General features: G+C 36.1%; 1 pseudogene; it reads right to left on the bottom strand.

Moving 5' to 3' along the window:
• Nucleotides 1-26,890: 26,890 nt before the first annotated feature.
• LOC126719780 (GDSL esterase/lipase At3g26430-like) lies at nucleotides 26,891-35,781 on the bottom strand (annotated as a pseudogene).
• Nucleotides 35,782-72,089: the final 36,308 nt, after the last annotated feature.

Here is a 72,089-nt window from a genome sequence, read left to right as displayed (position 1 = left end):
AGATAATGACATTGGAGTGTACAATTCTATCATGTCTTCATTCCAAAGGATGAGCTAGGCATGCGATAACAGCCGAACACATGTAAAGTTTTCATCTTATTAAGCGTAACTAATTGCAATCATCTATATATATATATATATATATATATATACATATATCTCTAAAAGTTGAAACATAACATTTATTGTTACTATGTTCTAGTTGAGCCACATCAGCGTCTACATCATTATCATTTTTCTTTCCAATCTTCCTATAATGTTTTTTAACATTTACTCTTTTTTTTTTTTTTTTAATATTTACACTTTCTATAACCTTTCTCTATCCCTTACCTTTTCATCTCCCCACTACCCTCTACCTTAATATCACTCTTCATCTTTCCCATCATCTTCCTTTTTTTTGTCCTTTCTTATTCACACACTCTTACTATAAATTTGTCATTCTCTCTTCCATTCTTTTCATACTTTTCCCTCACAAAAAAAATTCTCTCTCTCTCACAATTTTTTGGTGAATTTTTTTTTTTTTTTTTTCTTACATCTCTGCTTTAGGTTGGTAATTATTGTGTTCTTTAGAACTTTATATTGAGCTGATGCAATTTAGTTTTGTGATTTAAGTTTTTTTTTTTCTCTCTTTAATTTTTAATTTTATTACATGTTTTTTTCTTTAAATTCTTAGTTTGGGTTGCTTTGAATTCACCTATTTAGTTGTTCTATATATGTTATTTTTGTACAACATGACATTTGTTCTATGAAATTCCTTTAGACTTGATACGTTATCTTTTCATTTGATTTTTTCTCTCTCTCCTCATGTGCAGTGATTGACTTCTAACAAAAACTATTCTATTTATATATTTAGAAATCTATTTCTTCTAAATTCCAGCCGTTTAAATTTTGTATGGCCATGGATTCTATTGAGCAATTAATATGAAAAACAAAATAAAAGTAAAATAAATTCTACAATAATTTTCTTTATAGGGTTCGACTCCTCTAAGTTATACATTGTTCCTTAAAAGTAGTGCGAGAGAAACGAATGTTTGGTCTGTCTATGTAACTAATGTTTCTAATCTTTTGAAAATTTGTGGAGCATATACCCTACTAATTAGGCCATCTAAATCATTTGAATTAAAAATAAACTGTAACATAAGGAACAAAGGGGTCATAATGCATTCACGTTCTCCTTATATCGTGATAAATCTGATTAGTTGAATAGTATTGTTGTTTAATTTACCACTATTACATATTTTTTTCCTGAAAGCTACATACCATCGATCGTTACACCAAATGAATATTTCAAAGTTCACTTACATGATTACTTTGCTGTGTGGTGAGCTGAAACATTGTTGGGTAATGATGTACATTAGATTGAATGTGTAGCCTTTTAACTTGCAAAGGGTAAGTACTGATTTATGCTAAGTTTTTGTTATTGGTATTCTTTAGAGCTATAATGGTTGATAGGTCTAATGAGGTTTCATTAATTTATGCGAGGCTTTAATTTCACCCAAATGACAAACAATAAAACCGGACAATTCATGTTCAGCTTTCAAGTTTATTCTAAGAAAAAAAAATGCTTAGCTTTTTGGTAACCACCAATTCATTTTGTTAACTCAACATTAAAAAGTAACTTTAATTTAGTTCTATGGATAGGGTTTATCATTTTTCAAGTTGCAAAAAAAATATATATATATATATTTATATATATTCAAGCTAATATCAATAGCACTACTACCTTTGACCATTTAAATTCAGTCATATCCTCCATATCATTAAATTATTAATATTTTCTCATTTTTTTAATTTTTAAAAAATTAAACATATAATGTTTTAATTAAATACAAATAAATAAAAATTTCCTTATAAAATTGTACTCATTTTTTTTTTTAACATTTACACTTTCTTCAACATTTCTCATTCCTTTCACATTTTCATCTCCCCACTACCGTCTACCTTAATATCACTTTTCATCTTTCCCTTTATCTTCATTTATTTTGTTTCTTCTTATTCTTATCCTCTTATTATAAAATTTTCATTATCTTTTCTATTCTATATTTCTATGCATAATTTTCGCTCACAAAAAAGGTTATTTCTCTCTCTCAATTTTTTGGTGGATTTTTTATTTTTCTTGCATCTCTGCTTTTGGTTATTAATTTTTCTGTATTTTTAAGAACTCTACTTTGAGTTGATGCAATTTAGTTTTGTGTTTTAAGTTTTTTTCTTTTTTGTTCTCTTTGATTGTTAAATGTTATCCTATTGCATTATAAAGAATATAATATTATTCTAATACATAGCATAATTTGGATAATTTTACCATATAAGAATTTTACATAAGTTACATAGACAAAAGTAAAACAATAATATATATATATATATATATTATTTTATTTATGAGATAACTCTAAAAAAATTATCACGTGCAACGCGCGGGTGTGCAACAAGTTAACATAACAAGGGACGCAATATATTCTTGAAATCAAGGCTCTTCGACAATAATTTAACCATGTTTCATATTGTTTTAGATAATGACATTGGAGTGTACAATTCTATCATGTCTTCATTCCAAAGGAGGAGCTAGGTATGCAATAACAGCCGAACACTTGTAAAATTTTCACCTTATTAAGATATGAGACCTTCTTATATTGTAATTATCCCCATTCCTCAAATAAAAGTTGTTCTAAATGCTTTTGTTGAAAACACTAGGAGTTGCTGTCAATTGAATTATAAGGCTCTTGACATTCTCGAACAAATATTATCAAATTATATCCAAAACTAACCACAATAATTCAATTGGACATGAAAAAAAAAAATTTTCTTCAAGAAAATAAAAATCTAAAATCTCATGCGCACAAAAACTAAATCACAGAAAAACTAGATCTTATTCCAAAGAGCTTGATCTAGTTTCAAGTGCATTCATCTAAGCTAAGTTTATGTTTGAAATGGGTTGAACTAAAACAAATTGCAAAACCTACAATCTTTATCGAGTTTTTAACTAATTGGGTGAACCCTGTATGGCCCGCCCATTTATTTTTTTCACTGTTGACACTGGAAAAAATGCCCAATGTGCATATCTCAAGTATCAACCTCCTGTATGTGAGGAGCTTCTTGGCAACATGCAATCCAAGTTTGTGATTTGTGTCCTACACTAGGGTGATGTGGGTGTGAGTCTATTCTTTATCTTTCCTTTTTAGAATCACCACTAACCATTGGGTGCCATTGGTCACCTATATGTCTAATCCCTTTATACAAATTTAACTAAGGATTTTCCTAAAGGTTCCTAAGTTAAAGGGTAAAGCAAATGTCTTAAATAAAAGACATGAACTTGAAAGTTCTATTACGTGTAGAGAAACTGTTAGGCACCCTACAATGTCTATTCTAAGATAGTAAATTATTTTGATTTAATCCTAATTTCTATCATTTGAAGTGTGACTCATTTATTTGGCATTTGGATTCAAGGAAACATGTGAGGATGCACGTACATTTGAGCATATGAAAATGTTTGTGCATGTGAGATGCATGGCATGTGAGATGCATGTGCACATGAGGCATGCATAGATGAATTATTCTGTGCAAGAAACCTAACTCACTCCATTAAAAATTTTAGTATTGCAGAATAAACACTAATGAAAAGATTAGTGCTTAGGGGATGGGATTTATTGGCTTATTGATGGGCCATGGGCTTAATTGATTTGAAGTGTGACTCATTTATTGGGCATTTGGATTCAAGGAAACATGTGAGGATGTATGTACATGTGAGCATGTGAAATTGCTTGTGAAAATGTGTGTGCATGTGAGATACTAGTTACTAGCACACAAGATACTATGTACTAGCATGTGAGAAAATACAATTAGGCATGCATAGATGAATTATTCTAAGTGCAAGAAATCTACCTCAGTTAGTCACTCCATTAGAAGTTTATTACTTAGCACTGCAAAATAAAACACTAATGAAATGATTGGTGCTTAGAGGATGGGGGATTTGTAGGCTTATTTTGTCATTGGCTTAATTGATTTAAAGCCTTGGGCCAAGCACCATTTGAAATTATTTTGTGTAAATTGTCCTTTTATTTGGAAAATTGATTTATTTCTTTAGAAAAAGGCTTTTGTAATCCTTTTGAGTTTTTATGTAAAATACCCTCCAAGGGTTTTTAGGAAACATCACATGATTTTTAGTTGGAAATGTAAGGTTGAATTTATTCAACCATCTAATTGGCTTTATTCCGTGCCAAATTTGCTTGTAATTCAGCATTTAGTAACCCTGTATTTAGGTGGGATTGTTGTAAGGGTAGTGAGTGAGATAGTGTGAAGATTGCTCAAGAGTGTGCAAGAAAACAGAGTGTCGCGGCTGGGACTCGCGGGTGGACTCGCGGCTTCAACCCGCCAGAAGATGCACACGTGCCAAGCATGCTGGAAGATGAACAGTCATGCTAGCTGGAGCACTACAGGACAAAACAGGACAACTGGCCATACGGTTAACTCGCGACTGGAACTCGCGACTTAGTCAAGCCGCGAGGTCAAGCCGCGAGCCACCCCTGTTTTGGAAAAACCTGACGTTTTGCATTCCTCTTCACTCCAGTATAAATACCCTTTTAACCCACGATTGAAAGAGAGCTTCCAGAGAGAATTTTGAGAGAGAAACCCTAAAGAAAAACCAGATTGTTTCACCCACAATCTCTACCTTAGAGTCTCATCAAAATCCCTCACTCTCTTCCTCTCCATTGTCAAATCCTTGAGAGGCTTTATACCAAACCTGGTTCTCACCATTATCATCTCTGTGAGACAGTCGTTTGGAGTTCTGGGAAGCAGTTAGGAAGGAGCCAATATTCATTGGTTGATGCTACGGTGTAGTAGCGGAATCCGGAAAGCTAGAAAAGAAAAAGGTTCGGCGCAACCTCGTTGGAGCAAGAAGCTTGGAGGGCTTAGGTGCATTGGGTATATTAGGCTTGGAGGGTCTTTTGCTGTCCTTGTATCCCAACTGTATTTTCTAGTGGATTGATTACCGCTTGGAGGGCGGCGGAGAGGTTTTTCGCCGAGGTCTTCGGTTTCCTCTTCGATAACATATCTGGTGTTATCTCTGTGTTTGCATCTTCCTTCCTCTCTATCTCTGCCTTTACATTATCTGCTGTGGTTTATTTTGTTGTGGCTTAGATAGTTGTTTAATCAATTCCATATTACAGCATATGTTAAGTTTCCGCACACTAGTTGTTTAACATATTGCTTGTGTTGGTTAAGTTGGTTTTTGGGGGTCTAAACGTTCAAAAGTGTTTTTGTACACGTTTTTGAACTTTCAATTGGTATCAGAGCCAGGTTCACAGCTATTTGGTTTCATTACCATTGTGTGATCCTTGACTCCCTTTTTGAAATGGATAGGTCTCAATCCCTTAATGCACCTCCATATTTTGATGGAAGTAATTATGCATTTTGGAAGGTTCGTATGAGAGCTTTTTTATGCTCTATTGATGAATCCGTGTGGGATGCTGTTGAGATTGGTTGGACCAAACCTGAGGCAGCCAAATCCACATGGGATAAGGCAGCACTTGCTGCATCTAATGCTAACAGTAAAGCATTAAATGCTATTTTCTGTGGTGTGTCTCCAGATGAATTTCACAGGATTTCTCACATTACCATTGCCAAAGATGCATGGGAGATTCTGGAAACAACTTATGAAGGCACGAAGAAAGTAAAAGATACCAAGTTACAAATGCTGACCACTCGGTTTGAGGAGCTCAAGATGAGTGAGGATGAGTCTTTCGACTCTTTCTATGGGAAGTTAAATGAAGTGGTTTTCAGTAAGTTTAACTTGGGGGAGAAGATGGAGGACTCAAAGATTGTAAGGAAGATCCTTCGATCATTGCCGGAAAGCTTCCGTGCTAAGGTGACAGCCATTGAAGAGAGCAAGGATCTTGACGACATCAGAGTACAGGAGCTGGTTGGTTCTCTGCAGACCTATGAGATGTCGCTGCCAAATCAACGGAAGAGCAAATCCCTTGCTCTAAAGACCACTAATGAGAAGGTGGAAGATCAAGGCTCATCAGGAGAAGATATGGTGGACAAAGATGTAGCCTATCTTGTTAAAAATTTCAAGAAGTTTTTGAAATTCAAAAACAATGGAAAATTTGATGATAAGAGAAAATTTCAAAATTCTGGAAGGGAGAAGAGGGATTTCAACAGGAAAGATGGAAAAGAATCACAATCCACACAAGGTGTCACTTGTTTTGAATGCAACGGGCATGGACACTTTAAGAGGGAATGTCCGAATTATTTGAAATCGAAAGGCAAGGTGTATGCCACGACCCTGAGTGACACTTTATTTGTGATTACCCCATTTTATATATAACTTCATAATTTTCTCTTAAAGACATTTAAACTCATGTGGGTCTTCTTCAAATTGTTATTTGCAGAACCCAACAGGATTGATTGTATCTTGAAAACAAGTTTATAATAACCCTTTAACAACTTAAGTGTGGGTGTGGGGGGGGGGGGGGGGGGCAAATATTGTTGAAGGAAGCGATTTCATTGTGCCTTGAAGCTATTACAATTTCTGTTTGTTCTTAAATTTGTCTTGTTTCTTAATTGTTCTTCAACAATCTTAGTCAATATTTATTGCAATAGAATGAGCAAATGATTTAGATTTGAAGAGGTTTTCAAAGAATGAATCAAGTATTCTGAAGATTCAATGAAACAAGGCTTAAAGAAACAAGGGTTCTTCGTTGGCAAGATTAAGTGATGATTCTTTTATATTGTAGATACATTAAAAAGTCATGTTCATGATTGAACATTTAAAGTACAAATTCTAATATTGAAGAACATTTAAGGTATGAATTCTTATGGACTAACCAAAAGGGTATAATATATAAATCTAACATGGGCTAGAACCTGGGGGCATTTTCTCTTCTTACTCCGAAAAAGTAGGTGGGAAAAGCACTTAGTGCAATCATATCATATCATATTATATATTATATACTGTATAATAAAAGTTGGACTTAAAAGCTATGTTTTAACAAAACATGTGACTTACGTTTTCGTTGTATCAACTTTTATTTTTCTTATGAAAAAAAAAAGTCATAATTTAATAAATAATTTTGGACTCATCATATTACTTAGTAAGATATTTTTTTTAGGATTATCAATATAAATTTAATTGGAACTTTTTTATAGATAAATAAAAATATTTAATTGTCATTATCAAAATTTTTTCCACACCTTTTTCCTTATCCTAAAATCAGTAACGTTTGAAGTATCATAATTTTTTTGCTTTTGATTATCTATAACACATGTTTTTAAGATAAATTATTTTCTCTAATTTATTTTATCTCATTCAATCAAGACACTATCTCTTTGCTCACATTGCACCCCACGCTTCTTCTAAAAAAAAAACATTGCACACCACACATATTAGACTTCCTCCTATCAGTTTTCTTCTCCATAACACTTTCTAGCTTTCAACTTTCAAGTTCAAAGTCACCAAACTATACAGTAAAAAATTATTCCTTTTCTTTTTAATAAGGTTATGTTATTTTATATTTCTTTCTTTTCAATGCTACAATTATAATTTTTCCCATTTATGTTACTTTTTACTTGTTTTTTTATTTTGTTTGGGTTGGTTTGATCTTCGTAGGTAAGTAGTCTGTTTTTTTTTTTTTTTTTTTTTTTCCCTCTCTTTTCTTTTTATTTTTTCTTAATTCTTCATTTTAACCCAAGTTCTTGAATTAACATTTTTGTTATAACTAATTTTCTTATTCCTTGTATGGTATTAACTTTAGGGCATTCGTATTTTTGAAAAATTTTATGGTAGCTATGTGTTTTTTGAGGGCTGGTTTGGTATTGGTATTCACTATGATTTTCAATATGTATTTTTGAAGGGTTTTAATCTGTATCATTCTTTATGAATATTATCTAGACTTTTATTAAATTTGAAACTACCAGAGATCATTCTAATATTGATTATAGGTAGAATTCTTACCCCCTATTTTATTGAGATAATTATTTATAAAGTTTCGTTGTTGTGATCAAAAGAGCGCATCCCCACCCCCTCCCTCTAACCAAAAACGCATCATGTTCATGCATTTAGATTACTCACTTACTCTTTATTGATCCTTCAACATTTTTAGGTAGCTTTTATGAGCATTGCATCTACTATTTATCTCAAAGATGAGGCTTCCATTGCTATCGTAAGAATGGTGGACAGGTATGTATCGCTTACATACGTGAAATTAAAAGTTTAATTATTTGGTCAAAAGCTATATCATTCTAATGCTTTAGATTTTATTTATTTTCTTCATGTGGTTGGTTCATTCTAGCACGTTCGAAGTTTTGGGATGCCTAAAAAGTGTGGTCACACAAGCATGTTATCACCATCAGTCAAATGAAAAGGTTTGTTTTAAATGTACTTCAAATTTATAGGCTCTAAAATATGATTTGGTGTGGGATCACTAATATTGAAGTCTTGGTAGTATATATTTTACATGATAGTAGTAAACATGTGTAGAATTTAACCAACCCAACCCAACACTTAAATCTATTATGCTTCTAAATTTACCCAACAACTATGCTTCCCACAAGTCTTCTTTTACACCTTACATATACATATACTATCTTTCAATATATGCATGCATTATTATTTTACTAGATGTGATTAGCTACAAAAGTATATGCTTTATTATTATTTTGGGTCACTTACCAAATTCAAATATTTTGATAAACCACGTTAAGTTTTGGTTAAGTGTTTTTTTTTTTTTTTTTTTTTTTTGAGAAGGAAAGTTTTGGTTAAGTTAATAATTATAAGCCTTTTAAATATATGTATATAATGAGATTGTGGTACGATTTGATTAAATTGAAATATAATTTTTAAGAAATATAAATAAAGCAAATGATTGCTCAATAATAAAGTATTAAACATCATTAATACCAATATATCATTTATAGTCCTAACAACTAATAGTTGTTCTTCATATATAAACTTTTTTCCCCCAAATATTTGTTTCAAGATATTGTAATATCATCAAGAAATTCACAATCCCTCAAAGGTAAAAGGTACTTTTAATTTCCTTTTTATTATTATTGGTAAAAAAAAACTACAACCCACTTATAAAACTCATTATATTGCAATTCCATTAGATATACAATCAGCTCCATTCCATTAGATATCAAAAGCATAACATATTTTTACTAACTACACTCTTGAGCAAAAAAAAATGTTTTTTTTTTAGAAGAGTATCATTTTGTATTACTTCAACTCTAGAACAAGACTATTTTACCCTTAATTTTAATAATGACCTCATATGGTTTTTTTTTTTTTTTGGTTGTCAATTCTGGAATTTTCCACCTACATGAAATTATTATTTTACCCTTGAGTATTTGAAGAATGAATTTTAATAATTAAAAATTATATGTCTCCAACATTTCAATAATCCACTGATCCATTCAAATTAGATCTATCACACTTATTTGTTTTGTTGGATGGAAGGAGAGAGAATGGAAGACATGTTCCATTTTCCTTTGTTTGGTTTAAAAAATAAAAGGAGATAAAAGAAATGTGGAGATTTTGACTTTTTTAATTTACTTTTATATCCTTGTAATTAATTATTAATTTATAATTTACAAAAATAAAATAATAAAATAAATTTTTTTTTTTAAAAGTGTTACATTCACAACACTTTACCACAAATCCTAAGTGTTACGGTTCTAATTTAAACCCACCACTAAAATGATATTTTTGCCTAATAATAATCAATATTAACTTCTTCTTCTTCTTTTTTGAGAAGCAATCAATATTAACTTAGCATGTAGAATTTATTGCAAAAGTGTTATAAAATATTGTGCACGTCACATTTCTCAAGTTTTTAAAATTAATTAATTTTTTTTTTAAATTTTCTCTTTGAAGTAATTTCTTTCCCCTTTTTTTCCCTTCATCTCCCTTCTTTTTTCTCTTTTCTTTCTTTCTTTTCCATGCAACCAAATGAAAAATAATAATAATACTAATAGTAAAACTATAGATTAAAAAATAATTTTAAAAAGGGGGAAAATAAAATCAAATAAAAAATAATAATAATGATAAGAATTTATTAAAATCAAACCTATGTAATTCACAATTTATAATAATAATAATAATAATAATAATAATAATAATAATAATAATAATAAAACTACAGATTAAAAAAAAAAAGGAAAATAGAATCAAAGGTTCCAGAAATAGTATATTCTAAGAGGGGGCGAAAAGGTAACTCAACCATGGTTCAAAACTTAAAAATCCAGCTATCCATTAGAGCATCTTCCACAGATTATCCAAATTTTTGTATTGTTTGGTGAATGCTCGAAAATATGTGAAAACATAAAAACTATTTAGACCCCTAAATTAAAGTTACAGTTCGATTGATTTTACTCTAACTTAATACTAAGTACGGAATAGAGTAAATGCGAGCGGATAAGCAAACAAGCTACTCTAACCTGTAAACATTATAACACAGCAGTAAAGTGAAAGGTAAAAGAGTAGGGAAGAAGAATGCAAACATAAGATAATACGTCGATGTGTTATTGAAGAGGAAACTGAAGAACTCAGCGAAAAACCTCTTCGCTGCCCTCCAAGCGGTAATTGATTCACTAGACAATCAGTTGGGATACATGGGTTAGCAAGAGACCCTCCAAGCCTAATCTACCCGATGTACCTAAACCCTCCAAGCTCCTACTCCAACAAAGCTTCTCGGAACCGTGTCTTGTCTAGCTCTCCGGATCCTGCAACAAGCACCGTGTTGCATCTGCCATCCTTGGCTTCTTCCAATGCTTCCCAGCAGCACCAAAACCTCATTTGACACTTTGAAAGGGTGTAGTAAGTGTTTGGACTATCAACCTTTCAATGATATGGAATTGGAGAGGTAGGAGTTGAGGAAAATTCACAAGCAATTGTGTAGAGGATCATGGGTATAACAATCTCTAACTCTCAAGGTTTGTGGCTAGGGTTTTCTCTCTAAAGCACTCATCAACTTTTGTGGGTAATGTGGGTATATACAGTGTGGGTACAGAAAGTGTGTATCAGATAGCATAGTCTAGCAAAATAGAACGTTTCGCGAGTGTCTTGCGGGAATGCCTTAACCAAGAGCTACTCGCGAAACATAGCTGTCTCCATCTGTCCTTACTCTTCGCATTCCAGTCATGTGCAGGGCACATGCATCATTTCGCGGGATGCTTAGTCACGAGCTACCCGCGAAAACTCTTCTATCTTCAATTGCTTGAGTCTTCACACTCTCTCTCTCTTTATCACACAACCCTTACAGTTAAAACCCACAATAAATACAGGGTATAAAAGATTGAATAAAATTATAATCAAATTTGGCACGGAATAAAAGCCAACAAAACACATAGTCAACTTTACAATCTCCCCTTTTGGCTATTCTGTGACAAAACCCCTAAAAACATACTCTAGACTTAAACATGAGTTTGGGAACAGTGGCAAAACTCACTCACATCTAATCTAGAAGCTGTGAAGTACTTGTACGTATATACCTGTAACCTAAAACACTTGCACACAAACAAAACTCTAATTAAGCTTATGACAAGTTGAATACATGGTACATATATGAGCAAGTAAAATGCGATCAAGTTTGTAAACACAATATAAACATGTAAGCATATCTTGATCATATAAGAACAGTTATTAAAGAATGACTACAATGAACATTTAACAGGTAAATGCTCATCTGGACATGCAATGCAATGAAGATCATTCACAAGAATCAATTGCATGTCCAACACACAACCAATGCAAAATACATGTAGTATATGCATTTAGGATACAAGATCCTACTAGGGTACAAGTGTGAGGTACTTAAGACATATTAACAATATCTTAAAAGTACAAAAGAAATGCTACAAAGCATTGAGATAAACACAACTACTGAATATGAACCGAAATTAAGAACAATGTACTAAAGCTTTAAACAAAAGCAGTAAATACAACTATCCAAGAGTTATAAATGCTGAAATAGTTTAAACCAAAACATAAAGCTAAACCGCCTGTAATGAACCAATGTACTGAACCAATGTTTCTAGGTCTAAGCTATGCTCCCCCTTAAAATTTTCTCCCTCTTTTTGACCGGAATGGCCAAAGGGCTAGAACTGGTCGGACTCTGAATCTGAACCCCGGTCGACGGACAAATCATCGATCTGAGAGGATAAGGCAGTGATCTGACCATGGACATAAGCAAACTGGTCTGTTGTGTGCTGCACATGGAAGTCTAGCATAGTGTACATCTACTCTACTCTGGCTAGAAGGCGATCGAGTCTGTCGAGTCCTCGTGTAGGTGCTGAAGAGGATGCTGTGCTGAAGTCTCTGGTGCAGAGGTAAATCTATCAATCTCCTCCTCTGTGTCACCACCCTCCTCCTCAACACGATCCCGTGGTATAGTATGCACACTTGTTTTGGAACCTTTGATGTGAGCTGTGCTCCTAGTTACTATGTGTGCACCAATAGGATAGTCCCTCTGAACTACTGTGAGGCCACTCAGAAGTTTGAGCCTTGCCTTTGCAATTAGGCCCATAATGAGAGTGGGGAAAGGCATGATAGTCCTGGATTTCTGTTTCGCAATGCTCTTCTTCAACAGATGGAAAATGTGTCCACATATATCAATCTCCTTGTGAGTAAAGAGATCATACAAGAAGATTATCCTTGGAGCTGACAATGTCGTTAGGTTGGTGACCGGATACAAGTTGTGGATCATCACATAAACAAGAGTCCTCATCTTCGGACTGAATGGAATTGTGTTCATGGAGTTCTTCTTAAGTGTACCATCAAGAGTCAACACCATCTCCGTAATAGAGTCCAAGTGATCCTCATATTGGACTGTGATTGGCTGTGAGGGAGGATGAATTTCTAAGAACTCCTGAATGCTTTCCCTAGTGATGACAAACTCTTTGTGTCTCACCTAGCAGTCAATACGATCCCCTTCCATACTAGCATTTAAGAAAAACTCTCTGATAATCTCTGAATACACAACTCCAACTGGATTCAGCAATTTTGTCCATGTCCTTTCGTTGAACACTTCAGGAATGAAGGTCTCCTCAAGGGTTTCCAACTTAACAACCCTTTCCATGATAATGGTTGCTCTTTTGTAGCAGTCATTATACTTCAAGTCTGCCTCCATAGACTTAAAGTTGTCAGAATCTATGCGTGCACGCTTTGAGGTTGGTTTCTTGGAAGCTGAATGTTTGGTAGGAGACATCTGCATAAGGGAATATAGAGCAGAAAAGAAGCATGTGCACAAGCACAAAACAGAACACAAAAACATGATTAATTCAAGTTAGTTCAAATCATAAGTGAAGCAGCTTAAAACAGAGTTTAGCCAACTCAAAATAGAGCAAACAAACTTAAATAGCATGCTATAAGTGTTAAACCATGTAAACATAAACACAATGCATGAAAATAAGAGACTGTGCATGTGTGTGCATGTGTTGTGCATGTGCTGTGCATGTGCTGATGCAAGTGAGTGCAGTATGAGGTGCATGGGGTGTGCCTAGAGGATGCCTAATGTGTGCATGGCATGGCATAGAGGCACAAAAATGGGCAAAGTGTGTAAAACACACACCCAATGATCAAAACATGTCTATCATGGTCAATCAAGGGTAGACCCAAACATTGGAACTCATTTGAGTCCAAACAATTCAAAAATGTCACTTGGACATTTTGACAAACACCTAACATGCACTAGTGCACTTACATCAATGAACAATGCTTGAACATGATGGAATCTGCCTCACAACATGATTAGAATGCCTCATGTGGCCAACATAGATACAAACATAGCAAATGGGACTCAGCCCAATGAAAATTTTGAAAAAATTTGCACAAAAATAAGAACCCCAACCCCTTCTTCGAAAATCCTCAAATTTCAAAACCCTAAGCTAAAATCTACATAATCTAAGACAAAAATGGAAACAATGTTTAGGAAAACATACCTTGAAGTGATTTTGCAAAGATTTTTGCTTGAAAATGATGGGGTTGAGAAAAAATTGATTTTGGGTTGAGAGGGGTTCGAGAGAGGTAGTGCGAGGGAAAACAAAGTGTTTGAAAAACTGTCACATCTGCTATATAAAAACTGAAAACACGTGTTTTTCTTGGGTTAGACAGTCACAGTATTAGTCGCGAGACACACTGAGGCTTTCGCGAGAAGCATTTAGTCACGAAACAATCATGAGACAGTTGCGATAGCCTTGGTATGAAATGAAAATTTTCCAATTTTTGCCTAAAAACATTTTGTGAGAAGAGTTTAGTCGTGAAATACTCACGAGGTAGTAGTGAGACTCACTGTATGAAAATGTGACGGTAATTTCCCTTAAACACATTTCGCGGGAAGCTCTGAGTCGCGAGCTTCTCGCGAAATAGCCTTTGAACCAGTTTTTGAGGAAAAACACAAAAAAGCATTTTGAACAAAAACTAAAAGCACGAAAGTATAAAATCACTTTCAAAAACATATAAAACATTCAAAAATCTTTTTGGGTTTGATCAATAAGTAATTGAGCATACACATCACATTTGAACATGTACAATCACACAAATGAGATAAGCATTAATTGAATCAAAGTCTTGTGTGCTGTGGGTGAGTATCAAATTTGGAATAGTTCTTAGGCCAGAGTGAAGTTTTAATGATTAATTCAATCAAGTCATATACAACTGGTACTCAGTCAAGAGGACTATCTCAATTATAAAAGTGAGCATATATGACTTCCCACAAGAGAAGGATTACAAAACTCAGAAGCTTTTCATTTGGCTTCTGCATAAATCATAACATCTGATCCTTTTTGGATAATACATCTTTTTTTGAGATCGGTGCTTGAAATTTTTGATTTTTCAACATTGAGAGGTAGCCTTTGGCTTTTTGAGCACCATACATTTCAATACAAGAGTCACTTTCCCTTTTTCCTAGTCAAATACTAGTGTGTGCGACAGGCTTTTGCAACTCATAATCTCTTTTCATTTTGAGATTTACATTTGGTGAGCTCTTTTACAAAAACATAAAAGTAAAGGTGGGAAGATATATAGGAACAAGTCTATGCAAGTATCAAGACCATCAAGACAATTGACCAATCATTCATGACAAGCTTGAAGATCTATTTACAATAGTCACCCATAGTTTTCAAGATTTTTCCCACATAGATATATGTGCATACATAACAAGCTAAGCTTGTAAATGCACTACGCCATTAGTACGAAGGTACTAGGCCAAACTCACATGTGATACACACAACATAAGTGATCAAACTTTTTGAAGATTTTTCAATTTTTATGGGTTTTTGAATTTTTGAACACACTCAAAAACATAACAAGAAAAGTAAGATTAACAAAGACAAGTATAAAACAAAACTTGTAAAAGAAACATGCTAAAAACCGGAAGCAGTGCATGATATGATGCATGAACCTATGATCCTAAACATTGGAAGTATTAATGCATGGATATAGGAGGTGATCATGCATGGGTACCCTTCTTCACCCACATGTCATGTGCGTTTGGGGTGATATCCTTATAGGATTGGGTACGAGTGTTGTGACCTTCAAACCTTCTATTGAAGTTTTCCAAACAGGTGGTGAATGCATCAATCATCTTCATCACATCCATCTCTCCGGAATCACCATCTTGGCTTCTTGATTGTTCAACAACCCAATTCCTTTTGTCATTTCTTGGCCCTCTTGACCTTTGATCCCGTGCATTCTTCAATGCTCTTAGCTTATGACAATTTGGTCTGGTGTGTCCTTCAAGTCCACAATGATAGCGAAAATGTCTTATTCTTGGACCTCTTTGTGATTTTGGAAGTGATTTCACTTTAGCTTCAGATTTGACCATCGATTGATTACGAGGTTTTATCAACACCCGTTGGTCAGCCACATTCTTATTCTTCTCTTCCTTTACTTTCTCAACAATAGTGGCAGCAACAATCAGTTCTTTGGCTTTCACAAACTTTACTTCCTTGGATACATTTACATCTGAACTGCTTTCTCTAGTATATCCCAATCTAGTTTTGTCGAAGAAAGGTTTTTGATGAGAAAGGACTTCATCAAGCTTCTTAGAGGATTTGACCTAGCTATCCTCAAGGTAAACTTGAATCCACTATCAGAAAGAATCAAAGTTCATACAAAAGGACTTACAAGCACCCCCGCTCGACTTCCTAATGCTACCAACCAGTAAAACTTACTGACACGACCACGTGCAAGCTCCGAATCCACAGACTCCTCTTTCTTTGGATTCCCACTAGCTACAAGCACCCCTGCTTGTGTATTCTTTAAGCTTTAATGGCAGCAACTGTTTTGATCATCAAGGTTTAAAAAATATCTCCTCCTTGAAAACCCTAAGTTTGTGTAAAGGAAAACTCCTCTAGATCTCATAAGAGATTTACACAAACCGCAATATGAGCAACACTAAAACGTGGCTAGGGTTTGCCTTTTATACTTAGGACAAATAAGGAACCCTAAAAACGTTTTAAAACAAATAGGGCTGAGTCGGACGAATCTGCAGAAAAGCAATCTGCCCGACGTTCGATCGGTCGAGCCTAAGCTTCGATCGATCGAGCCAGGCCGAAAGCCACATTGCTTTCTGCTTTACACTCGATTCCAACTTTACATTGACATACAACTTTGAGCTAGTTTTAAACACTTCTAAACACATTGTTTTGATCATGGTTTGCCAACAATATAAATTAGAGTTCTAAATACATAAAGTCCTAAACTTTAGAACCTAACAAACTCCCCCTTTGGCAATCCGTGACAAAACACAACATATAAGCTCAAAGTTTACAAAATGAAAAGCCATTTACAAAATAATGCTCATAAACAAAAATTCAATCCTAACTACTATCCATCAATTGCAAGTGTAGACAGCAGCTCAATTGAATCAACCTGTATATTTCTTGAAACACTAAACAAAATGCATAACCGCATGTGTGGAAATAATACAAATAAACAAAATAACTTCTTGATTTCAAACAACACACAAATAAAGACATATATCAATGAATAACTCATAAATATAAATCAATAAGCAGTTTGAAACAAGAAACAAATAAAGTACCAATAAAAACATAAAACTCTCCCTAACATGAATATCCCATCAAAAACAAGGAAAGAGCTAAAAATGTTAAGTACATAGTGAAGCACCTAGATACAATCTAAAACTCCACAAGCTCCAACCAAAAACAAAAAGTCTCGCCCTGAAAGCAAAAACTCTACAAGTACTCCCCCTTTTTGTGACGGAATGCCAAAGGGCAAACAAGATATCCATCATCAAAAGGGAGGTGGTCTAAATTGCGCCAACTCCGCACGCAAGGCACGGATCTCATCAAGCACGTCCACCAAAATCTGTCCTTGAGCCGCCTGAACGGTCAAGACATGATCCAACGTGCGACGAATGTCTGAATCATCCGTAGCAGTCGGTGGAGGAACAGCAGGATCAGCATCAGCAGCAGTACCTGAAGGCTCAGCAGTAGCTGTACCTGTAGAAGAGGGAGGAGGGGGAACACTACTAGATGACGCACCTCTAGGACGAGAAGGAGGGATCCTCAACTGAGCAACCCTCTGACGAAGAAAGGTGGCATCTATAGGAGCTATCACATGAACAGGCTCACCTGACGGAAAACCATCTAAACCCAAATAGAGCAGAATCCTATGAATGAAAATAGGATGAATCAGCGTATGCCCTACGGCAGAACTCCTATGAACCTCGTTCAAAGAACGAAGGAACAAGTGAGGAAAACTGATAGACGCTCCAGAAGCAAAGGCGTACAAAAACACACATCGCTCTAAAGGGATGATGTGGAAGTGAGAGATAGGCCATAAGGAATGACACGCAATCCAAAAGAAGAGATAGGCAGTCTCGGTAAGCTCAGCGGACGTGATCCGAGGATCAGAACCCCACTGGATAGATGACCCAGTGATGTAAGACATGACTACATCTAAAGAGGGTGACTCCTCATAGGGATAGACAGCATCCCGAACTACTGGCACCCCAAGAGCCTTGGCCACCACCCGAGAGGTAATGGTGAACTCTACACCTCGTATCCAACTCCTAACAAGGGTGTTGGAATCATAGATGTGGCAAGAGAGATTCGAATAGAACTCTCTAATCAGGGCGGTCGGAGGTGGATGATCTATCTGTACGAGAGGCAACCAACCCCTAGACTCAAATTTAGCCCTAATGGCCGGATCAAGCGCATCTAACACAACAGCTCGCTCAAACCAGATCTTACGCCTACAGTTCAAGGTGTCATAGGCTTCCCTACACTTATCATTCTTAAACAGCTCTACTCTAGGTGGAGACTCAGAGGAAGTGGAAGTGGTCCTATTGGCTCTCTTTTTCCTAGGCATGGTGCTAAGATAAGGATCAAAACACAGAGCAAAAGAACAAAAACCACAAAACAAAACCAAAGGCAGACTGCAAGTTAGCACAAAAAAAATAGAAACAAAATCTATATGATGCATGAACAAAATTAAATGTCATGATGCATGTGCTAATGCAGTGAATTGAGTCAAAAAGATTCAAATTACAAAATTGGCTTGCACATAAAGGTTTTTAACACAAAAAACCCCAAAATAAAGAAACCACTTGATCAATTTTTAAAAAATTGACGAATTGATCATTACACATGATAGAATAACAACAATAATGACCAATTACATCAATTGGAGAAGCCAATTTCATCAATTTAAGCCAATTTGACAAAATCCCCAATTTGGATCAAATTCAAAACCCTAGAATTTTCAAATTTTCAAAAACCACCAAATTGATCAAATTAAACTATAGGGAACATCAATATAACATCATGGCACAAAAACCCATTGATCAATTACACAAGAATTGGCTTGAATCATAAAAAACCCCAATAATTTTGAAAGTGCCGAAAATAGCCATGAGAATGCATGAAATCAAGAAATAAACTTGAAAAAGAAGGGCAAAAGGGTCTTACCGGCTTCTAAGGAGAAAAACCTTGCAAAAATCTTGAAGGAAAACGACAAAAATTGATGGTGGAGCCAAGAGCCAACGCGGAGAGAGAGAGAGAGGAACTTGAAAAGGTTTGAATAGTGACTTTGAAAAAGTCCTATTCTGCCTTTTTAAAAAACCAGATACACGAGTTTCGATCGGTCGAAAATCAGCCTCGACCGGTCGAAACAAACAGAGGCTCTCTCTCTCAAAAAATGTAAAATTTTAAAAATTTCGATCGGTCGAAAAACAAAATGGACCGATCGAATCAGGCAGAGGCTCACCAAATTTTTCTGGAAAAACACAATTTTTGAAAAACAAATTGATTTAACTCAAAGCATTTAAATTCAAGGACAAAAATGCATGAGTATGAGATGATATGATTTTCCAAACAAGAATTTTAAGCCCAATATTCCCAAAAACAAAATTTTGCGTTCTCCACAAATTTTCAAGCAACAAATATAGTTTGGTTGGACATAATTCAAAGTGATTGCAAAAACTTGGTTGGTCAGACCATAAACACACACAATAACATGTACAATGTTTAGCAACGAGTAACTCGTGTAGTGTGTGCGACTAGCAAAGACATGAGATACATGTGAGATGATATGTGAAAAGTAATCAATCACAAAGTCTACAAAATTCATCACAAAGAATTTAAAAGAGACTATCACCTAAAGAGTTACATCATATAACTCCCACATCCCCTAGATCATAAGCTTGCAATCATGTAAGTTTCTTGTATTTATGCCTCATAATATACATTTCAATTTTAAGTTTATGTGAGTTTGGCATCAAGCCTAATAGTACACACCAATTAGATTTTAAGAATTAAGCACTTTTACCGAGGCTTCACCTTATGTTCTTTATGTGCATGTGCTACACTTTCTCGAGTACAAAATCTTATGATATGCACTAAGGTGTTCATGATTGGCTAGTGAACAGTGGTGAGATGGTTATTTATGCCTTTCTCTAAAAGTTCATGTCCGACATTTAAAAACAAGTGACTTCAAGATTAAGACATAGTAATCAAAAACCATACACATCTTTCCCACACAACATGCACTACAAATCTTCAACTAGTAGAGTGCAATAAAGAAGCTCATCAAAGTTAAACAAGGTACAAACAACATGTTATGTGAAAATAAATTGACCAACCTTGTTCTCAAAAACCAAGAAGAATAGTGCAAAAACAAAATGTGCTTCCTTTTTCCCTTTTTTTTTTTTTTATTAAAAATAAAAACACCTAGAATGAAATGCATGAATGTTATATAATGCAAATCCTAGAAAAAAACAACCAAAGAACAATGGTCACAAAGGGTAGAGCAATGAAGCACAAGGACCATGTCAGAAAGACTCAGTTAGGTCGAGTCTTTTGCATCCAAAACTTTTTAGATGCACCACGAGCATTGGAGTTCTTATTCACTTGAGAGTGATTTCCAACTTCAGGATTAGAATAAAGGTTTAACGCCTTTACCAAATCACCAATAAGTACCATAGGATCAAGTGCTTGAGGCACAGGTACTTTTGGTTTGTTTGCTCTCTTTGCAGCTTGCAGCTTGTAGCAATTTGGACGTATGTGTCCAGTCTTTCCACAAAAATGACAAACCCATGCAGGTTTATCGTGTGTCTTGTCCTTAGATAGGGTAGGCTTCTTAGGCTTAGATTCTTTCAGATCAACCCTAATCTTCCTAGATGATGAACCTTCTAAGGGTTTAGCAACCTCACTCACAGGGGGTTTGACAGTATCACTCACTATCTCACTCGCAGAAGGTTCAGAGGAAGAAGATGAAGGAACAAACTTAGTGGAATGGGGAGCGGACACACAGATGCTATCAACATAACCTAAACCAGTTTTGTCAGAAGATGACTTTTGAACACTCAGCATTTGATCAAGTTTAGAACTAGCAGATCTAGCAACAGATAAATCAAGTTCCAAAGATTTAATTTATCAAGCAAAAGCATGTTTTCAGTTTTCACATTGTTCAAAAGGTCATTAGCATCAAATAATTTAACAAGCAAATTTTTCTTTTCAAGCTCAAGAGATTCAATTTTCTTTAGACCAAGTTCAACATTCATCACATCCTTTGCAGCAACTTTGCAAAGTTTGTTATAGGCCTCTTGAAGATCTGCATCTTCAGAGAGTTCCCCATCAGAAGGGTTCTCTTCAACAGATATGCTCTTATCAACTACAGCAGTAGCAGTGAAAGCAATGAAGTTTCCATCCTCATCACAATCAGAATCATGATCAGAAACTTCACCATCACTAAGGGTTACAGCCATAGCCTTACCCATAGACTTCAAATAAGTTGGACATTCAGATTTCAAGTGTCCATACCCTTGACATCCAAAACATTGAGAGCCCAAAGAATTATTGGAAGATTGACCTACTCTTTCTCTAGGTTTATCATTGTTATTAACCTTAGTGGGATCATACTTCCTAAAATTTCTAGGTTCAGCAGTGTTTGTGCCTCTTGCCTTTCTATTGTTATTCTTAAGAAAATTTCTAAAATTCTTGGCAAGATAGGCAATCTCTGTGGCAGAGAGCTCATCATTAAATCTATCGCTATCAACATCATCAACTGACTTAAGAGCCATTGATTTGGATTTGGAAGTTTTGGGTAGATCCAACTCATAGGATTGAAGAGATCCTACAAGCTCATCAACAGGGATGGAGTCCACATCCTTGCTTTCAGTAATGGCAGTCACCTTGGGTCTAAAGTCCTCAGTCAAAGATCTTAGAATCTTCCTAACAATTTTAGGTTGATCATAGATTTCACTCAAGTTAAAAGCAGAATTAACAATATCATTCAGTTTAGCATAGAATTCATCAAAAGATTCATCATCAGACATCCTAATGCATTGAAATTTAGAAGTCAATTGTTACAATTTATTTATTTTGACAGCCTTTGTGCCTTCATGCACAGTATGGAGGATATTCCAAGCAGTATGAGCGATCTCAACATTCGAGATTCTCTTAAATTCCTCTATAGAAACAGCATTAAAAATCGCATTCATAGCCTTGCTATTACACAAAGCTGCTTCTTTTTGAGAAGTTTGCCACTCACTAACAGGAGTAGTGGGCTTCTCCCATCCGTATTCAACGGAATTCCACACCCTCTTATCAATGGATTTCAGGAAGGCTTTCATCCTTACTTTCCAGTAAGCATAATTATTCCCATCGAAGGATAAAAAACAAAAGAGCTAAGGATAAAAAACAAAAGAGCTACCCGCTCTGATACCACTTGACAGTTTTTAGACCCCTTAAACAATTGATTAAACCTAGGTAATTAGCCAAGTTGTTACTTAGTCCAATTAAGCAAGTCTAGGTTATCACCATAATAAAAATCAAATCATGCAAAGCAGTGAAAAATAAATAACACATGATATGATCACCCAGGAAACCAAACCGGTAAAAACCTGGGGAGGATTTGACCTAGCTATCTTCAAGGTAAACTTGAATCCACTATCAGAAAGAATCGAAGTTCATACAAAAGGACTTACAAGCACCCCCGCTCGACTTCCTAATGCTACCAACCAGTAGAACTTACTGACACGACCACGTGCAAGCTCCGAATCTACGGACTCCTTCTTTCTTTGGATTCCCACCAGCTACAAGCACCCCCGCTTGTGTATTCTTTAAGCTTTAATGGCATCAACTGTTTTGATCATCAAGGTTTAGAGAATATCTTCTCCTTGAAAACCCTAAGTTTGTATAAAGGAAAGCTCCTCTAGATCTCACAAGAGATTTACACAAGCCGCAATATGAGCAACACTAAAACGTGGCTAGGGTTTGCCTTTTATACTTAGGACAAATAAGGAACCCAAAAAACGTTTTAAAACAAATAGTGCTGAGTTGGACGAATCTGCAGAAAAGCAATCTGCTCGACGTTCGATCAGTCGAGCCTAAGCTTCAATCGATCAAGCCAGGCCGAAAGCCACACTGCTTTCTGCTTTACACTTGATTCCAACTTTACATTGACATACAACTTTGAGCTAGCTTTAAACACTTCTAAACACATTGTTTTGATCATGGTTTGCCAACAATACAAATTAGAGTTCTAAATACATAAAGTCCTAAACTTTAAAACCTAACAAATTGTAGTTCTCTTGAAGGCCCGTTGAACTTTCATCTTCTTTAGTATCCGATTCTTCTACAACTCCCATTGACTCCACCTCACTATGCTTCCCAAGCTCTTTCACGAGCAAACTCAAGTCCTTCGATGACTCAACATGAGCAATAGTCATAAAAGCGGAGTAATTCCCTTCTCCATCACAGCTCTCTTTCAAATCTGAATTGGAAGAGTCCGAATCACTAAGAGTTATGGCATATGCCTTGCCCTTCATTCTTAAATAATTAGGACATTCTTTCTTGAAATGTCCATGTCTATTGCACTCGAAGCAAGTGATTCCTTGAATAGATTGAGACTCCTTACCATCTTTCTTCTTAAATTCCTTCCTATGACCCTTGGGAGATGAAAACTTTCCTTTGTTGAAAGGCTTTCCACTGTTGTTCATCTTCAGAAATTTTCGAAAGTTCTTTACAAGGAATGCTACTTCCTTCTCCACATCATCCTCTTCGAAGGAGTCGTCCATTCTCTCGGTGATGGTTTTAAAAGTAAGAGATTTGCTCGATTTATGAGAAGGCAGTCCTAGCTCATATGTTTGGAGAGATCCAATTAGCTCTTGGATTTTGATCTCATCCAAATCTTTACTCTGTTCTATAGCTGTGAGTTTTGCTTGGAAACTTTCCAGTAAAGACCTCAAAATCTTTCTCACCATCTTAGAATCTTCAATCTTCTCTCCGAGATTGAGCTTAGCAATTACAATTTCATTGAGCTTTCCATAGAAAGAATCGAAAGCCTCATCATCTCCCATCTTAAGCTCTTCAAATTTGGTGGTAAGCATTTGGAGCTTCGTGTCCTTAACTTTCTTGGTACACTCATAGGTAGTCTTAAGGATTGTCCAAGCTTCCTTAGCTATCTCCACGTGCGATATCCTGTGAAACTCATTAGGGGACACACCACAGAATATAGCATTAATGGCCTTACTATTCGCATTAGCTAATGCAAGAGCTGCCTTGTCCCATTTAGACTTGGCTGTTGTGGGTTTAACATACCCATTCTCAGTGGAATCCCATACAGACTCATCTATAGCACACAAGAAAGCCCTCATTCGGACCTTCCAAAAGGCATAGTTGCTTCCATCAAAGAATTTTGGGGCATTGAGAGATTGTGACCGGTCCATCACAAAGGGTCAAGGATCACACTCAGGTATCTAAACCACAACGAGTGTACCTACTTTGATACCAATTGAATGCTCGAAAATGTGTGAAAACACAAGAGCTAGTTAGACCCCCAAATTAAAGTTATGGCTCAATTGATTTTACTCTAACTTAATACTAAGTGCGGAATAGAGTAAATGCAATCGGATAAACAAACAAGCTACTCTAACCTATAAACATTATAACATAGCAATAAAATGAAAGGTAAAAAAGTAGGGAAGAAGAATGCAAACACAAGATAACACGCTAATGTGTTATCGAGGAGGAAACCGAAGAACTCGGCGAAAAACCTCTTTGCCACCCTTCAAGCGGTAATCGATCTACTAGAAAATCAGTTGAGATACATGGGTTAGCAAGAGACCCTCCAATCCTATTCTACCCGATGTACCTAAGCCCTCTAAGCTCTTACTCCAACAAAGCTTCTCGGAACCGTGTCTTGTCTAGCTCTCTGGATCCCGCAACAAGCACCATTTTGCATCTGCCATCCTTGGCTTCTTCCAATGCTTCCCAACAACACCAAAACCTCACTTGACACTCTGAAAGGGTGTGGTAAGTGTTTGGGCTATCAACCTCTCAATAATATGGAAATGGAGAGGTAGGAGTTGAGGAAAATCCACAAGTAATTGTGTAGAGGATTGTAGGTATAACAATCTCTAACTCTCAAGGTTTGTGGCTAGGGTTTTCTCTCTAAAGCACTCCTCAACTTTTGTGGGTAATGTGGGTATATATAGTGTGGGTACAGAAAGTGTATATCAGATAGCACAGTTTGGCAAAACAAAATGTTTCACGAGTGTCTCGCGGGAAGGCCTTACCCGCGAGCTACTCGCGAAACACAGCTGTCTCCATTTGTTCTGACTCTTCGCATTCTAGTCATGTGTAGGGCACATGCATCATTTCGCAGGATGCTTAGTTGCAAGCTACCCGCGAAAACTTGTCTGTCTTCCATTGCTTGAGTCTTTACACTCTCTCTATCACACAACCCTTACAATTAAAACCCACAATAAATACAGGGTATAAAAGATTGAAAAAAATTACAATTAAATTTGGCACAGAATAAAAGCCAAGAAAACACATAGTTGTAAATTACAACTTTACATTTGGAGAATGAATAGTGACTGTGAACGAGTCCAACGTTTTGCACGATGATCTCATGTGACTCGGAGCGCCTCTTGTCGACCATAGCTCGCTCACACTACCATGGTGAAACATGCACCAATATGAGCTTGCAGTGACTAGAATGAAAAAAGAGAACAATCTTATGATACTCCGTAGGTCTAGGTATCACATGCTACAACTGGCGGAGGAGCTGGCCACCGCAACAAATAGGCAGCTCACTCCTGCGAAACGTAACAATGTCCTCAACTACGAGGACTACCTATCAGAATGAATGCCTATGTGGTGTGTGTCTTATGTCTATGGGTTAAGTTAATGTTAGTAGCATTAGTGTTCGATATGCAATGCATGCATATTGGTGGCATCATGTAAGAATATTTAAGTTTTCTGTGTTATGCTGTAGGTGCAGCCGCTGCAGCCAACAGGCAACTCACTCCTGCGGATTGTAACAATGTCCTCAACTACGAGGATTACCTATCTGAGTGAATGCCTATGTGGTGTGTGTGTATTATGTCTAGGGTTAATTTAATAATGTTAGTAGCGTTAGTGTTCAATATGCAATGCATGCATATTGGTGGCATCATGTAAGTTATTTTAAGTTTTCTATGTTATGTTGTAAGTGCTTATTGAAAAACATCATGTCTGAGAATATTTAACTTTTATGCATTATGTGAGAATAATCTAGATTACAAATAATGTGCATGCTCCTTACAATCAATTATAAGGTTTACATAGTACAAATGCAACAACAGTGACACACATACATCTAAAACATAGTTAAGCAAAATAGTTCTCCAACAAAGTCTAATTACACCACGACACGATTACTTTTCATCTGACATCTCCACGTTTGACTAATAAATGGGATCAGCAAGAAGTGATTGCATGAACTGTGCGTGCTGTAGGTGCAGCCGCTGCAGCCAACAGGCAACTCACTCCTGCGGATTGTAACAATGTCCTCAACTACGAGGATTACCTATCTGAGTGAATGCCTATGTGGTGTGTGTGTATTATGTCTAGGGTTAATTTAATAATGTTAGTAGCGTTAGTGTTCAATATGCAATGCATGCATATTGGTGGCATCATGTAAGTTATTTTAAGTTTTCTATGTTATGTTGTAAGTGCTTATTGAAAAACATCATGTCTGAGAATATTTAACTTTTATGCATTATGTGAGAATAATCTAGATTACAAATAATGTGCATGCTCCTTACAATCAATTATAAGGTTTACATAGTACAAATGCAACAACAGTGACACACATACATCTAAAACATAGTTAAGCAAAATAGTTCTCCAACAAAGTCTAATTACACCACGACACGATTACTTTTCATCTGACATCTCCACGTTTGACTAATAAATGGGATCAGCAAGAAGTGATTGCATGAACTGTGCGTGCTCGTACCACCCTTCCTCCACTCTCTCGAATCTCGACTTGGGTCCAATATCAATTAAGACGTATCTTCATTCGATTATTTTCTTCTCTTATGCGGTTCAATGCTTTACGAAGTTCATCGATCATGTCTCTGGGCATCTGCTATGCAAGTCACCGAGGCACTAGCAACTTAAAACCAACCAACTCATCATAAAACATTTGCTGTTCCTGAAATAACCAAGTCCACTCCTGTCTCATGATATTGTGAACGTAAGCACTATTTCGCAGATTCAGATTGATTGGATAGTTGAACTCATCTTCCAATACCCAACAATGACCCATAGCAGTGAACACATTGTGAGGCCTATAGAGTTGTGGGTTACCAAAACTAGACATTGACGCTGAATACAATAACATCAAATTATCAAGTTAATAGTGTGCATCAACTGTTGGTAAATAATGTAATGTTGCATAAGATGGTACATGACAAAGACATTCATAAATTTGTGTACTATTACATGTTAAAAATGAAATACTAACACTAACATTTGACCATAAACATCAGACGTTGTTGTTAATGTCTACACATTGTGTGCAATACAAAATGTTGTTGTTAATATCTGACCAATGATGTCAAAATGTTGCTATAGTAAAGATTTCATTCTCTTCTGACCAACATTTACTAAAACAAACAACCAAAATCACACCAATGTACTTACTTTAGACTCATTCAACCAAAAAAAAAAAAAATTCAGTACAATATCAAATGAAAATACCATTACCCTAAAATTCTGGTGAGTTTTTCACCTGAGGTGATACAAATTTCAGTTGAGCTCGGAAGCAGTTGTAGATCTGTGGAGCAGAGTTGAATTCATTTCAGATAGAAAGCAAAACACTCTGAATGGGAGGGGATGTCGAGCTATTATACGAGAATTACTCGATTTTACAGAGTTCGAGAATGCTTTATAACTCGACATTAAAGTAATCGAGTTATATTAAAAGACATGAACCCGTACGCTTGACACCAAGACAGTCTGAAAATAGGTTTAACAAGAACATAACTTGATATCTGAATAGTCGGTTACATAACTCGATTTTAGAATAATCGAGTTATTTAGGGATTGAAAAATGAAAATGCCACGCTGGTTGTCCAGCGTGTCACAATGCTGAAGCTAACTCGATCATTGTATGATCAAGTTCTTCACAAAACTCGACTCTGATATTGTCGAGTTACAAAAGATGGGCATTTCCCTAATTAGTTTGAGAAGGAGGGCAAAATGCTGCTTAGTTTTCGCAAAAAGGGCATTTGCCCATTTTGGCCTTGAAATTTTATTTGCTTGTTAGCTAAAAATTGGTTGTAGTATAGTTGTACTTAGAAAAAGTGAGGCTTTAGAAAGTTATATAGAAGCAAAGAAACTAAAAATCTAAAAGAAATAGCTGCACCCATAAGATGGTTTTATGTTTCAACATTTAAGAAATCATGTTTCGTAATATAGATCTTGGGCATTTGTGTGTACTTTTGTACTTCTAAGTTTGCAAACTGATTCAATCCTAACTTAGATATGCCTTTGGGCATGCATTTTCTTTTGAGTGAGGAAAAGTTTTGGGCTAGGGCTTCTTTTAATTTGAGATTCAAATATTGGGCCGCCTCATTGAATGGGCTGAAGCAGCCATATTTATCCATTTGGCCCGCTGTAATAAGAAATCAGTCCAAAAAATATGGAAGGCAGCCCAATGGGCCGGCGTTGTGTACCCAAAATATATTCTTCCACCTTCACCATATATTTTCTGCATGTAACTTGTAAGCCATTCTCACACTTGAATAAAATAAAAAAAAAAAAAAAATTGAAGTGATTGTTGTGAATTTGTAGTACCTTAATGATATATGAGAATTGGCCCATTACATCAGGAACATATGCCTTAATTTGTTCACTGGTCAAGGTTTTTTTGTAACCAGCAGTAATATCATTTTGGCCAATGTCAAATGTGTACAGAGCTTGAGAAAAATAATCCTCCTTGGGTAACAATTTCTCAAAGACCCCTCCTGTGCTAGAATTTTTATTGAAACAACATTCACCTTTCATTTTCAACACCAATATGATAATCAAAGTTTTTGCACAAAAATGATACATTCAAGAAAAGAAACATGACCACCGCGCACTCTTGGTGTGGTGATCACTTCATAAGTATAAGTGTTTGTGGGGTGTAGGATGTAGGGGGTAAGGGCCGGGGTTCAAGTATTCAGGAGAGAGTTTCACGAATATATACACTTAGATTAAGTTAGAGTAGAATTTCTATCTTGTATCAAAAAAGAAAAGAAACATGAGACTCACCTTGTTTTCTCAATATTTGGGATCTTTTATGAAAATTTGAGAATTGGACTGCACGTTTAATGAAATAGGACTATTTCCACCCAGTGCAATTGGTACATCCTGAGGTTCAATTGATGATGCAACAGTTGCAAAATTGGCTCCGTGGCTAAAGTTTGAACCCACAGAGTCCAGAAAAGCACTAACATACGGTAACCCAAAGTTTTCCGCTGAAAATTAACAAAGAGTTTTTCTTGTACAATTAGAACTAGCATGCTACACTTAGTAGTCCTCCAAATCAAGCATACTTTTGACTTCCATCTTAATTTCTTAACCAAAAAAGAAAGAAGAAAATGGAAATACCAATATTTATTTATTTTTGGTTGGGAGGAGTAAAGTTCAAAGATTAATAACAAATTAGCCTCGTCACACGTGCTTCGTGCATGTGATGGGACTTTTTATTTTTTATTTTTTGAATTTACATGCTTTACTTATGGCTTTTGTTTTATTTTTTATTTTAAGAAGAAGTTGTATTAGTACTTGACTACTAATATGAGAGAGAAATATGGAGGTGGAAAAAAAAAACAATTTAGTGATAAAAAATAAATGGTACTTTTGTGAAAATAAAAAATAAAAAATAAAATAAAATAAAAAAAAAGCTTTATTTTTTTTATATTTTTTCAAAAATGGGAGAAAAAACTGTTTATTTATTTATTTTTAATTTAGCTAAAAATTAGGAGTTTTTAAATTACTAATTTTACATGTCTAACCTTATTATTTAAGCCTTAAAAATGGATGAATCTGAGGGCATTTTGGGCATCTAAATTGAGGATCCCAAACATGAGAGACCCCTTAAATGGTAGTATAGACAATAGAACTTTTTGTTTCTTAATTCATTTCTTGAAGTTGAATGATAGAAATTATGACAGTATAATCTTATATCATGTATTTTCTACACATATAGATATGCAAACACTAATGTATTTGACTATTTTCTATATAATACTAAAGACAAAGTTTAGCTATAAAATTGGTTGTAGTCTAGTTGTAACTTAGGGCTACAACATTAGTTAATATCTTTTTATTGTAGGTGAATTTTGGCAAATCCACTATTAGATTACATCTTCTTCTTATATCCACCATGTTTGCAAATTTTCTAGAAAATTAAAGCTCAATAGCTATGTCATTAATAAATTGTTTAAATTACAAGTTTTTATAGTTTAAAATTATACATAAAATATAAGCTTATAGATCAAATAATATCCGATTAATACAAAATTTGATATATATATATATATATTAAGAACGTAATGAAGATGCAATTTAATGGTTAGATTTTCAAAATATGTAGTAATGTTTATTCTATTGAGTAATGTTGTAGCCCTAGGCTAAAACTATTTTTTTAGTTAAATTTCGTCCTAATTTTAATGGATACATGCTTCCACAAAATGAAATGAAAAAAAAAAAAAAAAATCAGAACATTAAGAAAGAGAAATGGAAGTACCTATGAAATCAATTACAAGGTGCCCATCACAAATCCGTCCAGATGGGGTGTGAAAATATGTTTCTCCATTGCGCAGTGGAACTTGTCCGAATAATGTTGAGTAACCACCAGTGTCTACATTTGAGGCACCAAAGTTGAATATAGCAGGATGTTGTGCAGATAGCACCCCAGGACTCAAATCAATAACAGTAAATAAGCGGAAATTAAATAACAAGCACACACAATAGAACACAAGAATTTACGTGGTTCGGCAAACTGCCTACCTCCACGGTGACGACGGAGAAATTTCACTATAAAAATAGGGAGATACAATAGTGCATAATAACACTCTCAAGAAACCCAAATCCCAATACACCCTAACTCTCTCTCACCCACAAGACAAGAAAACACTATTCTTCTTCTTATGCGGCTGCTGCTAGGGTTTTAGGGATTACTCTAATTCTCTCTATATGTTTTCATTCAACCTAAACCTAATATATATATATATATATATATATTATAGGTCGGCTATTACTAGGAATTATATTCCTAGTTGTATTCGGTTTCCTCATACTACTTGTATTTGATTTAGAAGACCAAATTTGGGCTTTGGCAATTCAAGCCACACGGCCTAGTTCAACAAATCTCCACCTTGGCTTGAATTGATCAAGCTACACAAGCAAACTCCTCCATCACCTCCACCTTAGCCCTTTAGGGCTCACAAGCTGCAAACACCAATCAAGTCCAAGCAGTGCTTGAACTTGTCTGTGGGAACTGGCTTTGTTAACATATCAGAGGCATTCTCACTAGTGAGAATCTTCGACAAAGAAATATCACCAGACGAAACCCATTCTCTGATCTTGTGATACCGCACAGCAATATGCTTTGTTCTTGCATGATATACCTGATTCTTCGCCAAATGAATTGCACTCTGACTATCACAATGTAGCACCATGCTATCCTGCTTGAAACCAAGCTCATTAACCAGTCCACTAAGCCAAACGGCTTCTTTTCCTGCCTCTTTCATCGCCATATATTTTGCTTCTGTAGTGGATAAAGCAACTACATCTTGTAGTGTCGACTTCCAGCAAATTGGGCCACCAGCAAACCTAAACACATAGCCTGTCGTGGACTTTCTAGAATCAAGGTCCCCTGCATAGTCGGAATCCACATAACCCACAGCTTCTGTACTAGCTCTCTGATCAAATAGGATACCGAAATCACGAGTGCCTGTAAGATATCGAAAGATCCATTTTACTGCATTCCAATGCTCTTTGCCTGGATCTGCCATATACCTACTAACCACACTGACTGCATGAGAAATATCAGGCCTTGTGCACACCATCAAATACATAAGACACCCAACTACATTTGCATATGACACTTTAGACATATACTCTGACTCCTCATCTGAACTTGGACACAACTGTGAGGACAGTTTAAAATGGGTAGAAAGCGGTGTACTAACAGGTTTTGCATCAAGCATACTAAACCTCTCTAACACCTTCTTAAGATATCCCTTTTGAGATAACCATAATTTACCAGCCCTTCTATCTCGGTGAATTTCTATCCCAAGAATCTTCTTGGCAGCTCCAAGATCCTTCATGTCAAATTCACTACTTAACAAAGACTTCAACTTCACAATTTCTTGCTTACTCTTTGCAGCTACTAACATGTCATCAACATATAGAGCAAGAAATATATAAGAGCCATCAGCAAGTACTCTAAAATAAACACAACAATCATACTCACAACGCATGTACCCATGTGTGACCATGAATGAATCAAACCGTTTATACCATTGCCTGGGAGACTGCTTCAAGCCATATAATGATCTCTTCAATAGACAAACATAATCTTCCTTGCCAGGTTCTTTGAAGCCTTCGGGCTGTTGCATGTAAATCTCTTCTTCTAAATCTCCATGGAGGAATGCAGTCTTCACATCTAGCTGCTCTAACTCCATGTCATGCATTGTCACAAATCCTAGGATTACTCGAATTGAGGTGTGCTTCACAACTGGTGAAAAAATCTCATTATAATCAATTCCTTCTCTCTGTGAGTAACCCTTTGCCAATAACCGTGCCTTGAATTTTTCACCTTCCTTTTCTGACAATGCTTCTTTCTTACGGAATATCCACTTGCAACCAATAGCCTTCTTTCCCTTGGGCAATTTCACTAATTCCCAAGTCTTATTCTTCTGTAGTGATTCCATCTCTTCTGACATTGCTACAAGCCATTTATCATTGTCTTTCCTATTTGTAGCCTCCTTCAAAGTGAATGGATCTCCACCGCTGGTTACGAGAGCAAAACTAACCATGTCTTCAAAGCCATATCTCTGTGGTGCTTTGTGAACCTGCTTCTCTCTACCTTTAGCAATTGAATAAGACTCTTCTTGTTGCTGCTGTGGATCAATCTCAACATCACCCTTATCATTAGGTGAACTATTCTCGTCAAGCTCCACCTCAACAGTTAATTTCTCCTGTGGACTATCATCACACGTCTCTGCTTCATTCTGTTTCAACATAAAGGCTTCATCAAATATGACATCTCTGTTGGTCACCGTTTTCTTTGAGATTGGATCCCAAAGCCTGTAGCCTTTAACACCTTTTTCAAAACCAAGAAATACACATTTTCTTGACTACGAATCCAATTTAGAACGCTCTCCACTCTACACATGCACATAAGCTGGACAACCAAAGATTTTTAGACTCGAATAATCAACTGGTTTACCTGACCAAACCTCTTCTGGAATCTTGAAATCAATGGCTGAAGATGGAGATCTATTAATAATGAAGCTTGCTGTGTTAACTGTCTCTGCCCAGAACACCTTAGACAACCCTGCATTCAATCTCATGCATCTGGCTCTTTCTGCTAAGGTTCTGTTCATTCTCTCTGCAACCCCATTCTGCTGTGGAGTTCCTTTAACTGTGAAGTGACGAGTAATGCCTTCTAATTCACAAAATCTTATGAATTCTTTATCTCTATACTCTAGTCCATTATCTGTTCTAAGGTATTTTATTTTCCTGCCAGTCTGATTCTCAACCTGTGCTTTCCACCTTTTAAATATGCCAAACACATCAGACTTATGCTTCATAAAATAAATCCATACCTTTCTAGAGTAGTCATCAATGAAACTGACGAAATACTGAGCACCGCTATGAGAAGAAACTGATACTGGACCCCAAACATCTGAATGAATGTAGTCAAGAACACCCTTACTTGTATGAGAGCCTGTCTTGAAACTGACTCTATGCTGCTTCCCATACACACAATACTTGCAAAAGTCTAGCTTGCATGTCTTCACCCCTTTCAATAAATTTCTCCTGTGCAACTCTAACATACCACGTTCACCAATATGGCCAAGTCGCATATGCCATAATTTTTTGTCGTCAGTGCTGGACTCCACCGGAGTGGTGACTGCAACTCTTCCTACAACTGTGTTCCCAATCAATCTGTAAAGCGTGCTTATTTTCTGTCCCTTCATCACCATCAAAGTGCCTTTGGTAATCTTCATGATTCCACCCTTTGATGAGTATGAATAACCCAAATCATCCAACACTCCTAAAGAAATTAAATTCTTTCTAAGATCTGGAACATGTCTGACATTACTAAGAACTCTCACAACTCCATCAAACATCTTGATCTTCACGGTACCAATCCCAATAACCGGGCATGTAGCATCATTACCCATTTGGACCATACCACCGTTGTAAGGCTTATACGTGTCAAACCAATCTTTCTTTGGAGTCATATGATATGAGCATGCTGAATCTAAAACCCAGGATTCCAGTAGAACATTGTTACTTGATGAAACTGAAAGTAAATCTGCACCAACTTCACTATCATCTGATGTTTCTTCAGCAACACTAGCTGATTCTAGGGGCTTCTTTCCATTCTTCTTCTCTTCTAAATGCTCTTTCAACTCTTTACATTGATTCTTGTAGTGCCATTTCTTGTGACAATAAAAGTACTCTACATCTTTCTTTGCACGTGATTTAGACTGTGATCTGTTCCTGTTGGAGTTCCGTCCTCTTGACCTGCTTCTACCTCTATTGCTTGACTCAGACTTTACAATAAGTCCATCAGCCTGAGAACCATTACCATCTTGCTTCATCTTTATATGTGACAAGAGAGCACTAGTCACCTCCTCGAGTACTATAGTCTCTTTCCCGTACATCAACGTAGTCACTAGATGATCAAAAGAAGTAGAAAGTGACGCTAATAAGAGTAACGCTTTATCTTCGTCCTCATAATTCACCCCAAAACTTGACAGTTGGGTGTTCAACATGTTAAACGTGTTGAGATGCTCCAACAGATCAGAACCCTCCTTCATATGCAAACTATACAGTTGCTTCTTCACATACAACTTGTTCGTCAGATTCTTTCTCATATAAAAACCTTCTAGTTTTTCCCAAACCTCTTTTTCGGCCTTTGCTTCTAGGATGTTGTGAATGACCTCGTCACCTAGGTTAAGACGAATAGCGCTAGCTGCTTTCTCATCCATCTCTACCCATTCTACATCCTTCATCGTTTCCAGTTTCTTCTCCTTCCCAAGCAAGGCCTTATGAACTCCTTGTTGAATTAGGAGATCCTTCATCCGCCTTTGCCAAAGTGAAAAATTTCCCTTACCACAAAACTTCTCTACATCATACTTTGTGCTTGACATCTTTACTGTATTCAAAAGATTGAATCCTAACCTGGCTCTGATACCACTTGTTGTGCAGATAGCACCCCAGGACTCAAATCAATAACAGTAAATAAGCGGAAATTAAATAACAAGCACACACAATAGAACACAAGAATTTACGTGGTTCGGCAAACTGCCTACCTCCACGGTGACGACGGAGAAATTTCACTATAAAAATAGGGAGATACAATAGTGCACAATAACACTCTCAAGAAACCCAAATCCCAATACACCCTAACTCTCTCTCACCCACAAGACAAGAAAACACTATTCTTCTTCTTATGCGGCTGCTGCTAGGGTTTTAGGGATTACTCTAATTCTCTCTATGTGTTTTCATTCAACCCAAACCTAATATATATATATATTATAGGTCGGCTATTACTAGGAATTATATTCCTAGTTGTATTCGGTTTCCTAATACTACTTGTATTTGATTTAGAAGACCAAATTTGGGCTTTGGCAATTCAAGCCACATGGCCTAGTTCAACACAGGAAAACTGCATTTGGTTGAGATGGTAGGATTTGGTAGTAATGCCAATGAAATTATCAGGCCAAAGATAGCATATAAGGTGTGAGACTCCATGTCCATGAGAGACAAAAAGAGATCAACTTCTCTTCTTCTTTTTTTGACTCCAAGAGATCAAGCATTAAGACAAGAGAATATGGTATGACTATAATGTCTATTTGTCTCCATCTAAAAATATGCCATTGACCTGTTCCAATGATGGTTTTAAAAATCATACACTAAAAAATTTGCTTTTGTTCTCATTCCTAGTTTTTTCTCTATTTTTATCGATCTGAGGGTTTTTTTTCAGGACCGAATTAGTACCCAGTTACCAGTTTAACTAGTTAAACCTCCAATCCAATTTTTAAAAATATGGTTCCTGTTATTATAATTTGGTCTTTCTTTAGCAAAAAGAATATCTACTTTAGTAAAAATTACTGACAATTAATTAATTTTTTCCTACGCATATCTTTTTCCTATGTATATCTTATCTAAGTCTATATAAATCATATCATATCATATTATCATCAATACATATATATAAAACCGAAGCCTCTGAAGCTCCCACAATTTTCCACATCAGCATAATTAAAAAAAAAAAAAAAACATAAGTGCAAAAAAAACCTATTCTAAAACCCAATAAACGCAAATATATATATTTGAAAACCCTAACCCACGCTCTGCCTTATCTTTCCTCCAAAACGCAGACCCAGCTCTGCCGTTCCTCTCTCTTCTCTATTCTCTACCTTCACCTTCCCCAAAACTCAACACTGAAAATCAATCATGCCAAGAAGCCATCCCCACACTGTCAGGTTCGAGATAGAAAGAAGGCATCACCGAACAAACCACTGTCCCAGCCATGGCAGAGGGTATGTCTATTCTCTTCTCTATTCTCTATTCTCTACTTTTTCCTTTTAGTATGATCTTTACTTCCTTGTATTGGTTCTTATATATGCTTCCAAATACGGTCAGTGCTTTTCAAAATTATCACTGTTGTTAACATGGAAGTTCTTCCTAATTTGAAATATGTAAAAATTCAATCTGTACGAAAGTTGTTTATAGCTGAGTGAGCTTTTGGTTTACATATTAGCCTCTGATTTATGACAAATGGGATTAGAAGACATGATTAACTGGATCTGTACTGACTTTTTTTCATAATGTGATTAAGGAGCATTTGATGCAAACGTACATGACCATTGTGGCTGAGAAGGATGTTGCTGTCCAAGAACGTGATATGGCTATCCAAGAACTAAAAATTGTGCCCTGTTTTTTATTTCTAAGTTTTTTTATATTTTTATTTATGATTTCTACAATTGGGTGGATTCGGATTGGTTAAATTGGTTGTATCGATGATTAATTGATTTGTTCTAAATGGTGTTATGTTGATTATGTTTGCTTTCTGGATCTTGCACTTACAATCTATTTACCAAGTTGTGAAATTTGGCAATTTTGAGGTTTTTGTGGTGTCTTATGAAACTTTCTGACATTTTTTTGTGTGTGATTTCAATAAAACCTTGGTATTATCAATTATGATTGGCAGTTTTGTACAATTAAGATTGGCAGTTTTGTACTTTGATCTTTGCTTGGGGGGAAGTCTAATTCCTCTGTATTACATATTACATAATATTATTCCGTTTTGAATGCCTTCTCTTTCGGACAGGTAAACGATCCTGAAAGAGGGTTCAGTGTCCTTGGTAATGGACCTCTTGATATGTGAATGGATCCTCAGGTAACAATAAGGCTCTCCACAGATTTTTTATTTTTTATTTATTTTTTTCACTTTGTTATATTCAGCTGATAGGCCTCAAAGAAGTTTAGTGATGTACAATCAAAACAATTAAATGCATTAATGAAAACAAGAAAATACCAATAGTTGAATTTACTCTTTATTTATTTATTTACTTATTGATGAAATCATCAAATTGAAATTATTCCTTCAGACTAAAAAGGTAGAACTATGATTAGTTTTTTTTTGTTTTTTTTTTTGTTATTTGTTGGCTTATAAATTTTATTCAGTTCTTTTATGTGTTTCTCTACAGTTTTATAGGCTCTCTTTAGTACTGTTAGTGGAAGCAATTGGATTTGCTTGGTGATTTTGTTAAAGGAGCTTACAGGTATTGATATAAATTATTATTATCATTTAAAAATTTCCATCAATTATTAATATACAATGAATCATTGGATGCTATTAAAAGAGAATTGGATGTCAAATTGTAGAATAAATTGGGGTGGGGTTATTATGAAATTTATTGACATTATGAGTGTTTGGTTTTACATTTTAAATTTTTGATGAATTGGTATAATTTGGTGTTATACTTGATACTAATTTGGCGAAAAATTAAGTAGCTTGAAGAAGTTGAGAAAAGAGAAGAGTCTAAGAAATGGAGGAAATACATTCTTAAAAAGCATTGGATAAAGCTTGAAGATGTAAGCACAATTGTATATTTATTATATTTATTGGTTCTTTTGTAATACTTATTAAACCAAATGTAAGAGCACATTATGATTATTGTAATATATTACTTCATAATATTTGTATTTATCTCATTTTTAATATTACTTCATAATATTACATGTTTCATCTTATATTAGAGCCAATTTAGCTTTCAATAATTGAAATTTGAGAAATGTTTAAACATAAAGATGTTAACATTTGATTTAAAACAATCCCGTGCATCGCATGGGTTAGCGACTAGTATTATATATAATAAAAGTTGGGCTTAGACGCCGTGGTTACGCCACGTGGCTTCACCAAATTGCAAAAATTTTAATAAATTTTTAGATTTTTAAAGAACTAAAAAAGAATAGTATACTACCAAGACTCTAATTCATTAATTTTTATCATTAAGTAGTTTATCTCTTAAAATAAATAAAATAAATAAAAAGTTGTATATCGTTAATAATTGGCTCAAAGAATGAACTTGGATATTGATAAACTTGCTCAATCCTAGCTCAAGTTGTAGAGTCCCTTTCGCATTCTCCTAAAACAAAATGCAGAGTCAGTAACGTGAAGGCAAAAAATTGTAGAGCTTCACGTAAAGATAGATATATTTGGCATTCCCTACCTATTCTCAGATCAGAATTCTGAAACTCAAACCCTTCAATCTCTTTGAGTTTGTAATACAAATAGAGCAGAACCACCTATGATGTCCTAGCATCTCCCGAACGAGGTTGTGTACGACATCCTGACTCGGCTACTAGTGAAATCTGTGCTCCGATTTAGGTGTGTTTCCAAATCTTGGAACTCCATATTCACCAACCCTATTTTCATTACCGCACACTTTAACTTCAACCAAGCCAAATCTTTATCAAATAACAGTCACAATGGTTTTCTTCTATATACACATAAGATTTCATATAATATCAAAGAATTGCGTACAGTTTTTTTATAAAGTATTTAAAAAAAAAAAAAAAAAACTAATATGTAATTAACCTAAACTTCTTGATTAGGTAACTTCAAGGAGTTTAGAGCATTTGATTTTTACTTGGACTCCTTTTCTAGGTGGAGTATGTATATATATACATACACCGTTAGTTGCTATAGTTTTTCATTCTCCAACTTATTGTACAATTTTATTATTTAGACTTCCATTTTTCTACCTACAATCATGTAGGTATGTATTTTTTACTCTAATTTTTTTATTATAATCAATTAAATATATTTCTCCCTGACTTGCCAAGCATGACCCAATATTTTTAATCAATTGCCACGTGTGTAAGTTTCTTCATAGGGTACTTTTCATCTGCAGCATTGCCTCATGCCTTAAATTAACGACATAGTCTCGAAAATTACCATTTATGACGCCCTTGTTTTGCAGGTTTGGATGATGCTTAGGTCTCTACAGAGGTACGACAAACGTTCTGACATGCACAATGACCTTAAGTTGACACTAGAATATGTTGATGAGCTGGGCTGACTTAAATTGGCAGATGCGCTCATAGAAGCAGCTGACATTGGTACACAGGCCTCGGGTCACAGCGGGCGAAGTGGTGGGTCTCGAGGGAGTGGACGTCGTGGAGGTGGTCATGCTCGTCGCAACCGTACGACCGAGCAAATCCCATCTATGAGGAAGGGGATGACTTGGATGCAAAGGAGTCATGGCTTGGCACTGATTGGGAACTGTCTGACGACGGCGGCAGGGCACCATGATGCACGTCTGATGCTGGTACTAGGCCATCCCACACCGCCAGTCATGAGGACACTATTCCAGCCCAAACTATGTCCCGTGGTGCTAGCATGGACTATGAGGACCCTCCCCGTATGTCGCCCCCAGTTTTCAATGGATCTACCTAGGATGGTGGATGCATATTTGTCCCCACACCAGGCATGCCCACCCCACCTCTAGTGCATGTGGAGCCCACCATGGCCACTTCATCTCCAAACCCCCACGAAGAGGCTGTATAGATTGAGCAGATATCGGCTGAGGACATTGAGCCGGTGGAGGGTTTGTGGAGATCACGACACCCTCATACACATGCTCTCGATTGCAAGACCGGTGATGGTATATACTTCGTCTACACTTCCCATCTTCTTGAGCTACTTATACTGTGCATTTGATTGAATATGTTAATTTAATTATGCTGTTGTGTCTGATGAAATAGGTAAGATTAGAACTGTGAGGGCATATGAGCAGAAACGAAAAGATCATTAAATGCCTTAGTGTGTGCTTATACTTCCTGTCGATAGGTGACTGGATATTTCCGTTTCACTTTTCTTTTAAAGTTGTATCTTTTTTTTAGCACTCATATATGGTGGAAAAAAATGGTATTACTCATAAAAAATATTTTCAATTTTTTCACAATTTATTAGAGTGAGTAGTTATAATTGGTACAATAACACTTTCTTTTGATTCCATACTAATACAATTTTTTTTGTACCCACTAAAATACAAGAGAGAGAAAGCATATTCATTACTTCATGGGATTTGGGAGAATGTATGTTTATCATAATGTCATTATTGATCCTCTCTCTCTCTTTCTCAAACAAATTAAGAGAGGATGTTTGATATTTAATATGGTCAAAATTGTCTCTCTAGGAACTTGGAAAGAACGCTATGTTCGTCATTATATTCATGTACTCTCACACTCTCTCACGATCTGGGAAGAATATATGAACATTGAAGTTTGCCATTGCTTAATAAAAGCTAACAAACAAACACACACACAAAACTCACATTCTCTCATTCACTGTCTAGACAGGAAGGTGATTATAGAAAAATGTAAGGTGGTGGGCTATATAGGCTTTAGCACACTGCCTAAACCCATGTAAGTTTGTTGATATTTGAAGCCTTTGTAGGGAACTTTTTGTCTGGCAGATATACCAAAAAAGAAGAAGAAGAAATTGTGGTGGTATTCCCCAAAAGCTGGTGATCAAAGCTGAATATGTTCACATAAAGAACGAATGGGTTTGTTTGAGAGCTTGTGAATTTCTATGCAAGGCATGGCTAAAAACGAGTTGGTTTGTCATGCTAAAGATGCTCCCTTCCTTTGTGTTAATAATGCCACCTTCTGTAGGTGACTTAGCCTTCCAACCCATCCCCTATGTTTTTAGGTTTTCATGAGGGTTGCATCTATCATATATGGTTTCAAAGGTTTAATAATAGTGCTCATGAAAGTCACAATCCATATGCATCTCTTATAGTTGAATGGATTTGACAGTAGTGTTTTTTATATAATTAACTTCGTGACAATAATGGCTATGGTAATTGGTTTATGAGGTTTAGGGCCTAAGAAGGTCCACTTAAAGTAAAATAAAGCATGATAGCACCATTGCTTATCCATGTCATTTGAATTAAAACCAAGTTCGTATGATATGAGCATGTTATTAGATAATGGTTTCTACTTTCTAACGCTTTCTTTTCTTAGTTATAAGTGACAAAATCAGGAAATATATTTAGTCGTATTGTTACTAATTTATGGCTTTTCTTTGTAGGTTCTTCCTATATCAGATGTTGAAGTTAGAGAGACCAAAATGATGGGAAATTATCCTATTATTATCTTTGCAGTATGCATTATGTTTTTATTTGAACTTGATAGCAAGCATGTTTGACACATTTCTTGTGGAAACAAACTTTGATGCTCATTATCTTCTTCTTGATGTAAGACAAAATTGAGGAATTTGCATACGTGTGCTTGTGGTGGGTTCAGGGTTAGGAGAATTTGTAGGTTTTGATTTATAATTATTGAGGAGAAGGTTGTGGGGTTCTGTTAGGAATTAAAAGATAGTTGTTGAGTTTCTTGATGGCTATTTGGTAGAAGAAAGTTAGGGTTTTGATAGGTAACAGGAAGGACTTAATTTGGGGTTTGTAAGAAAGAAGACAAAAGAGACAATATGGATATGTTTAGGGGCTGTATAAACAGTACCCTTGAACAACTTATTAAAAAAAATAATGTACCCATGAACAGTACCACAATAGAAAAACAAAAGAGAGAAGAGAAAGGGAAGAAGAAAGGGAGAAGAGAACAGAGAAAAACAATAAGGTGAATGTGCCCTATACTCTATCACTCATTTTTTTTTTTTTTTTTAATTCCAGTTCCTTTCAGTATTTATGCTATATGCATATACTCTTTTTTGTACTAATGGTAGGACTTCTATTTGGGGGTGAACTAAAAACCTAATAAAAGACTTAAATTTATTCTTCTCTAAGAAATAAGCTTCATGGTTAACAAGTAGTTAGTATGTCAGTATGTTGTGACTTATAGGGTCTTTTGTGCATTGCTTCTGCTCTGAGAAATAAGCTCCATGATTGCAGTATGCAAGTGGTTAGCATAGATAAGACGTGTATTGCATTTTGAAAATTTCTAGAATATAAGGGCTTAAGAACATGGCAATTTCTCCACCTGGCCTAATTCTCTAAATATATGCTGTTGTTTATGTTAATAATGCCACCTTCTGTAGGTGACTTAGCCTTTTTAGGTTTTCATGAGGTAAAATAATAGTGCTCATGAAAGTCACAATCCATATGCATGTCTTATAGTTGAAAGGATTTGACAGTGGTGTTTTTTATATAATTAACTTCATGACAATAATGGCTACGGTAATGGGTTGATGAGGTTTAAGGCATAAGAAGGTCCACTTAAAGGAAAATAAAGCATGATAGCACCATTGCTTATCCATGTCATTTGAATTAAAACTAAGTTCATATGATATGCACATGTTAAAATTGCAATTTCTCTAGAATATAAAATTGCAGCTTTCTAATTTTGTAGTTTTTCTTCATGTTAGTTTTCCCTCCTGTGTTTTCAATGGCTTCTCATTGCGACAACAATAACTAACACTGTTCCATACCACACTCTTACTTTGAACTGCTGTGACCTCACTTTAGTTAGGGGGAAAAGATGTCTCATTAGTGCCCAGTGTGCATTCAGGGTTAATTGTGTTGTGTGGCATGTGATGCATGTGATGCATTTAACAATGCATTCAAACTTACCTTGTAAGAGTAACGTGGAGGGTGAGATCATGGGTTCAAGACCCACCAATGGTGTATGTAACTTCAAATCAGAAAAATAATGTGTTCAAACTTTCTCTTGTATTATTCATTATTTGTAATTTCATTGTTGATTGTTGCTCTTCATTGTTGGCTCCTGAAGCAAATGACAATTTTACTTTAACAATTTGTCATCCACATGTTTTGTGAGTTATTGTACAATTAATCCTATATTATTGTTTACTGTTTCTATTTATCACGGCTGCCTGGACTCTTAAATTGAAGCACGAAATATTTTTCTTTAGAAATCTATGAATGACATGTTTCGTGAGTTATGGTACAATATAGATGAGACGAACTTCATATTGATAGAATAAGTTTTGAACTAGTTTCATCTTGAAATAGTTATGCGCTGTGAGCTACACTATTAGTAGGCTTAGATGCAAAATATTAACTACAGTAATGGAGTCCCTATCTCTTAGTAATCAAATGATGAAGAATTTAGCTTTTGACTTTTTTAATTCTTCTGAATCCTTGAACCTTCTTCTATTAAAGATTTTACATTATCACTTTTCCCATGTCAAGCTCATATTACTCATTCCATTCTACAGTGGACTCCTATTAAATGTGGAAAGTCCCATAGTAGTTCATTGAATAATAAAATTAGACAATTATACTTGTGATGATAGATCACTTCCTTTTCCACAATGTACAAATCTCCAAAATGTTCTTCTCCATTTGGAGATTGAGGGACACCTTTGTTTGGTTATAGTCTTCCTCCCATATGATTTGCACTATATTTATATGTCACTCATAGAGATTTATTCTTTGCCTACCCATCAATGTTTGATTCCTATTAATTTGTGTTAATGTGACTTCTGCTTCTTCATACCTGTTAATATGACAGTTAATCTTTGATCCTAGATTTTGGAGTGGAGAGCCTTTGATTGTCTTTTCTTCTTTGATATTGTACATTAATTTATTTCAATATTTAACTATCTATACGTTGGTGATTTATATACCACAAAGTGCTCAAATGTCTTAGCTACTTCCCTCCCCCAAACCTCACAGGTGGGTGGACCCACAATATCTCATGCAAATTCATTTGTGCTAATAATTTCAGGTAATTGGGATCAATGGGCAATTTCCAGGACCAATTTTCAATGTTACTACAAATTGGAATGTTGTTGTCAATGTCAAAAATGGCCTTGACGAGCCATTTCTTCTCACATGGTATATATATATTTTTATAGCAAGAATAAGAAAAATAGCAAGTAGTGATTTTATTAGTGTTAATGTTGTCTAGTTTAATGCAGGAATGGCATAGAACATAGGAAGAACTCTTTGCAAGGTGGTGTTTTAGGTACAAATTGTCCCATTCCTGTTGGTTGGAATTGGACATACCAATTTCAGGCCAAAGATCAAATAGAGAGTTTCTTTTACTTCCCGTCCCTTAGCTTCTAGAGAGCTGCGGGTGGATATGGAGGAATCATCATAAACAACAGAGAAGTGATTCTAGTACCTTTCGGGATGCCAGATGGAGATATTACAATCATCATTAGTGACTGGTACTCTAAGAGTCATAAGGTCAGTGTAAATTTTGTTTTGCTCACTGACTCTGGTGACTGGTGATTACTAGTTACTTTTTTATGTTTCCTATCTGTTGACCAATGCTTATTGGGAAACAGGAACTAAGGCAGGATGTTGAAAAAGGAATCAACCTTGGAGTTGCTGATGGTATCCTTATTGATGGATTGGGTCCCTATCGCTTTGATGGGGCAGTTGTTCCAAATGGTACTACTTACCTGAAAATAAATGTTGAACTAGGTGAATTTCTACAATGTATATGTTATACTTAGTTTGCTGCCCCTTCTCTTTTAACTCCATTAACTTGCTCAAATGAACTAATATTTATAACAAATATGCCTATGACTTTTCCATTGAAAATATGTTTTGAAATTTGTAACTAAAAAGTAATTCTTTATAAAACACAAACAATTTGTTAAACTACATTAAAGACCCTAATTTCAGTGGTCCGCAATTTCTGCATCCCCACCACCTTCCTAATCTTAGCCACCACATCTCCTACTTGTCTGACCTTCATAAAACCCAAACCACCTTACCTAAATTACCTTCTAAGTTAAATATTCGATACTTCAAATTTGTGCATTGGTATTAGCGTATAAAATACAATTTCTATAAATCTTGAATTATTAAACCCATGAAAATTATGAATCTTCTCCTTCTAGTTAATTTTAAGCTAGTATTAAAGTTTTTTTTTTTTTTTTTTTTTTTAAATAAGGAGCTAATACCAATAACTATAGCTAAGGTTAATTGAGTAAAGGGGTTTCATAGGCCCTTCCAGCCATCTTGAGAAGTTTTTCAATAACTGCAGCTAAAAAAGCCAATGCCAAATGATAGCAGTTTGTGTCTATTGCTCTATTGAATATGTCTTGAAATCTTTAGGAAAAGCACAACGTAAGAGCCTTGAAACACACACTGAAAGCCCACAAGAGCACTGCCTAGAATATAAGGGCTTGAGAACGTGAAAATTTCTCTAGAATATAAAATTGTAGCTTTCTAAATTTGTAGTTTTTCTTCATGTTAGTTTTCCCTCCTGTGTTGCCACTCATTTCTTTTCTAGCAAATACCTTGCAGCCACCTGTAAAAGGACCATGGCAGATCATTTTGAAATTCATAGGAGCAAGATGTGGTGAAACAAATTTGAGAAGCCTCTTCTTGGTTTCTTCTCGTATATGCTTTTATTTGTTCAAATTTGGTTGTACACAGCTAGTAAATTTGTAAAAAGTTTTTGTTGGGCATGGAGAAATAGGAATACAATAGATTTAACCAACACAATTGTAATTGTAATTGTAAGAATTGGACAAATTATGAGCTCACTTAAGTTGTACTAGAAATTTATCGTTACGATAATTCATTTGTTGTGTACAAGGCCAGGCTGATTATTTTTCCATTTACCCATCTCAATGTTCGATGATTATAATTATAATAATTATATCAAAAAATTATAATATTTTGGATGGCTTAATCAAGAGAAATGTTATAGTCCAAGTCGTAGGTTTGGCTGCATTGGTACTGGGTGATTGGGTTGCTCACCCCTGAGCATGGGTTGATCTTTTATGACATTTGCACTACCCCAAAGCTTCCAGGGCCTCATACTATGCAAACATGCATTATATCTTCTTTTTTTTTGGATAAAAGAAAACCTCCACCATCTAAATTCCTTTCAGTTACTGCTTCAATTGAGACCAAAGTAGTGCAGAAACAAAAATAATAAGGTTAACTAGAAAATTTGATAAATGAAACAATTAGTAGGTTTGTTACCAAGCATCGTAAGATAGCCACACTGCTAGTCAAACAGTTGGAAAATGATGACATTTCTAGTTAAACCACACTAATTAGGGAAACTAGTTACTTGGCATTTATACACATCTTATTGAATACCACAATAGGAAGTCATACTTTTGCATTCATTTACCCATATGCTATCTCGTTGGTTCGTCAACTTCATTATACCCCACAACATGGGCCACCACCTTATTCAACATGTTCGCACTCAAGGTTGCAATACTTCTTGCGTGGCCACGCTCCTCAATGGCAACTTCCAACTAATACCTCAACAAGGTGTTCCTAATGTCTCCACTTGGATAGTTGGTTCCTTCACTTCGAGACGTGCTCGGTGGACTTGAGGTGGACGTGTTCAGACTTGCCCATGATGCGGACGCACCACCCTGCATGTCCATACCATTACGATGCAAATACTTCATGTATGCGGCTTCTGCTTCCCTTCGATCTTTATATGATTTGTGATTGGCGTTTAGGAACTTATGAACTTGTCTGCTCACATCTAGCCAACTGTCGTATATGCCTGGAGCACGACCGTTAAACACAACATAAATACATCCCATCCCACTCTACAAACACGCAATGGTGGAAAGTCCTTGCACTAGAATGGTGATGCATCTTACTAGCGGAGTAGGCCTGGGTTTTTATAGACAAAATGGGAAGAGAAACTCGATTTTTGAGAAGTCAAGTTATTGAGTAACTCAATTCTTAAATTGCCGAGTTTCTGAATCACCATCACATCAATAGATTTCTGAAGATATAACTCGGCCCTTTAGAATTTGAGTTTTTTAAGTAACTTGACCACATGGATATAGAGTTATGATTGACTACCCACATATTAGAGCCCAAGCACGTGTCTACCTCTTTCAGTTCTGAACAGCTTCACTATGTGGGTTCTGAAAAAGAAAGCTTGAGAGTGAATAAGTTCGTCTGCTGTGTTGGCATTTTCCTCCTAATGATTGCATCCTCACCAAGCGTGCTACAGTTGTGGTTGACAGTTTTTAGACCCCTTAAACAATTGATTAAACCTAGGTAATTAGCCAAGTTGTTACTTAGTCCAATTAAACAAGTCTAGGTTATCACAATAATAAAGATCAAATCATGCAAAGCAGCGGAAAATAAATAACACACGATATGATCACCCAGGAAACCAAACCGGTAAAAACCTGGGGAGGATTTGACTTAGCTATCCTCATTGTAAACTTGAATCCACTATCAAAAAGAATCAAAGTTCATACAAAAGGACTTACAAGCACCCCCGCTTGACTTCCTAATGCTACCAACCAGTAGAACTTACTGACACGACCACGTGCAAGTTCCGAATCCACAGACTCCTTCTTTCTTAGATTCCCACCAGCTACAAGCACCCCCGCTTGTGTATTCTTTAAGCTTTAATGGCAGCAACTGTTTTGATCATCAAGGTGTAGAGAATATCTCCTCCTTGAAAACCCTAAGTTTGTGTAAAGGAAAGCTCCTCTAGATCTCACAAGAGATTTACACAAACCGCAATATGAGCAACACTAAAACGTGGCTAGGGTTTGCCTTTTATACTTAGGACAAATAAGAAACCCTAAAAACGTTTTAAAACAACTAGGGCTGAGTTGGAAAATTCTACAGAAAAGCAATCTGCCCGAGCTTCGATCGGTCGAGACTAAGCTTCAATCGATCGAGCCAGGCCGAAAGCCACAATGCTTTCTACTTTACACTCGATTCCAACTTTACATTGATATACAACTTTGAGCTAGCTTTAAACACTTCTAAACACATTGTTTTGATCATGGTTTGCCAACAATACAAATTAGAGTTCTAAATACATAAAGTCCTACACTTTAGAACCTAACAAACTCCCCTTTGGCAATCCATGACAAAACACAACTTAGAAGCTCAAAGTTTAAAAATGAAAAGCCCTTTACAAAATAATGCTCATAAACCAAATTCAATCCTAACTACTATCCATCAGTTGCAAGTGTAGACAGCAGTTCAATTGAATCAACCTGTATATTTCTTGAAATACTAAACAAAATGCATAACCGCATGTGTGGAAATAATACAAGTAAACAAAATAACTTCTTGATTTCAAACAATACACAAATAAAGAAACAAGAAACAAATAAAGTACCAAACAAAAATATAAAACTCCCCCTAACATGAATATCCCATCAAAAATAAGGTAAGAGCTAAAAATGTTAAGTACATAGTGAAGCACCTAAATACAATCTAAAACTCCACAAGCTCCAACCAAAAACAAAAAGTCTCCCCCTGAAAGCAAAAACTCTACAAGTACTCCCCCTTTTTGTGACGGAATGCCAAAGGGAAAACAAGATATCCATCATCAAAAGGGAGGTGGTCTAAACTGCGCCAACTCCGCACGCAAGGCACGAATCTCATCAAGCACGTCCACCAAAATCTGTCCTTGAGCCGCCTGAACGGTCAAGACATGATCCAACGTGTGACGAACGTCTGAATCATCCGTAGTAGTCGGTGGAGGAACAGCATCAGCAGCAGCACCTGAAGGCTCAGCAGCAGCTGTACCTGTAGAAAAGGGAGGAGGGGGAACACTACTAGATGACGCACCTCTAGGACGAGAATGAGGGACCCTCAACTGAGCAGCCCTCTGACGAAGAAAGGTGGCACCTATAGGAGCTATCACATGAACAGGCTCACCTGACGGAAAACCATCTAGACCTAAATAGAGCAGAATCCTATGAATGAAAATAGGATGAATCAGTGCATGCCCTACGGCAGAACTCCTATGAACTTCGTTCAAAGAACGAAGGAACAAGTGAGAAAAACTGATAGACGCTCCAGAAGCAAAGGCGTACAAAAACACACATCGCTCTAAAGGGATGGTGTGGAAGTGAGAGATAGGCCACAAGGAATGACACGCAATCCTAAAGAAGAGATAGGCAGTCTCGATAAGCTCAGCGGACGTGATCCGAGGATCAGAACCCCACTGGATAGATGACCCAGTGATGTAAGACATAACAACATCTAAAGAGGGTGACTCATCATAGGGATAGACAGCATCCCGAACAACCGGCACCCCAAGAGCCTCAGCCACCACCCGAGGGGTAATGGTGAACTCTACACCTTGTATCCAACTCCTAACAAGGGTGTTGGAATCATAGATGTGGCAAGAGAGGTTCGAGTAGAACTCTCTAATCAGGGTGGTCGGAGGTGGATGATCTATCTGTACGAGAGGCAACCAACCCCTAGACTCAAAATTAGCCCTAATGGCCGGATCAAGCGCATCTAACACAACAGCTCGCTCAGACCAGATCTTACGCCTACAGTTCAAGGTGTCATAGGCTTCTCTACATTTATCATTCTTAAACAGCTCTACTCTAGGTGGAGACTCAGAGGAAGTGGAAGTGGTTCTATGAGCTCTAGTTTTCCTAGGCATGGTGCTAAGATAAGGATCCAAACACAGAGCGAAAGAACAAAAACCACAAAACCAAAACCAAGGGAAGACTGCAAGTTAGCACAAAAACAAAAAATAGAAACAAAATCTATATGATGCATGAACAAGTTTAAATGTCACGATGCATGTGCTAATGCAGTGAATTGAGTCAAAAAGATTCAAATTACAAAATTAGCTTGCACATAAAGGTTTTTAACACAAAAACCCCAAAATATAGAAACCACTTGATCAATTTTTAAAAAATTGACGAATTGATCATTACACATGATAGAATAACAACAATATTGACCAATTACATCAATTGGAGAAGCCAATTTCATCAATTTAAGCCAATTTGACAAAATCCCCAATTCGGATCAAATTCAAAACCCTAGAATTTTCAATTTTTCAAAAACCACCAAATTGATCAAATTAAACTATAGGGAACATCAATATAACATCATGGCACAAAAACCCATTGATCAATTACACAAGAATTGGCTTGAATCATCAAAAACCCCAATAATTTTGAAAGTGCCGAAAATAGCCATGAGAATGCATGAAATCAAGAAATAAACTTGAAAAAGAAGGGCAAAAGGGTCTTACCGGCTTCTAAGGAGAAAAACCTTGCAAAAATCTTGAAGGAAAACGACAAAAATTTGATGGTGGAGCCAAGAGCCAACGCGGAGAGAGAGAGAAGCTTGAAAAAGTTTGAATAGTGACTTTGAAAAAGTCCTATTCTGCTTTTTAAAAAACCTGATATACGAGTTTCGATCGGTCGAAAATCAGCCTCGACCGGTCGAAACAGACAGAGGCTCCCTCTCTCAAAAATTTTAAAATTTTAAAAATTTCGATCGGTCGAAAAACAAAATGGACCGATCGAATCAGGTAGAGGCTCACCATATTTTTCAGGAAAAACACAATTTTTGAAAAAAAAATTGATTTAACTCAAAGCATTGAAATTTAAGAACAAAAATGCATGAGTATGAGATGATATGATTTTCCAAACAAGAATTTTAAGCCCAATATTCCCAAAAAAAAATTTTGCATTCTTCACAAATTTTCAAGCAACAAATTTAGTTTGCACATAATTCAAAGTGATTGCAAAAACTTGGTTGGTTAGACCATAAACACACACAATAACATGTACAATGTTTAGCAACGAGTAACTCGTGTAATGTGTGCGACTAGCAAAGACATGAGATACATGTGAGGTGATATGTGAATAGCAATCAATCACAGAGTCTACAAAATTCATCACAAAGAATTTAAAAGAGACTATTCACCTAAAGAGTTACATCATATAACTCCCACATCTCCTAGATCATAAACTTGCAATCATGTAAGTTTCTTGTATTTATGCTTCATAATATACATTCCAATTTTAAGTTTATGTGAGTTTGGCATCAAGCCTAATAGTACACACCAATTAGATTTTAAGAATTAAGCACTTTTTCCGAGGCTTCACCTTATATTCTTTTTGTGCATGTGCTACACTTTCTCGAGTACAAAATCTTATGATATGCACTAAGGTGTTCATGATTGGCTAGTGAACAGTGGTGAGATGGTTATTTATGCCTTTCTCTAAAAGTTCAAGTCCAACATTTAAAAACAAGTGACTTCAAGATTAAGACATAGTAATCAAAAACCATACACATCTTTTCCACACAACATGCACTACAAATCTTCAACTAGTAAAGTGCAATAAATAAGCTCATCAAAACTAAACAAGGTACAAAAAACATGTTATGTGAAAATAAATTGACCAACCTTGTTCTTAAAAACCAAGAAGAATAGTGCAAAAACAAAATGTGCTTCCTTTTCCCTTCTTTTTTTTATTATTTTTTTTTATTTTAATAAAAATAAAAACACCTAGAATGAAATGCATGAATTTTATGCAATGTAAATCCTAGAGACAAAAAAAAAACAAAACCAAAGAACAATGGTCACAAAGGGTAGAGCATTGAAGCACAAGGACCATGTCAGAAAGACTCAGTTAGGTCGAGTCTTTTGCATCCAAAACTTTTTAGATGCACCACGAGCATTGGAGTTCTTATTCACTTGAGAATGATTACCAACTCCAGGATTGGAATAAAGGTTTAAAGCCTTTACCAAATCACCAATAAGTACCATAGGATCAAGTGCTTGAGGCACAGGTACTTTTGGTTTGTTTGCTCTCTTTGCAGCTTGCAGCTTGTAGCAATTTGAACGTATGTGTCCTGTCTTTCCACAAAAGTGACAAACCCATGCAGGTTTATCATGTGTCTTGTCCTTAGATAGGGTAGGCTTCTTAGGCTTAGATTCTTTCAGATCAACCCTAATCTTCCTAGATGATGAACCTTCTAAGGGTTTAGCAACCTCACTCACAGGGGGTTTGACAGTTTCACTCACTATCTCACTCACTGAAGGTTCAGAAGAAGAAGATGAAGGAACAAACTTAGTGGAATGGGGAGTGGACACACAGATGCTATCAACATAACCTAAACCCGTTTTGTCAGAAGAACACTTTTGAACACTCAGCATTTGATCAAGTTTAGAACTGGCAGATCTAGCAACAGATAAATCAAGTTCTAAAGATTTAACTTTATCAAGCAAAAGCATGTTTTCAGTTTTCACATTGTTCAAAAGGTCATTAGCATCAAACAATTTAACAAGCAAATTTTTCTTTTCAAGGTCAAGAGATTCAATTTTCTTTAGGCCAAGTTCAACATTCATAGCATCCTTTGCAGCAACTTTGCAAAGTTTGTTATAGGCCTCTTGAAGATCTGTATCTTCAGAGAGTTCCCCATCAGAAGGGTTCTCTTCAACATATATGCTCTCATCAACTACAGCCGTAGCAGTAAAAGCAATGAAGTTTCCATCCTCATCACAATCAGAATCATGATCAGAAATTTCACCATCACTAAGGGTTACATCCATAGCCTTACCCATAGACTTCAAATAGGTTGGACATTCATATTTCAAGTGTCCATACCCTTGACATCCAAAACATTGAGAGCCCAAAGAATTATTGGAAGATTGACCTACTCTTTCTCTAGGTTTATCATTGTTATTAACCTTAGTGGGATCATGCTTCCTAAAATTTCTAGGTTCAGCAGTGTTTGTGCCTCTTGCCTTTCTATTGTTATTCCTGAGAAAGTTTCTAAAGTTCTTGGCAAGATAGGCAATCTCTGTAGCAGAGAGCTCATCATCAAATCCACCAATATCAACATCATCAACTGACTTAAGAGCCATTGATTTGGATTTGGAAGTTTTGGGTAGATCCAACTCAAAGGATTGAAGAGATCCTACAAGCTCATCAACAGGGATGGAGTCCACATCCTTGCTTTCAGTAATGGCAGTCACCTTGGGTCTAAAGTCTTCAGTCAAAGATCTAAGAATCTTCCTAACAATTTTAGGTTGATCATAGATTTCACCCAAGTTAAAAGCAGAATTAACAATATCATTCAGTTTAGCATAGAATTCATCAAAAGATTCATCATCAGACATCCTAATGCATTCAAATTTAGAAGTCAATTGCTGTAATTTATTTATTTTGACAACCTTCGTGCCTTCATGCATAGTCTGGAGGATATTCCAAGCAGTATGAGCGATCTCAACATTCGAGATTCTCTTAAATTCCTCCATAGAAACAGCATTAAAAATCGCATTCATAGCCTTGCTATTAAACAAAGCTGCTTCTTTCTGAGAAGTTTGTCACTCACTAACAGGAGTAGTGGGCTTCTCCCATCTGTATTCAACGGAGTTCCACACCCTCTTATCAATGGATTTCAGGAAAGCTTTCATCCTTACTTTCCAGCTCAGAGATCAAAGGATCAAACACAAAAGAGCTACCCGCTCTGATACCACTTGACAGTTTTTAGACCCCTTAAACAATTGATTAAACCTAGGTAATTAGCCAAGTTGTTACTTAGTCCAATTAAACAAGTCTAGGTTATCACAATAATAAAGATCAAATCATGCAAAGCAGCGGAAAATAAATAACACACGATATGATCACCCAGGAAACCAAACCGGTAAAAACTTGGGGAGGATTTGACCTAGCTATCCTCAAGGTAAACTTGAATCCACTATCAGAAAGAATCGAAGTTCATACAAAAGGACTTACAAGCACCCCCCCTTGACTTCCTAATGCTACCAACCAGTAGAACTTACTGACACGACCACGTGGAAGCTCCGAATCCACAGACTCCTTCTTTCTTGGATTCCCACCAGCTACAAGCACCCCCGCTTGTGTATTCTTTAAGCTTTAATGGCAGCAACTGTTTTGATCATCAAGGTGTAGAGAATATCTCCTCCTTGAAAACCCTAAGTTTGTGTAAAGGAAAGCTCCTCTAGATCTCACAAGAGATTTACACAAACCGCAATATGAGCAACACTGAAACGTGGCTAGGGTTTGCCTTTTATACTTAGGACAAATAAGAAACCCTAAAAACGTTTTAAAACAACTAGGGCTGAGTTAGAAAATTCTGCAGAAAAGCAATCTGCCCGAGCTTCGATCGGTCGAGCCTAAGCTTCAATCGATCGAGCCAGGCCGAAAGCCACAGTGCTTTCTGCTTTATACTCGATTCCAACTTTACATTGACATACAACTTTGAGCTAGCTTTAAACACTTCTAAACACATTGTTTTGATCATGGTTTGCCAACAATACAAATTAGAGTTCTAAATACATAAAGTCCTACACTTTAGAACCTAACAGTGGTCCCCTTATTCTTTGTTGTGGCACATCTCTCTTGACAGGTATATCTCAACTGTGATTACACTTGGATTGGCTCTTTAGTATAAATGTGATTACCTTCTTACTATGATTCTGACACTATGTGTACATATATATATATATATATATATATATATATGTATAGATATATCTATGTATAAACAAACCTACCTAACCATATATGATCAGATGTATATGTATACACACACACACACACACATATATATATATGTATATGTAGATATATCTATATATAAACAAACCTACCTACCCATATATGATCATATATATATGTATATGTGTGTGTTTATATATAATGTGTGCGAGCACACATTAAGCCATCCATTTTAGAAAACATTTTGTTGGGAATTGAAGAAACTGTCAATACTTTTTCAATTCCCAATAAATTTTTTTCCAAAAATGATTAATTATTGAATGCCCTTACGGCACACATTAGTAAAATCCTATATATGTGTGTGTGTGTGTGTGTGTGTGATAGTGACACTGTAAACATATATAGTAATGTATGTATAGATACCTATGAACATATATATAAACAAACATACATGAGAATTCCTATGATGATGATATATGCATTCATCCATAGATATCAACAATGATGTAACAAGCAATCATGGGTTTAAATTGTCTGGCTCTTTCAGTTCTGAAAAGCTTCAGTGTGTGGGTTCTGAAAAAGAAAGCTTGAGAAGTGAACAAGTTCGTCTATTAAGAATACTTAGGATATCATTATAGTGCGTCCGTAAAAGTTTTATTGTATGTTCGTGTGGGTAAAGATTAATTACACTGTGGCTTAACATAACCCCCTATCTTCTACATGATAATCACAATTAATTGTCCTTATCTAGGTCTACCATGGGTCATCATTGCTTCTACGTTTACTACGATAGGGAGCAGTATTTCCATTAGTTGCAGGGGCTGTCCTATAGAGGCAAGTCAATGAAGCAGAAGTTCATTGATTTGAAATGCGGAACACACTTGACAAAAATGCACCGGAAGATAATGGAAGCTCTAGGGTTGGACAGGGAGTCACGTAAGATATCCATTGTGTACCGTGCCCCTCAACTACTTGTGAATACTCAGGTTGTCTACAACTCAAATCCGTTGGGTTACGATGCTGACATGGACATGATATGGACAGTGATTAAGCGGACCCCCCAGTTCATAGCTTCTAACTTGTATGTAACTGTTGAGGCTGTTGGGTTCCATGCTAGTGCAAGTTCACAGCATGGCAGTGGGGTGGAAAAGCCACACTCATCGCTGCTTGACGTGCATCCTTCCTTTGCCAATGCCACGCCTTTGCCTTACACATGATGTAGGAGGGTCTAGTCATGCATATGAACATGTCCAAGCCTATATGGATGGGGGAATCGATATTGATGCCAATCAAGATGTGTATGAAGAGTTCATTGATACTGATGGACTGGTGGATGAAGTGGAGGTCTTAGATGGAACACAAATCGAAAACAATGAGGAGGATTGCCCTACTACATTTCCTATCCCAGAATGGTTCACATCAAACACATGGGACAATATTAATGACCCACCTGCATTGGGTATAGGACAGATTACAAATTGGCATAAAGGTGACCAGTCGGTGAAAGGGATGCTATTCCAGAATAAAGCCTCCATTCATTATGTGTTGACCCTCTACTCTGTGGAGCATAATAGGCAATACAAGTTCATCAAATCTGACACCAATGGGCTGGTAGTGCAGTGCATACATGAGGCATGTCCGTGGTCAATTCGGGCTACTTGTAGTAAGAAGCACAAGATGTAGGTGATTAGTAAATGCAATGGTCCCCATAATTACACATCCCTTCAGGTAGCGACCAATGGGCGGATAATGGATTCAAAGTTCATCTCCATTGAACTTGAGAAGTATTTATGGGAGGACCTAACCCGATCCATAAAGGACTTGCGTAGTATTCTGCATGTGAAGCACGGGCATGATGTAACTATGTACAAGGTTTAGGAAGCTAAACAGAAGGCAGTTGCGTGTATTTATGGGGATTTTGATGAGTCATACGCAGAATTGCCACAGTTTCTAGCGGCATTGTTCAATGCAGATCCGGACATTGTAACCACATTAACATGCTACCCCTTTGTCCTGGGGACTTGTATATTCAACTCCGCATTTTGGACTTTCGATCCGTGTATTAGAGGGTTCAAGCATTGCAAGTTGGTGATAAGCATAGATGCAACGCACCTCTATGGAAACAAATGATAACAACGAGGTTTATCCACTCACGTTTGCCGTTGTTGAAAGCGAGAGCACGAAGACATGGGGATGGTTTTTGGCATGCCTGCTAACCTATGTTATCGACCAGACCAATTTGTGTATAATCTTTGATAGGCATTGTGGGATACAATCATGCTTCGATGACACCACTAAGGGCTACTTGCAACTGCCCTTAACCCATCACTGGTATTGCCTCTACCATTTAGTAAGCAATGTTAACACTAACTTCAATAGTGTGGCATTGAAGAACTTGGTATGGAAGGTAGCAACTGCGAATCAAGTTAGGAAGTTTGAAAACACCATGGATTGCATCAAGAATGTCAACCCAGATGCGTATGACTATCTTAAGGAGGTAGCTCAAGAAAAGTGGACACTTGTACATGACCATGGGCATCGATATGGGGCAATCACAACCAACCTGTTAAAGTGCTTCAATGGGGTACTTAAGGGCGCATATAGCTTACCCATAACTGCAATGGTTCAGTTCAAATTTTACAAGGTGAACTTGTACTTTGACGATTGTCGAAACAAAACCCTAGAGCAGTTGGAAGAGGGGCAAGAGTGGTGCAAACATGCCTAAGACAAGTTCGAGGCAAATCAAGAGAAGGTGAAGCTCCATATGGTTAGAAGGATGAGCATGCAACAGTGCTTATATACAATGGAGACACAATCTTCATTGTTGAACACTGGCGAGGGAGCTCACACCTATAGGGTTTCCCTTGTGGACAAGACATGCACGTGTGGGAAATGGGAAGCAAACAAGATCCCTTGTTCGCACTTGATAGCAATTTGTGCCAAGTACAACCACGATGCCACGGAGTTTATGGATCGTTTCTACTGCGTGGAAGAACGGTATCACAGCTACGAGTCAATATTACAACCACTGAAAGATAGGTTAGAATGGATGGAGTTGAAAGAAAGGAGAATAGTGATGCCAAACCCATGGTTGATCCGAGAGAAAGGTCGGCCTAAGTCCACAAGAATCCACAATGAGATAGATTACGAGGATAGGGAGTTGCCAACCTCATTGTGGATTGAGAACGGACCAAAGTCGAAGTGGGTTGTGTTGCCAAGAGGGTTATAACTGTCGTAGATGTCCGACTCGAAATGTGGAATCAACAAGCCATGGTGGTACATCGCAGGTAACAATTACAAGTCCTAGTAACGAGGGGGGATATATCATAAGTTATTCTTATTTAGTGTTGTCAATTATTCTTACAAGTCATAAGTTATTCTTACAAGTCCTGTAGTAATGTGTAGATTGTAACCATGATAGTAAAACATGGTTTTAAAAGATGAGTAAAAGATGCAGTATTGATGTATTTTTCGTTGTACTTGTGCAGATATGGGATTCGTGGCAAAGAGGCAGTTGCTATGGCGCTAGTTGAACTCTAATCTCTTCTTGTAAACTATGAGAAAACATCATTTATATGTAAATGGTTGTACTTACATTGTGAACAACTTGGTTCAATGGTTTTAAACATATAATGGTTCCTTATTTCCATTGTAGATTGTATGGATGATTTTCTTATTCACGTGGTTGTTTAATGAAGTGATTTGGTTATGGATGTGGTTGGAATTGTCGAGTAAATTTGATTATGGAAGTAGTTGGAACTATATGGATGAGTTGTTGATGGAAATGGTTGTGAATAGGTCCACTTTTATGATGAATAAACAAGCCAAATTAGTATGGGTGTGAACAATGCTGCATGACTTCTTACTCTATGCAGGAAATGTATTCCCAAATAACTCGATCTTCCATTTATCGAGTTATGTGCAAGACAAGCTGGCCACAGATTTGACTCGGTCGAGTTACACTACACATAACTCGATTTAGTAACAATTAGGTTATGTGGAAGACCCTTCTAGACACTTGGATTCCTCTTGGACTGCATTTGGATCAGTCCAAATGTATAGGCTGGGTAGGGAAGCCCAATGCACATAACTCGAGTTTTGTATTATCGAGTTAAGCTCCAAATAACTCGATTTGTGTAGTATCGAGTTATATGCAATCACTTCTGGATACAAATTGGATCCTTGTGAGTTACACTGCACATAACTCAATTCGGGAATAATTGGGTTATGTGGAAGACCATTCTGGACACTTGGATTCCTCTTGGACTGCATTTGAACCAGTCAAAATGTATGGGCTGGGTGGGGAAGCCCAGTGCACATAACTCGAGTTTTGTATTATCGAGTTAAGCTCCAAATAACTCGATCTGTGTAGTATCGAGTTATATGCAATCACTTCTGGATACAAATTGGATCCTTGTGAGTTACACTGCACATAACTCAATTCGGGAATAATTGGGTTATGTGGAAGACCATTCTGGACACTTGGATTCCTCTTGGACTGCATTTGAACCAGTCAAAATGTATGGGCTGGGTGGGGAAGCCCAGTGCACATAACTCAAGTTTTGTATTATCGAGTTAAGCTCCAAATAACTCGATCTGTGTAGTATCGAGTTATGTGCAAGCCCTTCTAGACACAAATTGGATCCTTGTGAGTTACACTACACATAACTCGATTTTGGAATAATCGGGTTATGTGGAAGACCATTCTGGACACTTGGATTCCTCTTGGATTGCATCCAGATCAGTCCATATATCTGGGCTAGGTGTGGAACAACAGTGCACATAACTTGATCAATATATTATCGAGTAACTTTACGCATAACTCGATTGATGTAGAATCGAGTTACGTGCACGCCGACCAAAACAACATGGATTCCTTTTAGTTACAGTGCACACAACATGGATTCGTTAGAGTTACACTGCACATAACTCGATTCAGTAATAATCTGGTTATGTGGAAGACCAACGACCATTTTGGACACTCTATTTAGTACTCAACCATAATCCCATCAACAGTTACAATTCTCAGCAAAAAACACTTTGGAGAACTAGAACTATGACTTCTCAATGGCGGAGAGACAATGAGGTTGGTCTTGCTGATCTTACCACAAATGCCCCACGCTTTTTCAAGATTATTCTACCTCAAACTCTTCAAGAAGGAAAGCTTGTAAGTATACTTAATTTCATGATCTTTTTCTCTCTAAAAATCATATGCTAATTAACGTCGTCCACTTGATCTTTTTTATTTTTGATTCTTGAAAAAATTTACATTTGTTGATGACCAATTTCTCGAAAATCTGTGAACTTGGTTCCATGCTACATGTAGTCATAAAAACTTTTATTTTGTAATGCGTAGGTTACTGCTTTGACTTTTTTTCTTTTCTTTTCTTTTTGTGTGGAGTTGGGGGGCTGTAACTAAGGAGTATATTGGAACAACAAGAATAGAAGAAGAAAACAATGCAAGCAAATAGGAGGACATTGTCCTTATGTGACATGTGGTCATGTAAATCTACCCTTTTGTAATGCGATTAGGACATTGTTCTTAATTACATCTTTCTGGCACTGTCTATATGGTTTTTGTTTGCTTTTTTTTTTTTTTTTCATCTAACAAGAAAATTCAATATGTGAACAATTATTAAAGTATTATTATAAAAGAAAGACTAAATCCATTTTCCCTGTAATGGTACTAACTACACAACGAGAATAGAGCTTGATTGATTGCATGTGTTTATTTACAAAGCTTGCATTTATGTTCAAGTTCGTCTTTTTACAGCGGATTCTAAAGAAGTTTATAAGCAAATATGGAGTTTATCTGTCAGATATGGCCTTTCTTATGATTCCAAATGGTACAAAATGGAAAGTGAAGTTGACAAAATGTGATGGGGAGGTTTGGTTTCAAAATAGTTGGTGCGAATTTGCAAGCTGTCATGCTCTAACCTTGGGGCACTTGCTAGTTTTCATATATGAAGGAAATTCACTTTTCTGTACTCATATTTGATGCCACTACAACATAAATAGACTATCCTTTAGATGACCAACTCCAAGTTCATAGGATGGAAGACAATGAGAGTGATGATAACTCTCTTGCAATCATGGATGGCTTTATGCCAAGCCGAAAAACAAGGGAGAACCCACCATTACCATGCCCTCTACCTCATAAGAGGGCAAAAACCAATCCAAGAAGTTCTAATTTGCAAGCAGGGGATACACATTTCAAACCTAAACTCACTACATCTAAAGGGTCAATGTTAAAGAAATCAAAAATGAATGCAGGGGTATCTTTTACTAAGGGAGAGGGTTTAGGTTTGAATCTTACACTTTTGTAAGGAACTGATTGATTTTGTAAGCCTGTTTACTATTAATTTCATATGCATGACTTCATATTTTCATGTCATTTCAGGATCAGCTCATGGGGTTGGAGGAAATCAAGTAGGATGCAAAAGCAACCTGTTAGTTAAACTTGAATCTGATTGCAATCTGGATGATATGTCTTTCTCACATGACCAATGTCCTAAGAAAGATGGTGGTGTAGTTGAAAATCTTGTGAGAGCTAATGCTTTTAAATCAGAAAACCCCATTTTCACGGTTATCATTCATCCATCATACATTAATGGCAAGGATTGTGCGATAAGCTTTTAGCTGTAACTATGTACAAGGTTTTAGAAATGCAACTCCCTTTAACTTTGATTTTCCATAGATCAATTAGAAAGCATGTAGCAGAGAGTTGTTGCTGGACATAACTTGGTAATGATTTGCTTCTTTGTGTTGTTAGTTTAAATAGTATCATCTTAGGTGGTAGAAAGAAATCACATAAGAATGTAAAGTCATTATGAACAACATGATCAAATCAACCTGGCATCCACATAACTTCCCTTCAACATCAACATAACAAATAATAGTATTGCCTCAAAACTGCTTTTCATTCAAATGGGTTCAACTATTTTTGAAATATCTCTTATTATTTTTTGTACAGAGTTTACCTCATGGCATTATCAACTACTTACCGAGAAAAGGCTTTACCAAGGACTACACCAAATGAAGTATACTCACTATGAAGGTCCAGGTTGTGGACTGATTATGGCCTGTGAAGTTATACGTTTATGAAGAAAAATACTCACCATGTGTCGTATCTGCTGGTTGGTCTGCATTTGCGAGGGAAAATACTTTGCGAGTAGGAGATACTTGCATATTTGAGCTAATTATGAGGGACAATGTTGTGTTCAAAGTCCACATTTTTAGATGCCTCGATTAAGTGGTCACTAACTTTGCATTGTAAATAAAATCTTGGATATGTACCATTCTGGGAGCTTATTATTTTGCAACTACTTTGTTCGATCTTCAAAGATTTGTTTTGTCAAGATTTGAGATTTGTTGAGTTGTTAGTATTTATTTTTCTATGTTTAGACTGGATTTGTGATTTGTCTGTTGGTATTTTTGAGTTATGATCTATATTGACATAATTTTTGAGATTTTAGTATGTGGCATTAACATTACTTTTATTTCTCCTTGTGGTTGTGGTTTCCTGACCCTAAAAAAACTGTGTCCAGATCTCTAATAAAACCATGTGAGGCACTGGTACAAAGACATGAAATTTGCCTCCATCTATAATTAGGGCACCCATCTTTGCATGTTGCATTGGTGCATTTGTGCATGTGGGTGCATTGTACTATATTGTGATTTGTGCTTAAAGCTAGATTGCATGAAGCCTTTGGTGGTGGAGGAATCACTATCAGGGGATGCATGGATAGAAACCCCAATTGCAAATAATCATGCAGCTTTCAGCTCTAGAAACCACAAAAAGGTTTTCCAATGCTGAAGTAAAGCAATTGCACAAAGTATATAGAGGCATTGGCAGTCATCATGATGACTTGCTTTCCTTGTTATTTTTCCATATGATTTCGGTTGTTCTAGATTACGATTTTTTAAATAATCAAAACCAATCCGGTTAATACATGCAAATATGCAATTAGTGAAGTTTAATTTCTCTTTTGAAATGTAATCTTGATTGCAAAGTCATCACAAAAAGTTTCTCAAAACCAATCTGGCTGGGATTAAACTGTTCTCTTTTATTGGGATTGCTAGAGATGCTATACTTACATGGCCATTCGATGCTTTTTAATTTTTTTTGGGAGTGTCCACTTGGTTCAAGGAATAATCATCCAAATTGATCAATAATTGAAATGAAATTAGCATAACATAATAGGAATCAATATTGGTTCAAGAATAAGGATGAAACAACACCCACTTCTCATACTCTACCCCAAGTCACTAGTAATAGTAAAAATCTTTCATGGACAAAAGGAAGCCATCCATTTCCTCTAAAGCCAAACAAAGATTAATTTCCTTTTTCTCTCAAAAAGAGAGTCTAATAGTAATTCATTCATATACACCAGTGATCTTCTCCTCAGTAGAGACATTAAGGCTGCCATTGATGTAATGGAATACTTAATGATTCCACTGAAGAGAAGACCTGTGGTATGAAAAAGAAGATCACTACCCAATCAAGAGATTGAGAGGATGGTCAAGGACACATAGAAACACAAGGCTAAAGATGATTGTCAAGAGCTTGTAACTCAATTTATAGGCACTTTTAACAACAACATATACCTGTCCTAAACTTAGTTTCTATTCATGAGCTGAGACATTAGAATTTCCTAGGCCTAAGGACTTGGTAACAACTACTGAACTCAACTACAGAGAAGTGCTACATCAACTCCTAGGATCTTGCAATATCCCAAACCACCATATATGGTTGATCTTTTCAATTGTATTTTACTTGGGCCCAACCATTTGTGAAACGTTCTTACTTCATAGTTCCTAAAATTTACACTAATTTACTTTGTCATCCTTAATTTTTATGAAATTTATTCAAAACATTACACATTCTAACTTTCTATTTATTTGTAGATAATTTTTATCTGAAGTGTCAAACTTATTTTTAACAATTAATAAAGAATCTAACATGCATGTTATATGAATTTCATATAAACTTTAGAGAAAAAATAATATATTCTCTAAATTATCAATAACGTGAGTCCCGCATTACATGTTTATGTTAAATGACTATTTTATTTTAATTTAGTTGAGTTATGATCTATATTAACTTAATTTTTGAGATTTTAGTAATAGTTTTAACATGACTTTTACTAGCACCTTGCTTCAAAATTTACAGATGAAATTGGATATGTTATGCACCTTTTTTTACTATTATTAATAAGGATGAAACAACACAAAATTCATATCATTTACTAATTCAATCAAATTGTTCTAGACTCAACTTAACTCAGGCACGCTTAAAAAAACTAAGTGTCTGTTTGGGAACAATAGACTGAAGTGGACAAAATGGACTAAACTAGACCAAAAGGACTGAGTTGAACCAAATGGTCTGAATTGGACTGAAGTGGACCGGATTCACCATAGTGGACCTAATAGACCGAAGTGGACTAAAAGGACCGAATGGACTGGACCTAAGAGACCGAAGTGGACTTAATGGAGCAAAAGGACCAAATGGACTAAAGTGTACCTAAGGGACGGAAGTGGACCAAAATGGACCAGAAAGAGAGAATGACCAAAGTGGACTGAATGGACCGAATGGACTAAAGTAGACCTAAGGGACTGAAGTGGACCGAAATGGACCAAAAAGAGCAAATGACCAAAGTGGAATGAATGGACCTTCGTGGACCAAAATGGACCAAAGTTGACTGAATCGATTGAAGTGGTCAAAATTGGATCAAAATTGATCTAATTGGACCAAATGAACTAAATTGAACCGAAGTGGTTTGAAGGGACTAAATAGACCAAAGTCTAGTCCTATCAGTGATGGCCCCCCTAACCCACACGTAGGTCCGTCACTGGCAGTTCGTCAGGAGCGATGTCATAGTTCCCCGGGAGTGATGTTACAATTTCTCCACTCGGTTTCTTTCTGGAACTCCAATATGATACTATCTGATATTCCTAGGTGATTTCTCAGGAATGATGTCATGGTGTAGTACCATTGTGATATTGAGTTACACCGCAAATAACTAGATTATCATATTTACCCGTATGTGCAACGCTGTTCAGGCGACAACTTGGATTTGTTTGTGTTACACTGCACATAACTCGATTCAAGAATAATCGAGTTATGTGGAAGACCCTTCTGGACACTTGGATTCCTCTTGGACTGCATCTGGATCAATCCAAATATCTAGGCTGGGTCTAGGACTACACTACACATAACTCGATTTGCGTATTATCGAGTATCTTTATAACTCGATTATTAAGAAATCGAGATATGTGATTACCCACAATTATAAACTATCCCCCAGTTCTGTAGAATTTGCAGTAGTCCGAAATTACATCTTTGATTGCTCTCAGCTGCATCCGGCTAGAATCAATAATTTCCCATGCAAATTCTTCGAAATTTTTACATAGTAAGACTTTTTTAATCGTTATTGTCTTTAAAATTACACATTGGTGGTGCATTATCCTCCAATTTTTGATTGATGCATCAAACTTCATTGTCTATGTAGATTGTGATGAAATTGGGTGTTTGGCTAGTCAAATGCTTTGTTGTTAGTAAGGTTACTTGCTTATCTCGTAGGTTGTCTTCGACTAGTCTCCTTCCACAAAATGAACTTGCCAGTGGCTCCATATGTGTGTGGTAGTCCTTATGCTGTTTGTATGTCTGAACTGTACATTATGCAATTTAATGGTTTTTGTACAAGTTGGTGAAACTTACTACATGTACCTAGGAATTTTGAAAATGTGTCAGGTCCTACATCCACTTGTATGTTTCCTGTATAATATTATTGCTATTAGAATCCATGCTATCGGTGCATGACATTATTAATCATTTTGACAAAATTCAATATGTTAACAAATTGCATGTTGGCTCTTTGAGTTCAACTAAAGTTTATATACTCTAGGTCTCTATCTTCAAATTATTGACTCGGACCAAAATGCATTACAAATATTTCACCAACTAAACAACCTGCGAATAAGAAATTTTTTTTTTTCATTGTATTGTTGTAAACTGCTCTAGACAGTACATTATATGAATGATTTTCTACACATGGTAGTGCATTATTCTCCAATTTTTGTTCTCTGCTTCAAACTTCATTATCTATGTAGATTGTGATGAAATGATATGTTTGGCTATGAAAATATTAATGGGTTAGGTAGTATGAATGTTGTGTTTATCTCTTCGTAATGCGGATTTTGGTTTTTTTTTTTTTTTTTAATCCCTGATCATGTTTCCACTACTAATCATCAATTAGTTATGGCTTCAAAGAGGGCTAAGAGGGGAAATCCAAAGCTGCATCCAAACCTGAAGTGGTGTTTGATCAATTAAGGTTCCTCACACCCGAAAATGAGCAAACTTTGAAACCTTGATTAAGCGTAGGCGTATTTGGGGAGAAAGGCAAATCAATCTACATGACCTGCATCCTTTTGTCCGTGAGAATCTACAGTCTAGGCATTGGCTATCCCTGTGTACAAACATACAACCTCCTCTAGCTGACTTGATTAGAGAATTCTATTCGAATCTCTTAGTACATGAGGATCTCGGTGGTCATAGTATGGCATCGTCCATACATGGTATACCATTTACAACAACTAGGGAGCACGTATCTAAAGCTCTTGATGTACCTATAATTCGCACACCTACTTATCCATACTCTAGGTCTCCTCATATTGATGATGTTATGGATGTCCTTTGTGGACGATCAGTCACTCGAGGTTCTGACCGAAGTATAGCTCAAGTGAGTTGACTAAGCTTAATTATATCCTCTTTAGTATAGCTTGTCACAACATTTTCCCTATCTCTCATATCCATACAATCCCTGTAGACAGGTGTTTCTTTCTTTACACCCTCATCACCAATAGTTTCATTTGTTTTCCTTCCCTTTTCATTGAAACCGTTGTGGAGGTGCGTAAGAGCAAGTATAAGAGGCATGGTTTGTTTTTTCCAGTTCTCATCCATAGGGTCCTCAAATATTTAGGATTAAAGAACTTTCCTTCCCAAGAGTTGGTTCACATCCAAGCCCCCCATAAGAGCCAAATTTCTAAAACAGCAAAATGCCCAAAAGAAGTTTGTCAACCCCAATGTTGGTTCATCCAAGAAACCACGAGTATGGTCTACTACTGGAGATGTTCCAGATGAGGACATGCATGGGGAACCCACAGTTACTGTTGTTGAGGATGGTGATGATGAGGTAGATGTTGACATTGCTGCTGCAGCGCATACAGGCCCTTCTTCTCCCTTTCTTCGTGCTATGATGGAGACCATTATGACGACTCAGGCAGCCCATGGGCAGCTTCTAGATGGTCTTCTTGTCGAGGTTGCAGCTCTACGAGCGGACTTAGCTGACTATAGACGCCTTGTTCCACATTCTCCACCATCTGACTCTTGATGATTGCCATTGGCCATTGTACCCAAGGGGGGGGGGGCAAATTTTTTGTTGTTTCTGTAGCGTATTTGGAGAATTGTATTATAGTTCTATGAAGTAGCTTTCAGCTAGTTGTATATTTTGTTATTTTAGTGGCAGTTTGAAGAACATGGTATCTGTGGAAAGTAATTTGATATATTAATATGATGGTTAGTTTCATGCCCATCATTACTATTATTAGTATTATTGAAATGGTTCTAACTGTAAGAAATTTTTATGTTATTATGTGATTCTATATAATATCAAGTAGATCCAAAAATGTAAATAAGATTTATTTCATAATTCTGTACGGCGCTCACGTGTTATTAGATTATAGTAATTATTAATACAAATTGAAGGTTTGTGAAAGCACAATTGGTTTACAAGGTTTGATATTGCCGATGAACCACGTAGGAGATTTTTCTTGGAGTAATGGCTCAAGCTATATCTTGACTTCAGGCAACTATTTTTATTGGAGGTTTTGCTTTTCAATCATGTATTATCCACCGATTGGATATTGTTGTTGCTCTTAAATCAGTAGTTATATTATTCTAAATTTGGTCCCCGTCTAGACTGTACCTCATGCGTCATATTTTCATTACAAAATTTATTGATGAAACCTTGCAATGCAGACTCATCCAAAAAGAAAAAAGAGACATTTGGCATAATTTAACTCTTTAGGTGGTAGTCACTTTCAAACTTGTGAGGGATTTTCACAATTTGCTCCAATATCAATGGGCTTGGTCTGCGATCAAATGCTATAAAAGATTTGTGCCCCCTCAACCTTCACCAATTGGACGTTGGATGGATCAGTAAGGCACATGGTCCGATAGGTGGTATCAAAGCCCAGTTATAGGTTTGAGTCATTGGAGCTACATTGTGAGGGATTTTCACAATTCACTCCAATATCAAAGGGCTTGGTCTGTGGTTGCCCCTCATCCTTCACCAATTGGTCGTTGGATGGATCGGTAAGGCACACAGTCTGACAAAACTTATGTGATGAATTTTGTAGAAATTGTGATTGATCACTATTTACTTATCACCTCACATGTATCTCAAGCTTTTGCTAATTGCACACACTACACAATTGACTCTTTGTTAAACTTGGTACATTATATTGTATGTGATCTTGTTGTGGCCATCCAAGATTAAAATTCTCTTGATTCTAATGCAAAATATGTTTAATGTTTGAGAATTGGGAACAAATTTATTGAAAATCTTGTTTTTGGAAGATCTTGGTTAAATTCAAGGGTTTTTGAAAAACTTTTCATCTCATACTCATGCATTTTATTCATAAAACTTTGTGCTTTGAGGAGTTTCTGCATTAAAATGCTCTGTTTTTCAAAAATTTGATTTTTCCAAAATTTCGATCAATTGAACTTGTTTCTTGACTAATTGAAATTGCGATTAAAAATTTGGTTTGAATTTGCCTGGCTCGATCGATGCTCAATTGATGCTAGATTGATTGAATGTAATCTCCGTTCGATCAAACCTATTTTTCGATCAATCAAAAATCATTCAGAGAGTTTTTTAAAAACATGAGTTTTTCATGTGTTTTTCACTATTCAACTTTTCAAAAAGCTCTATTCTCTCTCTCTTTGACCGGTCCAAATTCAAAGCCAATTTTTTTGTCATTTACCCTCAAATATTTCTCAAGGTATTTGTCGTCTAGCACAGGTAAGAATCTTTTACCCTCTCTTTTTTGGTTTAATATCATTTTTCATGCATTTAAAGGAAAATTTCAAACCTATGGGATTTTGGGATTTTTGGTGTTTTCGATGATTTCTGTCAAAATTGATCAATGGGTTTTTATTGTTGGATGATATTAACATGATCTTGGTGGTTTGATTTGATCAATTTGATGAATTGGGAAAAATTGAAATTTCTAGGTCTTGAAACTATCCAATTTGGGGATTTTGTTTAATTAAGCAAAAATTGATGAAATTGGCTTGTGTTTTTGATTAATTTTATCATTATATACTGTTATTTAACTTGTGTAATGATAATTTGGTCAATTTGTTGGGATTTTTGAAAGTGGGTTTTCAAAATTTGGTGTTTTTGATATAAACTCTATGTTCAAGCCAATTCTGTGATTTTTAAAGTGTAATTGAACTATTCTCACTGCATTAGAGCATGCATCATGTGTTAATACTATTCATGCATTATATAGATTGTTCTTTTCTATATTGTTTTTGCTCTAACTATGTCTGATGCAGTCTACTCTTGGGTTTTCTTTGTTTTTTCTTCTCTGTCTCTTTTCTATCTGTCCTATTCCAACCTTAGCATCATGGTTAGGAAGACTAGAGCCCATAGGACATCCACCTCCTCTTTTGCTCCTTTTGATAGTGAGAGGTTTCTGGGTGAGAAAAACCAGGAGACTTATGAGAAATTGAACATTCTTAGATCTGTGTAGGCTTAGAGAAAAGTAGTTTTAGATGAGCTTGACCTAGAGATTAGGAGAAACTTTGAGCGTAGGGGCTGGTTGCCATTGATGGATATTGACCCTTAGAGAGTTCTACTTGAACCTCTTTGTCCACTCCACTGATTCCAACATTTAGTTTGCGAGGAGTTGGATACGGTGTGAAGAGTACACCATTACTCCTTCAGTAGTGGCCTCTGCTTTTGGTGTACCTTTGGTACGTCAACCTATCTATACTTATGATGAGTCTCCTCCCCTCGATAACATTATGTCATATCTTACTGGGTCTTCTATCTAGTGGGGTACTAATCCTCAAATCACTTCTCACGAGTTGATCGAGATTCATTATCTCTTTTTCCGAATTTCTTGCCATTCTATATGGCCCATCTCTCACTTGCACATCATTCCTATAGAGAGATGTGCACTTTTGTATACCTTGTCATAGATGCTCCTATGAGTTTTCCTCATCTTTTTATTCGTTCTTTGGTTGAGGTTCATAGGAGTAGTTCTTTTGCTCATGCTCTTTTCTTTCCGGTTTTTATTCATCGGATTGTATTGCATTTAGGTTTAGAGGAGTTTCCTACGTCTGAGCCAGTTCATATTATAGCTCCTATAGGTGCCACCTTTCTTAGGTAGAGAGCTGCTTAGATGAGAGCTAGCTCTAAACGCCTTAGAGTAGAGTCGTCTTCGGGTGTTGCACCTCCTCCTTCTCCTCCTTCTTCAGGTGATCCGATTGTAGATGTATATGTTGATCTGACTGCTGCTTCTGATCCTCCACCTTCTACTTCAGATGATTCGAGCATTCGTCGTATGTTGGACATGTCATGACCGTTCAAGCGGCTCATGGTCAGCTTTTGGTGGACTAGGGTTTGTGGCTAAGGTTTTCTCTCAAAAGCACACCTCAACATATGTAGTTAATGTGGGTATAAATAGTGTAGGCGCAAAAAATGTGTATTAGAAATGACAGTCTGGCAAAACAGAATGTTTCGTGGGTGTCTCGTGGGAAGGCCTTATGTACAAGATACTCGCGAAAACTAGCTGTCTCCATCCTGTCCTGACTCTTTGCATTCCAGTCATGTGTAGGGCACATGCATCACTTCGTGGGATGCTTACTCGTGAGCTACCCACGAAAACACTTCAGTCTTCAATGCCTTGAGTTTTCACACACTCTCTCTCTCACACACAACCCTTACAAATAAATCCCACATGAAATATAGGGTACAAAAGATTGAACATAATTACAATCAAATTTGGCATGGAATAAAAGCCAACAAAACACATAGTTGTAAACTACAACTTTACATACAGAAATCACCATAAGCGGGATGCAATATATATTCTTGAAATTGAGGTCCTTAGACAATAATTTAAGCATGTTTCATATTGTTTTAGATAATGGCATTAGAGTATATAATTCTATCATGTCTTCATTCCAACAGGTGAGCTAGGCATGCCATAACAACCAAACACTAGTAAAGTTTTCACCTTATTAAGATATAAGAACTTCTTACATAGTTATTATCCCAAATGAAAATTATCCTAAACATTTTCAACTATGAGGTACTGTAAGTTAAATTATTAGACTCTTGAGATTTTCAAATTAATATTATCAAATTAAATCCAAAACTAACTTCAATAATTCAATTGTGAAAAACAATATCCAAGAAAATAAAATTTTAAAATCTCATGCACAAAAAAAACTAAATAAAAAGAAAAACCAAATCTTATTCCAAAGAGCATGATCTCGATTTCAAGTGCATTCATCTAAGATAGATTTACGTTTGAAATGGGTTGAACTAAGACAGATTGCAAAACCTAAGGATCTTTATTGAGTTTTTACCTAGTTGGATCAACCCTATATGACTCGTTTATTTTTTTTAACATACGAAAAATTTAAGCAAATATAAAGGAAACTAGAGAATATTTATTGTATGTCCCAATAGGTTGTAATACAAGTTAGAACTCACTTGGGTATTGGAGAAATGTTGTTTAATCCCCATTTTGGAAGTGGAAAAGTGTTCTTATCTTTTTAGTAGAGGTAGATTGAAGGAGACAATAGTAAACAAGTGGAAAAAATAAGATCAATGAAGTAAGGCTGGCAATTGGGTCAACCCAAGTGTCAACTGAGAGTTGGATCAACCGATATTTCAATCGAGAGAGAGACGAACCTTTCTATGAGTTATTGTTTATGAATTGGATCAACCAAGTTCCAGGCAAGATTATACAAAATTGTATTTTTTGCAGATTTTATAGCCAAACATTGTCCATTTGATATATAAATGTTTGGGAACATTAGAAAACTATTTCAAACTGTTTTTTTTTTTTTTTTTTTTTAACAGTTATAACACTTTATTTGTGATTTTTTTTAAAAAAAAAAAATAACACTTTATTTGTGATTACCCCATTTTATATATAACTTCATAATTTTCTCTTAAAGACATTTAAACTCATGTGGGTCTTCTTCAAATTGTTATTTGCAAAACCCAATAGGATTGATTGTATCTTGAAAACAAGTTTATAATAACCCTTTAAC

This window comes from Quercus robur, chromosome 3, assembly GCF_932294415.1.
Source record: "Quercus robur chromosome 3, dhQueRobu3.1, whole genome shotgun sequence".
NCBI lineage: Eukaryota > Viridiplantae > Streptophyta > Magnoliopsida > Fagales > Fagaceae > Quercus > Quercus robur.
This window is presented reverse-complemented; position numbering and strand designations above follow the sequence as displayed.